Genomic DNA, 59299 nt, shown 5'->3' with positions numbered 1-59299 from the left:
ACGGCGTTTTCGGCTTTTCGCCCATAGGATTGCATTGAGGGAAAGACTCGGGCATAACTGGGTTGGTTTTTAAGCTATCGTTCTGAAAATTCTTGTGCACAGAGAGTCGTGGATGGGGGTCATTTTGAGACTACTCTCAACTTTCTGCGTCGTGCGGGTCGCGCGCTAGAAGTTTTTAAAAAATCGGCGGGAAAAATACCTTTTTCAAAGGGCTGAGGGGCAGAGTCAGCTCCCGGTCATGATGATCCCAAAGTTAGAGGAGGGCATAGGCAAAACAGGTAACTTGGGATTCTGGGAAACTTCTCTTTCTTCATCTGAACGGGCTTTTCCCAGTGTTTTTTAAAACAGTAGCCCCACCAAATGCACAAACACAACCTGAAATCATATACTAAGCCAAGAATAAGAGATAGAAACACAGCACTGCTACCCACCCTAACTTTGGGGAACAACTGAAAAGATGTGGTGCAAGGGGATGAGCTCCCCTAGGGCATCTCATCGTGGACGTGCCCCCACTCTCTCCTGCACTGGAAGGCCATTAGAGCCTTCCAAAGAGAGTAAAACGGTGGAGCAATGCCTATCATGAGTCAAAGTGAGCGTTCATTTCTTAGTGGTGGAGCGATGCCTGTTATGAGTTGAAGTGAGCGTTTGCTTCTTAGAGCTCTCGTGGTGAAGCAATGGCTGTCTTGAGTTGAACTGGCAGCTGCTTCCCCCTCCCCTGGGCACGTCCCCCTATTGCTGGTAAAAGACAGATATAGCCTTTTTTAAAAAATTCTTCTTGCTGTTTATTGAGCAACACTGCTGCTTTTAATTCCACCCCTCCTTTGTTTATTGATTGATTTATTCCATTTTATATGCATTACTGGCTTATCCTTGGCTCACTTCCTTATGCCCCCAGAAATGCCAGCTGCATGCCTGCCTGCCTTCCCTCCCTCCTCCCCTGCCCACCTCGCAGGGATGTTGTGTGTGTGTGGCTTTGACTCAGGGGAGAAGTCCTTCCTGCGCTCACTTGGAGTTTTGGAAGTTCCAAATTTTGCAGGTTTAAGCCCCGCCAAAAAACAGGGGATGATGGGACTGCCTTGAGTCTGGGCGTGCGTATGTATCCCTGGATAAGCTTTCATGGTGGCGTGTTTGACGTTTCTAACGTGCAAATTGACGGAGCTATGGAAAGGGGTGTGAATGGGGTGCCCGATTTTCAAAAATTCCCCAAAAATCAGGGGATGATGGGATTGCTTTGAAACTTGGCGTGCGTGTGTATACCCCCATGAGGTGTCATGGTGCCAAACGTGAGGTTTCTAACTTGAACAGAAAAAAAGTTGTATAATTTTTTAGCTTTCAATGCAAGCCTATGGGGGGGGGGAAATCCGGATCCGGAGCTCCGAGCGGAGCGGAGCGGAAGTGGGCGGAGCGGGGGCGGGGCGGAGCGGCCCGATCCGGAAAATGGCGGATCTGCAAGTGAAGCGGAGCGGGGGGTCCGTGCACACCCCTACTTTTTTCACAGGTGCAGCCGCTGCCCACCCACCCCAGCCTGCTTGCTTGCTCGCTCACTCTTTCACTCACTCAGCCGCTCCCTGCTCACAGCTGTTCTGCCTGACCTCTCGCGACAGTTGCTGAACGAGGTGGGAGCAGCAGCCATGCTGGGGCCGGGAAGCAGCTGAGGAGGGGACTGTTTCTGTAAGTAGCAAGATTGCCCTCCCCCCCTTCAGAGCTGCTGCCCTCCTCTCGTCATCAGCCCTGCAGGTACTGTAATGTTTGGGAGAAAGAGAGAGAGAGAGAGAGAGAAGCTGTATGTTTTTGTGCCTTCTCTTCTCATCGCTGCCCCACCGCGCACCCCAGTCTGGACTCCAGCAAAAGAAAAGAAAGGGGGAAGGGGGGAGAACTGCAATGCCCCCAGGACCTCCTGGCTAAGGAGGGTTCATTCAGCAGCACCTTTTTCAGAATGCTTGCTAAAACAATTCCTATCTGCCCTTGCTTATTTTAGGGTGTCCAACCCCCTTTTTTCAAGCCGTTCTTTTGGTAAACATGGTTTGTGTGTATCTTGTGTCACTTTAAAACAAAGCTGCAGCACAATCCTATGTACGTCTACTCAGAAGTAAGCCCCACTGAGATCAATCAAACTTATTCTGAGGTAAATGTATATAGGATGCAGCCTGAAAATGAACAGAGGATGAAAAAAAAAGACAGGAGAAAAAGAATTGTAGAAACAGAATAGCAAGGTAACTGTGGGATATTTAACCATATTTGAAGACAATAAGTACAATAAAATGAGTGCTCCTCTACTTCAGTCCCAATCAAATAATTACAACAGTGCAGTACAGATTGTTTGGTAATTAAACAAATACAATTTACATTGTTTGGTAGAAAAGAATTTCTACCAGTGGTTTTGGAATGGCTTCTGCCACAGGATGGCGACAGGACACAGAGCAAGGCTTAACTTGAGGCTTTGGCGGGTCCATACAGGAGAAGGCAGTTCTAAACGTATACTGGATCTAGGCTATGGAATGCTTGAAAGGAAAACACCCATAGTTTCAACAGAGTCATGAAAAATAAGTAACAAGTGAAGACGGTGAAGATTAGCCTGGGCACCTCTAGATCTGTGCATGGGGGTCTCTTTTCCCTTCCCAAGGAACATGTTACCTGAGACTATAGTGAGATCAATAGAGACAAGCTATGTCTTTCTGTGTAAGAGTCAGTCTGTGCTGGACATGGATCTGAAATAGAGGCAGAAAACCAACTTTGCTCTTAGCTAGAAACCTTATGATGCTATAAGTTCCCCTATACATCTGATGGGGTGCAGGCAGTGGTGCAGATAGGTAATTTTGAACTCTGAATGTAAAGAACTTATAAGAACACACACACACACACACACACACACACACACTTTCTGTTGTACAGCACACAATAAAGTGGCAGTTACGGGAACTCTGGGGGAAAGTGACCACATCATACTTGAATTCTTGATTACGAAGGAGACAAAAGTCGAGCGTAGCCATACACGTACTCTGGATTTTAGGAAAGCTGATTTTAATAAACTCAAAACTATAATAAGTAAGGTCCCGTGGCAAGGGAGCCTAATGAGAAAAGGAGTGCAGGATGGGTGGGAGTATTTAAAAAAGGAAATTTTAAAGGCACAGTTAGAAACAATTCCAACAAGGAGAAAAGATAGAAGACAATAGGGGAAACCAATGTGGCTCCACAAAAAGCTTAGAGATGACCTGAAAACAAAAAGTGATACATATAGGAAGTGGAAGGAAGGCCAGGCTACAAAAGAACTGCCGGGACTGACTCCTCCCCAATATATCTATGGCATATCCCATAGTCCAGTGCTCCCAGTCCTCTTCCTCTGTGCCCACCTCGCAGGGATGGTTTGTGAGTGTCTTGCTTTGACTCAGGGAATAAGTCCTTCCTGAGCTCACTTAGACTTTTTGAAGTTCCAAATAAATTTTTCAACTGTGGAAGAAGATTCATAGGTTTATCTACTCCCCAATTCATGGCATGTTGGGATTTCCTTTGAAATGGCCATGAATAAAGCCCATTGAGCTGTCTGCAGCTTTAAAAATCCCTGAGATACTGTACGGGGGTTTCCGATTTTCAAAAATTCCCCAAAAATCAGCGGAGGCTTGGATTTGCTTGAGGCTTGGCATGCATGTGTATACATGCATGAGATGTCGTGGTGCCTAATTTGACATTTCTAACATGAAACTTGACGGAGTTCTAGCATGGGACTTGATTTGGGGTGAGTTAAAAGGTTAAAGCCCCGCCAAAAATCAGGGGATGATGGGATTTGCTTGAAACTTGCCATTAATGTGGATCTAGATGGCATCTGTGAGGGTCCTTGCTTCAAAGTTTTTTATCTGTCAAAATGTTGGAGAAAATCCCATGTCTGAAAATGGGGTGTCTGATTTTCAAAAAAAAACACCAAAATCAGGAGAGGCTTGGATTTGCTTGAGGCTTGGCATGCATGTGCATACATGCATGAGGTATCATGGTGCCTAATTTGACATTTCTAAAATGAAAATTGACAGAGATATCGAAAGGGGTGTGAATTGGGGTTAGGGGTGATGCATTAGAGGTTAAAGCCCTTCCAAAAATCAGGGGATAATGGGATTTGCTTGAAACTTGCTAAGAATATGGATCTAGAGGGCATCTGTGAGGATGCCTGCTTCCAAGTTTTTATCTGTCAAAATGTCGGAGAAAATCCCATGTCTGAAAAGGGGGTGTCCGATATTCAAAAATTCTCTGAAATTAGGGGATGCTTGGATTTGTTTGAGGCTTAGCATGCATGTATATACATGGATAAGCTATCATGGTGCCAAGTTTGAGGTTCCTAACGTTAACAGAAAAAAAGCTACCTTTTTTGGATTTCAATGCAAGCCTATGCGGGGAGAAGCGGAGCTCCGATCTGGATCCGGAGGTTCGCACCGAAGCAGAGTGTGCCGTAGGCAGATCGGAGCGGAGCAGACACGATCTTGAAGTTGCAAATCTGGAAGAGAAGCAGATCGGGGGGTTCCATGCACAATTCTAGTACCAACTCCTGTTCCTTCATATATGCTCTGGAGAACAGGTTATAACTCACCTGCTGCCTTTCCCTTATTTCCTCCGCAGGGGTCTGTTGTGGTCGGGGGGAGCAGCTGGCAAGTGTCAAGCTCTTCGTCTTTCTGACCAGCCTGCTGAGAGCCTTCAGGTTCCAACTGCCAGAAGGAGTGAAGGAACTCAATCAATAACCAACAGCTGGATTGATAACACATCCCCATCCTTGTAAAATCTGTGCTGTTACCTGCTGTAGCTCATTGTAAAATATGCAAATAATTGTGGTGTCTTTTTTTTTAGTGCTGTAATTATTTCCCTCTTTACTTATGACTTAATCTCATACTCTGCTTTGAATTGCTGAGTCCGTTCTGTCCTAGTACTTCTCCACTCTATGGCCCAATCTACACAGAGGCATCTTCTGTCACTGATGCAAATTAAGAATGTGTTTAATTGAATTTGCATGTACTCCTCCTGTGGCCCATTTAGCCAATTAGTCTAGTGAATACTTGATATAAATCTTGCTTATGTGAAAGAAATGTAATCCTAATCGCCATTAATTTGGCTATGTAGGTAGAGTCTCAGGACATCAACAAGTTTCCTTCGTTCCCTAAAGCAATATGCTGACTTTCTCAGGAGTAAGCATCATTGAAGACAATGTTATTTACATCTGAGCAGACCTGTATATCAATGCATGTCAGTTAAGGGAAAGAAATTAAAAAAGGACAAAGGGGAGAATTGGGAAGGCTTGAAAAGACTTCCATATTTATTGTTTGAAAGGCAGGGGGAGGGGAAGCAGCATTGCCGGTATAGGTGAGCTGCCCTTGGTCCGGTTTCTTCCCTCCCTGCACCCCCTTTTTCACATTCTGTAAGCTTATGGGCAGATGTGCTCACGTGAAGGTGAAAAGGTGTTGCTGTTTTTCAAGAGTCATTGCAAAAGCAGCATGCTGCCTTTCTCATTGCACTAACTGACTGGGCGGAGAAAAAGAGCAGGAGGGAAGCCAGCAGAAGTGTGTGTGTGTGTGTGTGTGTGTGTGTGTGTGTGTGTGTGTGTGTTATTCAGAGATACACATCTCCACAGGTTCACATTAGCAAACATGATAAAACACTTTCCATTTTTCCTGACAGTACTGAAGGCACCTTGCCTCCTCTCAGAGTAGTACTGCAAGTTCAGGATATGCTGAACTTGAAACACAGGGAAGCCACAGTAAAAGGAAAATCCATCACAAAAGGAATTTGAGAAAATACAGTTTTTATGGCCAAGTCTAATACAGATTGGATGTAATCTCATGTGTCATGCCTGTATATGAAGTGCAATAGCACCACAGTAAATTCCCCGTGTAGATGGGGCCTCTCAAACCTTGAAACAGACTTGTGCTGCAATTGGTTGCTAAATAAATCCTTATCACCTATATCCAGTTTGCTGTTTATGCATAACTGTTTAGTTCTGAACTTTCCCCACATAGTACGCTGAAAGGCTTTACAATGCAACCACTTCTCTCCCAACTGCAAGTGTCAGTGCTCCCCGGGGACATTGTACGTCAATGCAGCTCACTTTCAGTCTTCTACATGAGGCATTAATTGTTCACACATTATTCCCTACTCATGGTTGTTTATGAGTTCTTTAAAATAGGGCTAGATCTAAACTAATGCTTTACAGCAGTATTGAAGTACACAGATAAATGTTGGGGTGATTATACTTTTTATATTCAGCTTTCGTAGAGTTATTTCCTGTGTTTTATTCCACATTATGCAAAATACCCCAACAAATGTCACTGTGTGTCCTACGAAGTATAAATGTGCAAGAGGGATACCGTGTTACCATGTTGGGATCACAATGATGTGACACAAGGTGTAGATCTGGCCAATGGCATGACCCTCCAGTTTTGCTTCTCTTTTTAAACAGCACTTCTGGGGAGATTTTTTTAGAGCAGGGAAAATGCAGTATCATTTGTGAAAATGAAAGAAAATGCTTCCCCCCTTGTGTATTTGCACTATTACACTATTCTATAGTGCCACCTAGAGGTTATGTTGTGGGAAAGCATGAAAGGAAACACTCCTCATGTAGTGCTTGGACCTCAATTCTGCAGCGAACCAAAAAATTAACAACCAATTCACAGCCTCCTGTAGAGAAGCTCTAACAGAAGGAGGGAATGAGGAAAGAGATAGACAAGGTATGAAAAGGGGATTTAAATAACCCCCTAAGCTGCTCAATTGATCAGGCTGGGACAGTCAGGAAACACAACCAGTTTGTGAAGCAAGCAAAAGGATTTATTGAGGGGAATTGGGGTAGGGGAAATAGCAATGAATAAAACAATGAATACAAGAATTTTTTGTGAACCGCCCAGAGAGCTCCGGTTATTGGGCGGTATAGAAATGTAATAAATAAATAAATAAATAATAAGAAAAGCAAGCGTTCAGTACCAGCACAAGTTGTTTGTTTACTGCATGATTGACAGCCCCTCTGACAGCCTTACCGTGACTACCAAGGTTGCCCTCAGAGCCATAAATGTGTTGTGTTGGGAATATCTGTCTTGCCTTCCTTCAGACCCATCTCTGCCTTGCTACATCTGAGGAACTGGGGCATCTGGTGTACATCCAACTCCCTCCCTCCTTCTGCTGTTGCTGGTGCTTAGGTCACCTGTATTCTTTTACGCCTTCCTCCCACTATAGCCAGGGCGATTCACATAGAGTCGCTGTCTCTGCGTCATTCCACCTCCTTCTCTTAATGAGATCCATGGACAGTTTTTATGGGTTGGGAAAATACTGGGACATTCAAATTGTTTACATTTGCATTGCACCTGAGGACATACCTGCATACATTTCTCCATTTCATTTCAGGCTGGGTACCTTTCAGACAAAGGTTTGTAAGTTCGCTCTGGCACCTGTGTTTACATCAAGGAGAAGAAGAGCGTGGGCAGAAGTTCCCCTCGCAAGGCCATAAATCTGGCAACTTTATTGATTGGAAGGCGAAAGAGAAATGGGGGTGGAAGGGCAAGTTGAGAGGGAGACAGGGAGAGAGAGAAAGTCACCTTTATTGATTGTAAAGAAGGATTTTCAAGAAAAGGAGAATTTTCAGAGCCTAAGCAGCACATAGGAAAACACTTCCCCACCCCCAATTTGTGGTCATCATTTAGGAGTCAAAAATCTTCATTCTAAATAGGCAGTTCAGAAAGATAACTTATTTGATAGTTTTAAGACCACTGGGAGACCCCAGAAAATTAGAATGGCTTCACTCCTCTTTCTCTCCTCCCAACAGTAATAATCTGTCATGGTGTCTAAGGCAGTTTCAGTCCACATCCAATCCAGAAATCATATATGTCTTAGGGCTGTGATCCACTTATCTTCAGTTCTTAGAAGCGATAGCGTGTCGGGGGCTTCACCTCTGTTATAGGCAGATTAGAAGTGAGTCGGGGGGCTAACGAAGCATAGTGAAGAGAAGTGACCACAAGCGGAGCGGTCTGCTTTTCGCAGAGCGCTCTGCCAGCTGTTTTGGATATTTTTCCCCATAGGATTGCATTGCGGAAAAGATTAGTGTATAACTTTTTTGTTTTTAAACCCACATCCCCCAAACTCACTGTGCTTAGAGAATGGTGGTTGGGGGTCATTTGTAGAGATGTTCAGACTTTTTCATCCTGTGGTTTGCTTTCTATTAATTTATTTAGAATGGCTAAAAGCGGGAGGGGGTAAGGTTTTTTTAAAGGGATGAGTGTCAGATTCAACTTCAAGTCGTAATCACCTGATGAAGCATCCTCCAATCGCAATGTTGGAGGGGGGAATAAGCAACTTAGTAACTTGGGATACTGGGTAACTTTTCTTTCTTTGTCTGAACAGACTTTTTCCAGTGTTTTTTTTTAAACAGTAGCCCCACCAAACGCACAAACACAACCTTAAATCATATACTAAGTAAGTAAATAACAGATAGGAACCACAGCACTGCTACCCACCCTAAAGTTGTTGAAGAACTGAATAGATGTGGTGCAAGGGGATGATGTCCATAGGGCATGTGGATGTGCCCAGTGCACACTTCTACCCTTGGAGGGTCATCAGAAGAACCCTCCAAAGATTAGCCATTGGAGAAGCCAAGGAGTACCACGAGTTGAAGTGTGATGCAGCTTCTCAAAGATTGTTACCTAGACAGGACCAGTCAAATTGGCACAACAGTTCCCCCTCCCCTGTCCAGGATTGGATTTTCATTGTCCACAGTTTTAGACTCACCCTCCTTGATGCAAGATTTACAGGATGTTTCATCAGCCTTCTGAAATGTCAAGGTTAATTGCCAGAGCCTTGGCAGGAGTGGTCTGATTGCCAATTAGGGGCCAAATTGTCTGGGAAGATAATGTAATGGATATAAGTCTTGTGTAAAAATGTTTCTTACTTCTCTTCTGTGTAAATTGATGTTCATGGTACTGTGAGTATGAAATGCTGTGCTGTACATATCTTTGAGTAACCTAAGTCTTATGCCTCAGTTAAACGTTATTGAAGAACTGCTGTCTGCTGTGGTCTGTCTATAGTCTCTCTGTGGTATTGCCACTGCACGAAAAATCTTCTAGCTGTGTTCTCTCCAGCCAGGGAGAAACTTTGTACTGACATTCCCCTGGGCACATCCACCTTCCTTTTACTGGTAAATGACAGCCTTTAAAAGAGGCGGTAATTAGACCACTCCTGAAGAAGCCTAATTTGGATCCGGAGGATGTTAACAACTACAGGCCGGTGGCTAATATCCCTTTCCTGGGCAAGGTGCTTGAGCGGGTGGTTGCTGGACAACTCCAGGCGCTCTTGAATGAAACAGTTTATCTAGAGAGCTCCGGCTATTGGGCAGTATAAAAATGTAATAAATAAATAAATAAATAAATAGATCCATTTCAATCGGGTTTCAGGCCTGGTTTTGGAATTGAAACTGCCTTGGTTGCCCTGTGGGATGAGCTCTGCAGGAGAGAGACAGGGGGAGCGCGACCCTGTTGGTTCTCCTGGACCTCTCAGCGGCCTTCGATACCATCGACCATGGTATCCTTCTGGATAGGTTGTCTAAGCTGGGAGTTTGAGGTACTGTGGTACTGCTCTGTGCCATGGCTCCTAAGCCATGGGGTTCCACAGGGCTCTATCTTATTCCCTATGCTGTTTAACATATACATGAAGCCACTGGGGGAGGTTATCCGGAGATGTGGACTGAGGTGTCATCAATATGCGGATGATACCCAGCTCTACCTTTCCTTTTCATCAAACCCAGGTGAGGCAGTGGCTGTTCTGAACCAGTGCCTGGGCACGGTAATGGACTGGATGAGGCAATTGCGGCCTTGTTTTCGGGTGTAACCGGGCGCTCAATTGATTGAAACCCGGGCCAGCCGCTGACGGACAAGGTGAAGCCGGGGGGTGGGGGGCGACTTCCCCCCTGGCTTCCCCCGCTGCTACGCCTGGTCCCAGAGAAGCCCCCTAACCCCACTTACCTGGCCCGTCGGGGATGAGCTCCGGCTGCGCTCTCCCTGCTCTCGGTTTCCCTCTGGGGATTCTGAAGCTCACGCGCATGCGTGAGCTTATCAGATTCCCCATTGAGAAACATGGGGATTTTAAAAATTAATTAAAAATTGATGGAATGGTCTTTCGAAAAAAGAAAGGCCATTCCATCAATCGGATGGATAGGGGAATTTAATCCTGTTTATGGATTACGCCGGGAGGCTTCCCCTTTTGCGCTACAACTGCGCAAAAAAAAGTCGCCACCCTCGGAAAAAACAAAGCAGATTGTGACGGACAGACTTTCTCTCCCTTTTTCTCCTTTAAACTCCCACCCAGACTTCAATATTGCAGGAATCTCCCTGAAATGCGCAGGGAATGTAAAGCCAGCATTTCTTTCTGGCAGTACCGCGTTTCAGAAAGATTCCTGAAATATTTTTCATTTTAGGGTCCTAGGTTCCCCTCCCCCCCCCCCGCTAAATAAATTAACATGGTGGAATGCTCAACTCACTGACAGGCCTTAACAACAGGAATTACAACTGTGATTCCTGTAATTAAATTTATATACCACCCCATAGCCAAAGCTCTCCTGGCTTTCCCTCTTCAGTGAAGTCAGGCAGGCTTTCATTGCGGTTCAACTTCTTATTGTTGTTGTGATGATGATGATGATGATGATGATGATGATGATGATGATTAATAGTACTGCTATTATTGTTATTGTTGTTGTTGTTTAAAAATGGCTGTGATCACAGTGCAGTCAATCAACTCTGAAGCAAGGATCACAAAGCTTTACTCTTATCCTCCTAGCCCCCTATTAGTTATGGGATGCAAAAGAAAAGGCATCTCTCTGTGCTGTTCCTGCCTCACAGGGACAATTTGAAGCAATCCTTGGCTCACTTACTTGTGCCCCGAAAAATGTGTGCTGCATGCCTGCCTTCCTGCCTCCGCCTGGGTGCTGTTGTTGTGGGGCATCTTCTGGGACTTACTTCCCCATAGATCTATTTATTTATTTATTTATTCCATTTCTATATCGCACAATAGCTGAAGCTCTCTGGGCAGTTTACAAATCTATGGCATAGTAATACATTTCTGCTTGCCTCTCTGCCCTCCTGGTGCCTGGGAGATGTACTAGATGTACTAGATGTTCAACCCCACAAGCCTCTGGCATGCTTGCTCCCAGTGCTACAGTTGCATGCTGCCTGTCCTCCTCTGTGCCCGCCCCACAGGAATGGTTTGTGCGTGTCTTGCTTTGACTCAGGGTATCCTTCCTTGTGATAAAAGGCAGCTGCATTGCGTGCTCACCCTGTTTAGGACTTCCTGGTGTGTGTGTGTGCATTTTGGAAGTGTTTCACTTGAGATGAAGATCCTTATTTAGAAAAAAATCTTTATTCCCCAAAATCATCTGTCCTATTGATTGCTATGGGTAAGTGCTTTGCAATGGATCCCTATGGTTTCTCTATGGAGAATTCTGTGCTTTTATTGATTGCTATGGGCACGCGCTTTGCAATGGATCCTAATGAGCAAGTATAGAAAGATGTCAGAGTAATCCTATTTCTGAAAATGTAGTGTAGGATTTTCAAAAATTCCCCAAATATCAGTGGAGGCTCAGATTAACTTCCAACTAGGCATGAAGGTGGATACATGGATAAGCTCTCATGGTGCCAATGTTGAGGTTTCTAATAGGGATGTGCTCCGCTTCTAATCGGACCGGCAAATTAGAAGCGGAGCGGGGGGCTTCGCCTGCCCTTAAGGCAGAGGCGAAGAGGATTGGGGGGCCGGTGGAGCGTGGCAAAGAGGATTGAGGTGAAGGCAGATCCTTCGCCTCAATCTGAAGCTATGCCGGAAAGGTAAGTGGGGTTTACCGGGCCCTGCCGCTGTCGCTGTTGCCCATGTGGTGACAGCGGCAGAGCCTGGTAACCCCCCCTCCTCTCCCTTACCTGCATCCATGCGCGGTTCGTTGGCTTCTTCAATTGAGCCTGCAGTTCAACCAGGAAGTCTAGGCCGCACTTGCGGCCCAGACTTCCTGGTTGAACCACGGGGTCAATTGAAGAAGCCGACGGACCACGGACGGAGGCGGGTAAGGCCCCCCTCCCCCTTGGTCCCTTACCGGGCTCTGCCGCCGTCGCCGCACGGGTGGCGACGGTGGCAGGGCCCGGTAACCCCCCTGCCCTCCTCTCCCGGCCTTACCTGGTGCCACTCCCCTCCACTGCAGAGCTCCGATTCGGAGCCGGAGCTCCGCAGCGAAGAGGAGCAGAGTATGGGCGGAGCGGCACGGAGCGGAGCAGGCCGATCCGAAATTTTTGGATCGGCCCGTGGGGCGGAGCGGGAGTCCATGCACAGCCCTAGTTTCTAACATGAAAACTGACAAAGTTCTTGAAAGGAATGTGAATGGGGGTCAGGGGGTGATGCTTAAAACGAAAAAAAAAAATAGCCAAAAATCAGACCATGATCGGATTTGCTTGAAACTTGCCATGAATGTGGTCTAGGTGGCATCTGTGAGGGTGCCGACTTTCAAGTCTTTATCTGTAAAGGTTTCGGAGTAAATCCCATTTCTGTAATTGGGGTGTAGGATTTTCAAAATTTCCCCTCAAATCAGTGGAGGTGTATCCATGGATAAGCTCTCATGGTGCTGATTTTGAGGTTTCTAACATGAAAGCTGACGGCGTTCTAGAAAGGAGTGTGAATGGGGGTTAGGGGGTGATGCTTAAAACGGAAAAAAAAATAGCCAAAAATCAGGGCATGCTCGGATTTGCTTGAAACTTGCCATGAATGTGGATCTAGTTGACATCTGTGTGGGTGCCCACTTCCAAGTTTGTATCTTTGAAGATGTCAGAGTAAATCCCATTTCTGTAAATGGGGTGTAGGATTTTCAAAAATTCCTCAAAAATCACGGGAGGCTCGGATTGACTTCCAACTGGGCATGAGGGTGGATACATGGATATCCTCTCATGGTGCTGATTTCAAGGTTTCTAAGGTTAACAGAAAAAAGTTATAGGCATTTGGATTTCATGCAAGTCTATGGGGGGAAATGGAGCTCTGATTTGGATCTGGAGCTCTGCAGTGAAGCAAAGTGGACCATAGCTGGATCAATATGGAGTGGAGCAGAAGTTGTAGATAAGGTTCTGGAGCAGATTGGGGGCTCCGTGCACAGCCCTAATATGTCTTGCTAATCTATGGCATAGGTCCTATTCCATCCAAAAATGTCTATAGCTGGCTCACTACTACACTCCTGACTGCCACAACCAAATAATTTAGATCAAATGTAGAATTTGATCTATGACTTGCATGTTGAGATCGATGCAATTTAATGACATAATTATAGCTTCTTTGAAATAGGCATGAAAAGCTCCACGCCAGGGCAAAGTAGTAATTAGAGTTGTGATTACTACACTTCAACCAGACTTAATGAATTAAGTAGGGCACATAAATGATGACATGCAATTCCTCTTAAAGAGATCAATCAGGTTGATCTGGAATTAGGAGTGAGCAGTGAAGCGGCCAAGTTTGCTGACGACACCAAATTATTTAAGGTTGTTAAAACGCAAAGGGATTGTGAAGAGCTCCAAAGGGATCTCTCCAAGCTGGGAGAGTGGGCATCCAAATTGTGGTTCAATGTAAGCAAGTGTAACGTGATGCACGTTGGAGCAAAAAATCCCAACTTCAAGTATAACCTAATGGGATCTGAGCTGGCGGTGACCAAACCAGATAGAGATCTTGGTATTGTGGTGGACAGCTCAATGAAGATGTCCACCCCGTGTGTGACCACTGTAAAGAAGGCAAACTCCATGTTAGGCATTATAAGACAAGGAATTGAGAATAAAATAGACAGTATCATACTGCCCTCATACAAATCTATGGTTCTTATGTTCTTATGATTTGGCAGGATAGAAACATATGTCAGGCAGGCACAATGCAAAATACAGGAAGCATGTTCTGATTCGTGTGATTGCACCTTGCGTCCTCTGGAAGGCAACTATGTTCATTGTAATCAGTTGCAACTTTACAGTCTTTAAGGGCTCCATCATGTAATAATTTCTGTGCTACATCATGTCAGAGTACGCGCTTCCCTTCTTCCAGTCCAAAGAAAGACACAGAGTCTGCTGGTCCAATTAATCATAAATATATTTTCTAACAACCATCCACCACCACCGACTTCATCAACTACCCAACCACAACATGAACATTACCTACAGAATATATACACAGGGGTTTCAGCCTGACCAGCAACATCCCAGGTGCTGCTAATCACCACACCCTGGCTGATGCAATTAGCTCTCTTCATTTCAGGAGCTTGGTTAACCCTTACCATTCAGGTCTGTAAAATCCTTCTTACTTAGAGTGAATACACTGACATCCCTCCATTTTACTGACCTGAAAGAACATACACAAAACAGTTTACATATTGTGATTTACCATATTCAGTTTCTCAATTAACTCTTGATGCCTTTTTACACATAATGGTTTAGTCATCAGATCTGCTATATTATTTTCTGATTCACAGTATTCCAGATCTATCAATCCATTATTTACAGATTGTCTAACATTACAATATTTTATATCCACATGTTTACTCCTGGTATGAATTCTTTCAGTTTTAGCCATCTGGATACATGTTTGGTTGTCTTCATTTACTTTTATTGGTTTATCAATTGGCACATTTACATCTATCAACAGTTGTTTGAACCACACTATTTCGTTACACAGTTCAGATAGTGCTGCAAATTCTGCCTCAGTAGTAGAAACAGAAATTGCATTTTGTTTCCTTGCTTTCCAGCCAATTATGGAATCAGCAAATGTTACCACAATGCCAGTGGTAGATTTTCTATCACTTCTGTCTCCAGCATAATCACTATCCACGTAACACTCCAGATTTGGTATTCCTGATGAACTTAATTTTAAGAATTTGTCCTGAGTGCCTTTTAAATACCTCATTATTCTTTTTACATTTGTTGTGGGTTTTGCCACCAATCTACTCAAAATGCTCACTGCATTGGATATGTCTGGTCTTGACCATTGTGCCAGGTACAACAGACTTCCAATGGTAGATTGATAAAGGTCTGGGTCTTGAAAATATGTTTCACCTATATTCTTTTGAAAATCTACTACCATTGGAGTTTGGACACTTTTGCAATTGTCCATGTTATATTCTTTTAATAATTGCTCAATTTTCTGTTTTTGGTTTAGCAGAAAACTGCCATCTTGTGCCCTTTCAATTTCAACTCAAAGGTAGTTTTTAATATTTCCCAAAACTTTCAATTGAAATTCTTTACCAATTTCCTTTTCAAAGTCTTGAATTTGTACCTTTTTACTCGCCATCAAACAAAGATCATCCACAAAAGCTAACAAAATCATTTGCTTTTCTCCTGTTCCCTTAGTATACACAGATGGATCTGCCAAGCTTCTTTTAAAACCTTGGGATTGTAAAGCATCATCTAAACATTGATTCCAATTTCTGGCTGACTGTTTTAAACCATAGATGGCTTTGTTCAATTTATACACTAGGGGTGTGCACGGACCCCCTGCTCCGCTTCTCTTCCAGATCCGCGATTTGAGGATTGGGCCACTTCGCTCTGCCCCCGCTCCGCCCATGTCCGCTCCGCTCCACTGCGGAGCTCCGGATCCAGATCGGAGCTCCGTTTCCCCCCCCCCCCATAGGCTTGCATTAAGCTAAAAAAAGTATACAACTTTTTTCTGTGAACGTTAGAAACCTCAAGTTTGGCACCATGACACCTCATGGAGGTATACACATGCACACCAAGACTCAAGGCAATCCCATCATCCCCTGATTTTTGGGGAATTTATGAAAATCGGGCACCCCATTCACACCTCTTTCGATAGCTCTGTCAATTTGCACGTTAGAAACCTCAAACTCACCACCATGACAGCTTATCCAGGGGTACACATGCATGCCCAGACTCAAGGCAGTCCCATCATCCCCTGATTTTGGGGGAATTTATGAAAATCGGGCACCCATTTGCAGATGTGGACTGTTCTCTGACATTTGGACAGATAAAAAAAGGGAAGTGGGCACACTCACAGATGCCATCTAGACCCACAATCATGCCAAGGTACAAGGCAATCCCATCATCCCCTGTTTTTTGGCGGGGCTTAAACCTGCAGACAGCTCAATGGGGCCATTTCAAAGGAAATCTCAACATGTCATGAATTGGGGAGTAGAGATAAACCTATGAATCTTCTTCCACACTTGAAAAATGGATTTGGAACTTCCAAAACTCTAAGTGAGCGCAGGAAGGACTTCTCCCCTGAGTCAAAGCCAGACATACACAACATCCCTGCGAGGCAGGCAGGGGAGGAGGGAGGGAAGGCAGGCAGGCAGCAGACATTTCTGGGGGCATAAGGAAGTGAGCCAAGGATAAGCCAGTAATGCACATAAAATGGAATAAACAAATAAATAAATACACAAAGGAGGGGTGGAATTAAAAGCAGCAGTGTTGCTGAATAAACAACAAGAAGATTTTTAAAAAGGCTATATCTGTCTTTTACCAGTAATAGGGGGATGTGCCCAGGGGAGGGGGAAGCAGCTGCCAATTTGACTGGTCCTAGTGACCAGTCTTTTAAGAAGCAACGCTGTCAGTTCAACTCATGAAAGCCATTGCTCCACCACGAGAGCTCAACTAAGAAGTCAAGCTCTCACTTCAACTCATGATAGGCATTGCTCCACCGGGTTACTCTCTTTGGAGGGCTCTGGTAGCCCTCCAAGTACAGGAGAGAGTGGGGGCATGTCCACATGGCATGCCCTAGGGGAGCTCATCCCCTTGAACCACATCTTTTCAGTTGTTCCCCAAAGTTAGGGTGGGTAGCAGTGCTCTCTTATTATTAGCTTAGTATATGATTTCAGGTTGTGTTTGTGCATTTGGTGGGGCTACTGTTTTAAAAAACACTGGGAAAAGTCCCTTCAGACTAAGAAAGAGAAGTTCCCAGAATCCCAAGTTACCCGTTTTGCCTATCCCCTCCTCCAACTTTGGGATCATGTGATCATGACCGGGAGTTGACTCTGCCCCATAGCAATCGAAACAGGTAACCTTTTCCCCACCTTTACCCTACTTTTTTTTAAATTCTAGCACGCGAACTGCACCACGCAGAGAGCTGAGAGTGGGCTCAAAATGACCCCCATCCAAGACTCTCTAAGCACAAGAATTTTCAGAAAGATAGTTTCAAAAACAACACAGTTATCCCCCTTTCTTTTCCGCAATGCAATCCTATGGGCGAAATGTTTCAAGATGGCGATCGGACCGACCGCGGAAAGAGGAGCGCTCCGAAAATGGCCGCTTCTCTTCGCCTTGCTTCTAGGGGTCTGCGGTCTGCTTCTACTCCGCCTCTGGGCAAGGCGGAGCAGGCCAATTCGCTCCTTCTTCTACGCTTCTAATCGGAGCGGAGCACATGCCTATTATACACGATTCCTGTTTTCCCACTTTCATACCCAGGAGCCTCCATCATGAAAATATTTTCTTTTAGTTCTGCATTTAGATAAGCAGTTGTGATGTTAAAATGATTGACTTCAAATTTCTTTAATGCTGCCAATTTCAAAGCTAATCTTACGCTCTCTGACCTAACAGTAGGTGCATAGGTCTCATCAAAGTTCAAGTGCTTTCTTTGTGTAAATCCCTGTGCTACTAAACGTGCCTTGTATTTTACTTTACCAGACACTAGAACTTTCTTTTTGTATACCCATCTGCAGCCAACTGCTTTCTGATCTTTAGGCAAGTGTGTTGGTGTAAAGACCTTGTATTTTGCCATTGATTGCATTTCCTCATCCATTGCCTCAAACCATTTTTTAGATTCAGCTTTTGGCAATTCCAACACATTCTCAAAACATTGAGGTTCATAACTTACATGACACACTCTCACTTCCCCCACAGTGAATCGCATTGGAGGTATACCTGTTGTTGCCCTTTCAGGATGTCTGGGTACAAAGATTTCAGTTTGCCCCTCCTCTCTCCCTGCTTTAGGACTTAGAATGTCTGCTTTCTTTTCTGGACTCTTTGCTGATTCTTGTGACGGCTGCAAACTGTGTTCTGTCTCCTCACTATCACTTAGTGGCATGATTATCTCTGTGTTTGCATGTAATCTCTCCCAACCATCCTATTCTGCAAACTCTGCTGACCTGGAAATTACAACTTCTCCATTATTAAGCGCAAATCTGTATGCCTTAGAACCAGGTTGGTATCCAACGAATCTCAGTTTCCTTGCCTTAGGCTGACCCTTTCTTCTTTGTCCCTTTGGTATATGCACCCATGCGTAACAACCAAGTATTCTTAAATGAGACAACACTGGTTTCTTTCCAAACAGCAGATAATATGGAGTGTTGTTCATGACAGAACTCCATAATCTATTCAGTATATAATCCCCCCAGAAATGCCTTGACAATCCTGAATCCTGTAACAGTGAGTCCTTCATGGTTTGTAACACACCATTCTTGCGTTCTGCTACACCATTCTCACTGGGGGAGTATGGGTTTGTTTTGCGATGCCAAATGCCTTGCCGCTTCAGCCAACCTTGAAAAACACCTGCAAGAAACTCTCCCCCTCTATCCGTTTGTAACTGAGCCACTTTGTAGGAAAACCTCCTCTCCACCCAAGCAACCCAGCTTTTAAATGTCTCAAACGTTTCATTTTTGGATTTGAGCAAATAGCAGAACCCATACCTTGTAAAATCATCTACTATTACCAGTACATATTTTGCCCCTCCTAGGCTTTGTGACAGAGGACCAATTAAATCTGCATGCACTAGTTCAAATGGTTTTTTTGTTGACCTATTACTCTGTTTACTAACAAGGTAAGCCTTTGATTTTGATACTTTGCACGCAGCACAATCCAAATACTTGCCACACTGTTTTATATTTAAAACACATTTCACACATTTCACACCTTCACACATTTCAGGCATTTTGGCCAAAGCTCTGAAAGTTGCATGACCCAACCTCCTGTGAAGTAAATGCATACAATTATCATGCACTGGTTTGTTATACATTGCAGTATTTACATTATCAGAGATATTTTCTTTAGGTAATATGACATACAGCCTGTCCTTTCACACACCTTTCACACAGAGAATTCCATTTTTTCTACTTTGCTATACTTTCCTTTAAATAACACAGAATATCCATCCTGTGTAAGAGAGGAAACACTTAAAAGATTGTACTCTAAACTCGACACTAGTAATACCCCCTCAAATGTTTTGTTCATGCTTGGCACAAACACTTGTCCTTGACCATGAACTGTAGATTTCTTTCCGTCTGCCAAACTAACATGGTCTTTAGAAGTTGGATTCAAAGTCACAAAATCTTCTTTTCTGTTGGAGATATGCTGGCTAGATCCAGAGTCTAGGAGCCAGGTTTCTTTTTGCAGCTCATCAACTGCTCTCACCACTGAAACAAACTGCTGACGTTTGCTTCTTGTTAATCGCTGGTTCCTGGGTTTCTCAGCCCCTTCTTGCAGCTGAGCCGTACAATTACTTTTCAGATGCTGTGTTGATCCACATCTGTAGCAACGCTTTACAGCCAGAGCTCTCTCTACTCCTACGCTGGTCGCTACCTCCTCCATGTATTTTTTTCCTCGCAAGTTTATTTTTGCACGGGCACATTCCTGTGCTTTATCAGTCCGCTTCTGCTCCTCTTTGAGAAGCCTCCCAGTAAGATAATGCAAAGTAAGCTCTCTTTCTGGCATTGATTCTAAGCTGGCAACAATCATATTCCAGGAATCATCTGGGGAGCTTAGAATAATATATACTTTGTTTGCTTCTGAAAAAGGCATTCCTCTTACCTCCAGTTCTGCAAACAAAATTCTCATGTTTTGCAAGTGCTGAGATAAACTTTCCCCCAGCTTCAAGCTAGCTTTGTATAGCCTTCGGGTTAAAGCAATCTTGCTGCCTGGAGTGTCACAGACATAAATCTGTTGCAAAACATTCCAGCAGTCACTGGATGTTGTTAACCCACGAATGTGGACAAGTTGGCTGTCTTCCAGACCCAAAATTATACATGCTTTAGCTTTTTCATCAGCTCTCAGCTCTCTTGCATTAGGGTCTTCAGGAGGATTACTGACTGTATCCCAGAGACCTTCCCTCCGGAGGTACATTTCCATTTTAATGCACCACATTAGGTAGTTATGTTCATTTAGTCGGTTCAAAGGAATTCCTCCACTCACTGCCACTGCTGCCTCGGCTTCCATATCTTCTGGTGTTTTCAGGCCTCGTTACAAAACCTTCAACAGCTCAAGAAGATGCCTTAAGCACTGCTCACCAGTGGATCCACTCAAACAGAATCAGGGCTTCCAAGTCAGCTCTGGGCCCATAACCTGTCAGAGTACGCGCTTCCCTTCTTCCAGGCCAAAGAAAGACACAGAGTCTGCTGGTCCAATTAATCATAAATATATTTTCTAACAACCATCCACCACCATCGACTTCATCAACTACCCAACCACAACATGAACATTACCTACTCCGCCTCTTTTAGGTTTTCCAGCCTCTCTGCCGTGGCTCCTAACCCATGGGGTTCCACAGGGCTCTATTTTATCCCCTATGCTGTTTAACATATACATGAAGCCGCTGGGGGAGGTTATCCGGAGATGTGGACTGAGGTGTCATCAATATGTGGATGATACCCAGCTCTACCTTTCCTTTTCATCAAACCCAGGTGAGGCAGTGGCTGTTCTGAACCAGTGCCTGGGCACGGTAATGGACTGGATGAGGGCTAATAAACTGAAACTCAATCCAGTCAAGACGGAGGTACTATTAGCGGGTGGTTCATCTGTCCGGCGAGGTGATGTTTGCCCTGTCCTGGACGGGGTTGCACTCTCCCTAAAGGATTGGGTCCGTAGTTTGCGGGTGCTCTTGGATCCAGAACTGTCACTTGAGGCACAGGTGAACTCAGTGGCAAAGAGCATGTTTTATCAGCTCAGGCTGATTTACCAACTACGCCCTTATCTGGACAGAGATAGCCTAGTTAAAGTTATCCATGCTCTGATAACCTCTCGTTTGGACTACTCAATGCATTATATGTGGGGCTGCCGATTCTCAAAGTTACCAGTTCATGCACTACCGTTTTTAAGTCTTCTAACTCTAGGAAGAGACGCAGCTCGCGTATCAGCCGAATCTGATTGTAGGCACTTCTGGCCGTCACATCTATCTGGCCTGTCATTTGGAGCGACAGATTCAGAAGTACCCCAAAGCTGCGAATGCAGTCATTCAGAGGGAGTGTAACCCCATCCAGAACTGGTTGACACACCTCCAAACCCTGGTTAGGGCCCTTGACAGTAAGCACCTCTGTCTTGTCTGGATTGGGGTGGATGTGAATCTGTGTTGTGTCAGTGATATGATGCAGCTGGAGATTTGCAGCCACTGCAGGGCTTTCCCACAAAGCTGCACAGGAAAAAAGGCATGGATTTACCCCAACTTTTTCAGTTGGCTCTTTTTCCCTGGCTCTTCTGCCATCTGACCTCGCTCCATGGCCAATCCGCAGGGCAGTCCTGGCTGAAGTTGATTGCTGATTGGTTGCCGGAAAACAGGAAGAGGGCGGGGGGGAGCTCCAGTACCCAGATGACTGCTGGAAACCCCACACTCCCTCCTTGGCATCCGATGCTACCCTGGATAAATGAAACTGCAGGGTTTGGAGTTAAGGTGGCACCAACTTGATGCCATGAAGACAGTCTCCCACAATTCCTTCTCCTCCATGGGCAGCAGATCATTACCCACTTTCAAGGAGTCAGAAGACCCCTCTCTTTAAACTCAATATTAAAAAGGCATGAATAGCAAAATGGCAACATCTGCATGGAGAAAAAGTCTTAAACCGTAATGAATATTTGAAAACAAAGGATTACTATTTCATAGCCCTGATTCATAGAAGATTAGGCATGCCTAAAGCAAATTGAAATCCTTGGGACTTCAGAAGGTTGCAACTGCCCTTCCCAAGAACTGGGGCCATGAAATGTTGCAGGTTGAAAGAGCACAAATGTTTTGTTACAGTAAACACCAAGATAGAAGTAATCTTTTAATTTGCTTCCCTCCGTAATGGAAATCTCTAAAGACCCGTAAGAACTTTGAAATTCAAAATGAGTGTTGGAGTTTTGCTCTCTTTCTGTAATGGAGATTTCCAAAAGGGTTCTTGAGGAAAACCATCTATGAATCCATACATATATGTGCATATGTCTCACATTCACACTGCACCTGTGTTAAGCTAATCTGCTTTGGGGTGTAGAAGCCTCTGCAAGAGTGACTCATCCCAAAAGACCAGCCAATGTCTGCTGCTGCTGTCAGTCTAGCTTCTATGTTTAGCAATAACAGTGCCATTGTATGCAATAATAAAAGGAACCCAACTCAAGTAAAAAAACCACCTCTGCATGTCAGGCAGATGTCACCTCAGTGAAGGTGGGGTCTCTGCTGCAGTGTGTTTTTCTGTCTTGCTGAATAAAGCCTTTGCGAGCAAATGCTGTCTCCGTGTCTAAGTGAGATTCCACAATATTTCCCTTGCCAGATATGTCTTTCTGAATCACTCTTTTGTATTTCTTTGAGGGCCATGTGCCCCCTTTTCCTGGGGAATCCATCACCTCCTTGGTACACCCATGCAGTCATGCTCATTACCAAAACCTGATCAGTTCCTATCCTCAACTCATGCAAATAGAGCTGTTCATGGACAAAGGCTAATGTAAAATATAAAGGAAGAAACAACCCATTTTCCAGCATGTACCTGGCACTTTCCAGGATGGTCTCTGACCTCAAGCTGAGGGCACCAACCTGGTGCCCTCAAGCTGAGCTGGACTACATTGTCCTTCAGCCTCAGCCAGCATGGCCACCAACAAATCGGGAGGGCAACTCTCCTTGGATAGCTGAGAGTACAGGGAGGCAAAAGAGAAAAGTTCCTGGAAATAAAAGAGACAGGATTCACACATCCCTGATGCCAACAGCCTAGAAAGCTTTAGACAAACCAGAGAGGATAAGGCTATCAAAGGCTTTCACCTGAATGCCTGTTGCTAGAGAGCTACACTGGGAGAAGGCTAATGCCCTCATCTCTTGCTTATTGGCCACTCAGAGGCATCTGGTTGGTCACTGTGAGAAATAAGATGTTGAACTATGTAGGCCTTTTGTCTGATCCAGCAGGACTCTTCTTAGGTTCATACATATTTCATCAATATATGGTACACTGACATCTCTGAATATCTGTGGCAACTGGCCACCCCCCAAATGGTCCCGTGTTAGCTTTGAGCAGAATTACTCTGGCATCTCTAATTAAACACCCCTCCTTCCAATCATTAGAGTGACACATATCAGAATTAGCCATACTGCAAAGTACGTGTTGCTATTGTGACATAACCCTGGAGGACAAAATTACAAGGCTACAGAAGAGATAATGCTTATTTCTTTTTGTTGTTTTGTAATTGGAGAATATAAATAGATGTTAACAGGGAGCAAGACAAATAAGTGGCAACATCTCTAAGGAAGGCAAAAGGCCATCAGGGAAAGCAGAGTCAACACACCCAGACATCTCAGCAACATTCAAAGACAAAGAGAAGGCTGGAGAATGATGGGGATACGAGCACTTCTGATTGCTTTGCTGGTGGCTCTTCTGATTTTGGACTTCCTGAGACAACTCTGGTCACGCAGACGCTACCCTCCTGGGCCTCTTCCCCTTCCTATCATTGGAAGCATGTGGGGACTTGGAATTAGAGTTTATGAAGATACTTTCATTAAGGTACTTCTTTCCAAATAATTTATCAATATGTTATTAAGCTGAGAAAGAGTTTAAGTGAAGAGAATTTTGAATTCTTTACTTTCTGTCGTGACTATGGACAAAAGAGTTGTGTTAATAAAATATTATGGATCAAATGTGATATGAAAAAGTATTTTAACATTATTTTTAATTGTATACATATAATTCAAAGTCAGAAGTTGGTTAGCCCTTTTTCACTATCTTCTTGTTGACCGATTCTCATGAAACAAACTTTGTTGGAAAGCTGTTGGCACACAGATTCCACAAATAGCAAAGGTTTTCACTGTAATTCAATACTTATGTCCTTTAACTGTGATTTGATTTTTCTTCACAAACTGTATTCAGGGGGAACCAACTGCTTGTTAAGGTTTGTTTGTATACTATTTTGGGGGCAAAAGGTTCACAAATTGGTACAGCCAGATTAAAGTACAATAAAATGAAGAATATATGTGAAATCTGGAAGACCTCAGGATGATGCTTAACAGAAACCATTTAATAATATCCCTCCTCATCTAAACCACTGATAATTTTACTGGTATTATGCTATCTATGGATCCTATAGTAAATTTACTTGTACACACAATTATCAGTCCAATGAGGAATTCAAGGTCCCATGATACCACTGAATATACACCAAACCCTCTTCTGTCTGGTTTCATTTCCAACAATTTTCATTTCTTATCATTTCATTAAATGTCATCTCGATTCCTTGAGTTTATTTATTTTAATTTATTTATTTATTACATTTTTATATCACCCAATAGCTGAAGCTCTCTGGGCGGTTCACAAAAATTAAAACCATAGTAAAACAACCAACAGGTTAAAAGCACAAATACAATCTTACGGAGGCGGGAGACGTAAACTTCAAGGCAACAATGGATGAAGGCCAATGCACCACAGTACAGAGAACAGCTCCAATAGTGTCCCAAAATAGTGTCTGCAACAATGTAGGAACAAAGCCAGACTATAAAACACATGGTCTTCGATGTCTATATACTAATGTCCAGAGCATGGGAAACAAACAGAATGAACTTGAACTCTTATTAAATGAAGGCAAATACGACTTGATAGGTATAACTGAAACTTGGTGGGATGACTCCCATGACTGGAATATAGCAATTGAAGGATATAACTTGTTCAAAAAGTACAGAAGAAATTGAAAGGGAGGTGGAGTTGCACTATATGTTAAAAATACATATCCCTGCACAGAAATACAGGAAGATCAGACTGGGAGCCGCATCGAGAGCATCTGGATTAAAATAAATGGAGCAAGCAATAAAAAAAATCCCATGATAATCAGAGTCTACTACCGACCACCCAATCAAGGAGAAGACGAGGACGAAACTTTTGAGAAACAAATTGCCAGTGTTTCAAGGAAGTGTGATGTAGTAGTGATGGGGGACTTCAATTACCCTGATATCTGTTGGGAGACCAATACTGCCAAAAGCGGCCCTTCCAAGAAATTCCTGACATGTGTGGGTGATAACTTTCTCCTACAGAAAGTGGAGGAGGGAACTAAAGGATCGGCAATCCTTGACTTGATATTGACCAATAGAGATGACATAGTGGATAAAGTGGCAGTTACGGGAACTCTGGGAGAAAGTGACCACATCATACTTGAATTCTTGATTATGAAGGAGACAAAAGTTGAGTGTAGCCATACACGTACTTTGGATTTTAGGAAAGCTGATTTTAATAAACTCAGAACTATGATAAGTAAGGTCCCGTGGCAAGTGAGCCTAATGAGAAAAGGAGTGCAGGATGGGTGGGAGTATTTAAAAAAGGAAATTTTAAAGGCACAGTTACAAACAATTCCAACAAGGAGAAAAGATAGAAGACAACAGAGGAAACCAATGTGGCTCCACAAAAAGCTTAGAGATGACCTGAAAACAAAAAAGGATACATATAGGAAGTGGAAGGAAGGCCAGGCTACAAAAGAACAGTACAGACAGGTGGCACAGAAGTGCCGAAATGGCGTCAGGAAGTCTAAAGCACCATGTACACTGATGGTGCTATATAAATAAATAATAATAAAAAAATAATAATAATAAAGCTGAGAATGAGCTGAGATTAGCAATGGATGCTAAAAGCAATAAAAAGGCTTTCTTCAGATACGTGAGTAGTAAAAGAGGAAAGAAATGGTGGTTCAACTGCTTAATGAGGATGGCAAATTGATAACAGATGACAAAGAAAAGGCTGAAGTGCTCAATTCCTACTTTGCCTCAGTCTTCTCCCAAAAGCGGGTCTATGACCCCCCTGGAAAAAGTGAAGCAGAAGTTGAGGGTGCAGGATTACAGTTTGAGATTGATAAACAAATGGTCAAAGAACACCTAATTTCCTTGAATGAGTTCAAATCTCCAGGGCCCGAAGAACTGCATCCTAGAGTAATGAAGGAGCTAGCGGAAGAACTCTCAGAACCTTTGTCTATTATCTTTGCAAAATCATGGAAGACGGGTTAGGTGCTTGGCTCAGCAATACTACAAATGAGAAGGATCTTGGAATTGTTGTAGATCTCAAGCTGAATATGAGCCAACAGTGCGATATGGCTGCAAGAAAGGCAAATGCTATTTTGGGCTGAATTAATACAAGTATAGCTTCCAAATCACGTGAGGTACTGGTTCCTCTCTATTCGGCCCTGGTTAGGCCTCATCTAGAGTATTGCGTCCAGTTCTGGCCTCCACAATTCAAGAAGGATGCAGACAAGCTGGAGCGTGCTCAGAGGACGGCAACCAGGATGATCAGGGGTCTGGAAACAAAGCCCTATGAAGAGAGACTGAAATAACTGGGCATGTTTAGCCTGGAGAAGAGAAGATTGAGGGGAGACATGATAGCACTCTTCAAATACTTAAAAGGCTGTCACACAGAGGAGGGCCAGGATCGCTTCTTGATCCTCCCAGAGTGCAGGACACAGAATAACGGGCTCAAGTTAAACGAAGCCAGATTCCAGCTGGCCATCAGGAAAAACTTCCTGACTCTTAGAGCAGTACAACAATGGAATCAGTTACCTAGGGAGGTTGTGGGCTCTCACACACTAGAGGCCTTCAAGAGGCAGCTGGACAACCATCTGTCAGGGATGCTTTAGGGTGGATTCCTGCATTGAGCACGGGGTTGGACTCGATGGTCTTGTAGGCCCCTTCCAACTCTGCTATTCTATGATTCTGTGATTCTATGAAAATACAGTATAAAAAGCACAACCAGGAAAAGCCATGCAGCAAAATTGATATAAGATTAAAATACAGAGTTAGAACATAAAATTTAAATTTAAGTTAAAATTAAGTGTTAAAATACTGAGAAAATAAAAAGGTCTTCAGCTGGCGACGAAAGGAAAACAATGTAGGCAGCAAGCGAACCTCTCTGGGGAGCTCATTCTACAGCCGAGGTGCCACACCAGAGAAAGCCCTCCACCTAGTAGCCACCTGCCTCACTTCCTTTGGCAGGGCCTCACGGAGAAGGGCCCCTGTAGATGATCTTAAGGTATGGGCAGGTACATATGGGAGGAGGCGTTCCTTCAATTAACCTGGCCCCAAACCGTTTAGGGCTTTAAATGTCAATACCAGCACTTTGAATCGGGCCCAGACCTGGACTGGCAGCCAATGAAGTAGTAAAAGGACTGGTGTAATGTGATCTCGCCGGACAGTCAGTGTTAGTAAACAGGCTGCCTTGTTTTATACCAGCTGAAGCTTCCAGACTATTTTGAAAGGCAGCCCCACGTTTAACGCATTGCAGTAATCCAAACGAGCATGGATAACTGTAGCTAGGCTATCTCTGTCCAGATAAGGGTGTAGTTGGTAAATCAGCCTGAGCTGATAAAACATGCTCTTTGCCACTGAGTTCACCTGTCCCTCAAGTGACAGTTCTGGATCCAAGAGCACCCCCAAACTATGGACCCGATCCTTTAGAGAGAGTGCAACCCCATCCAGGACAGGGCAAACATCACCTCGCCGGACAGATGAACCACCCGCTAACAGTACCTCCGTCTTGTCTGGATTGAGTCTCAGTTTGTTAGCCCTCATCCAGTCCATTACCGTGCCCAGGCACTGGTTCAGAACAGCCACTGCCTCACCTGGGTTTGATGAAAAGGAAAGGTAGAGCTGGGTATCATCCACATATTGATGACACCTCAGTCCACATCTCCGGATAACCTCCCCCAGCGGCTTCATGTATATGTTAAACAGCATAGGGGACAAGATAGAGCCTTGTGGAACCTCATGGCTTAGGAGCCACGGCACAGAGCAATAATCCCCCAGAATTCTGGGTGGTGACCTTCTGGAATCGGCCATCCAAGTAAGAGCGGAACCACTGCAACGCAGTACCTCCAACACCCAGCTCAGACAACCTATCCAGAAGGATACCATGGTCGATGGTATCAAAGGCCGCTGAGAGGTCCAGGAGAACCAACAGGGTCGCACTCCCCCTGTCTCTCTTCCGGCAGAGGTCATCCCACAGGGTGACCAAGGCAGTTTCCATTCCAAAACCAGCCCTGAAACCAAATTGAAATGGATCTAGATAATCTGTTTCATTCAAGAGTGCCTGGAGTTGTCCTGCAACCACCCGCTCAAGCACCTTGCCCATGAAAGGGATATTAGCCACCAGCCTGTAGTTGTCAGGTCCAGATTAGGCTTCTTCAGGAGTGGTCTAATTACCACCTCTTTTAAAGAGGCTGGCACCACTCCCTCTCTCAAGGAGGCATTTACAACCTCCTGGACCCAGCCGGCGATCCCCTCCTTATTTGATGTAATGAGCCATGAGGGGCAAGGGGCAAGCACACAGGTGGTCGACAGGACTTGGCCAAGCACCTTGTTCCAGTTCTTATGTAGCCAAAACAACGTGCATAAGCAGGAGTTATCAGTTGGCATGGGGGAGCCCCAAAGTTTGCAGGTGTACAAAAATTTTTAGGGGGGTGAGGTAGGAGACCCCAAAATAGCCCAATGAAGACTGAGCAAGCTCAGAAACCAATGCATGCTTACTGAGTAAAGTGGGAAAATGGGAAACTGAATGGGAGGGTGGATGGAATGGATTATCCTGAGTAGGAGCACTCCACAATGCAACTTTTTGTTGTAGGTCCCACTTGTATTATGCAGTTTGGAAATCCACACTTGTATAACCAGATGAATGCACAGTATCATGTTTAAATGAATGAGTTAGGGGAAAGACATACTGTGGCTCCAATTGGTACCAGCACAAAAGAAGAATGTAATGTGCTTGTTCTGGGTGCGGGTGAGTTACTTGTGATGGAGAGTGTGCCCATCACATTGTTGGAACAGATGCACAGCATTCCTTTCATTCCTATGCTCTCTGGCAACAATAACCAGGACAACATAGGTGTGCGCAGCTCTTTTCATTAGGGTGTGAACCTTAAACATCCTGATTGGAGTGGAGGAGGAGAAAGCACACTTTCTCACCCTCCACCAGTGCTCTAACCGGGGCCTTAAGATCCCAATTGGTGCATTGGGGGTGGAGAGAAAGTGTGCTTTCCCCTCCTCCACTCCTGATTAGAACAGTAGGATGGGCAGGAAAATTCATTTACTGGGGACTCCAGAAAGTGCGTAGTTCCCCCAGGGATGCCAATGGCACTTTCCCATCCTCCTTAAAAGCAGTGGGTGCAGGAAAGTGGAGACAGCCCAGAGAAATTAGGGTGTGCCTGTGCACACCCAGCACTCTTGCGTGCATTCCTATGCAAGACAGCCTTTCTTAAGTTACAGCTGATATTCCAGCTGAGCCCTCTTGTAGAGAGTAAGCATCTTGCTACATTTATGTTTTTCTAATTTTAACCTCAAGGATAAACACCTCTAATGTGCTGTGCAAGGAGCTGGTCCTGGAAATACTTAAAAATAATAGCCTGCAACTCATATTGTCATGGGTGTTAAGAAGAACTGACTTATGCTCACTCCTCCAGACTCACAATGAGCTTCTGGTGCTAGTTTAGACCTTTTAGAGGCTTTCACTGCCTGGGTCCAATATAGATAGTTCTATCTCTCTTTATGATCAAATATTTCCATTTTATATTCAACCTGTTCTTCCAGTTGTTTCATTCCTGGACGCTCTGGGATATCTTTTGAATATTTCTGCCTATGGACAATTGTGGCATTGTACCTAAACTATCAGAATGATTTGTATTAGGTCTGCATGGACTGAGATGCGGATGCTGTACATACGTATTGTGATATTTGAGATACTTTCTTTCTCCACCACCCCATATACTTAAGACAGCTCAGTTCATTCAACTGAATTCAGCAAATCCATCACCAGATGCAATCAACAGTGTGATCCTATGTGTGTCTGCTCAGAATAATCTGCACTGTGTTCAGTGGGGCTTATTCCCACTGAAGTGTTTCAAGGATTGAAGCTTAAGAATATCAACTATTTAACAAAACACAATTGATTGTACAAACATAATAAAATCAATAATAAAGTTAACAATCAGTGTGTTAGGTTATTGAACATAATGTTGTTGTGGCCCAAACATTACGAAGGTGCTAGTTGTGGTCGAACACACCTTTATTTAACATGGAAAGTCATATCCTGTCATTAGAAACACCCTTAAACCCTGTAATTAGAAACACCCTTAAACTCTCTTAGCATGGTAGTAAAAACTACACAATTTCTATTAAAGAAACGATCTATAATGTGTGTTTGTGTGGGTCTCACAAAATCCAGATTCAAATGCACCAGAAGCAGGCAATGGCTTCCCCAATAGCTAAAAAAGTAAGTACTACAGTGATATAGATAGGTAGATATGGATATATAATGTTCAGATGTCCCTCTGTGGGCTTCAGATTTTGCAACCACAGAATTGTGTATTAAAAAAGGAAGAAAGAAATGTAGCCGCTTGTTTAAACACTAGACAAATGGAAGATTGTGCTTTCGCCACAGAAGGAATCTTAAAAACATAGTTAACAAATTGAATAGGACCTGCTTGGGAGGAAAAGCACTAATGGACTAAAACACCACCTATTAAATTTTGCATGTAATTGGAGAAAAAATCCCAATCTTAATTGGGATCTATTTTCTTTTAGTAATGTGGTGTAATGTACCATTTTAAGGATAATGTCACATCTTTTCTCCAAAGCATCCAGCATAGGTTGACCATATTTTGGAAACCAAAATGGAGGACAATATGGCCACCCTCAAGGAGGCATGCCCACCTCAACATGCCCACCTCAAGGCAGGGCCATCTTGACATGACCATCCCACAAGGGGGCGTTGCCTTGGTCACATGTCTAATGCTGAAAGCATTGTTTGTAGGTGAAAACTCAGAAGGCCTCTTTCCAACAAAGTGACACAGTGGCCTGGTTCAGATGACACTCTGGGCTTTGTGGTTTGCTTAACCATGTTCAGCTGTGGTTAATGGTAACCACATGCGGAATGCTTGCAGAGACCACTTTTAAACCTTTTGTGGTTAAGTTTTCCTTAACCACATGCTAACCACAATGTGGTTAGTGGGGCACCTGATTTCTTCAACTGATCCCCCCTGAATCCCAGCAGTCCTAGCGCTAGGAGCCTTGGCAGTTACGGTCATCATTTTAGAGCAGACACCAATGAAATCAGCAATTACATGCATGCATCACCCCATTCATTGAGTGGTTCCTTTGCTTTCTGCATCGCCATGCCTGCTATACCGCTACAGTCATCACAGGGGAGGCTGAAGCTTTCTGGAACGGCTGCGCCAGCTGCATCATCAGGCAGCGCCGCCACAGTAATCAGAACCTGAGGGGTGTAATGGCACTTCAACAAGATAGGAGAAACGGATGTTTCATATGGGGAAATTGCAAGTGGGGATTTAAAAAGCTCAATTGTAAACGCGCTCTGCTAAAAAGAGCAAAAATCACTCAAAAAGAAATTATACGAAACCCGAAATGGCAGTTATAGCAAGTGCATCAATTGGTAGTCCAGAGCAGCCATAGAACCTGCTGGCTAGAGTGGCCCTGCCTAGTTAGTCCATTCTGTACTGGAAGCTCTATGCCTTAACCCCTTAACCATGGCCCCTTAACAACAGATACTGTACCTGTCAGCCGACACTTTTAGCCATGGTTAGTGCCACTAAACATGCTGCACAACATACTTAGTGAGCCTAACCTCAATGTGGCTAACGGGGCAGATAGTTATGGAAAACGTGTGTCAGACAACGCCGTTAACCACAGTTAAGCATTCTGTTAACCATTTTGTGGTTAAGCCGCATGGTTTAGCGTGTCATCTGAATGGGGTCTTTGACAGTATTATTCAAAGACAACCCTGTAGAAAGCATGCCTTGAGTAGAAGCCTAAAGGAAATAACATGCAATCTAAGTTCAAATCTTCATTCCAACATTTTCTTATTTTATTTTGAGAGTAAGTCCATGTCCAGAAACTATTAAACTACCAACTTAATTCAAAGTTATAGAAATATCTGCCTTACACAAGTTACCATGAAATTTGGCAAAACCCTGTTCCTATTAAGAACATGCTGCACATTATCAGTAATTATTTTAAGTAGGTTGGACAGTATCAGCTGATTAGGACAGGCAGGCTAGGCGTTGGGCCAGACAGGTACTGCAGCCAACTTGTAGAGAGATTAACCCATTTTTTTAAAAATGTAGAAATAATTTTGTGTAAATTGCAACTGATCCTATACTCTTCCCCACCCCAATATAATTCCTTGTGCCATGGAGATAGTAATAGATTACTTGTAAGATGATCAAATGGAAAGCAGTTGTGTAGAAAAGGGAATTTCAACAGGTGCCCTAGTTTGTATGCATGCAGCACCTAGTGAGAGTCCCTGTTTATCACAGCAGTTAAAGTTGCAGGAGCCCTGCCTAGTGTGGCAAGATGATGGTGATGATGATGATGATGATGATAATTTATTTCTTACTCGCCTATCTGATTGGATCGAGGCGAGGACCAACAGCAAGCATAAAATACATAAAATACTGATTAAAAACAAGTTAAACATTTTAACACTGTTAAAAACATTCTAAAATCATACTAAAAGTAACCTAATATTCTACTGGATAGGTCTGCCGGAAGAGATCAGTCTTGATAGCTTTCTTGAATGCAAAAGAGGGCAGGGCTCCTGCAGCTTTAACTGCTGAAATTCTTTCAATACTACTGTTAAAGATACATGAACCCTGTCGTCATTTTCATATGGTCAGGGTATTCTACCCATTACATTAAAGCAGCTGATTTAGAGATCATGAATGGGGGACGTACTAAACTGAAGGTCACTGAATGGCCATTGAAATGCATTGGCTCATTCTGAAAGGCCACAGGAAATCATTGTAAAATCTCAGGGGTCATCTACAAATCAAAATACCTAAAAGGGACAAACATTTATATTTCATAAAAAACCATACAGAATCAAAATACAAACTAAAAAAGTGGTTTGGGGAACAATTCTTATGACCCCCTAACACAGCGGTTTCTAGGGATCATCTCCGAACACAAAATGAAAACAATGCAATAAAGAGAAGGTGACTGCAGTTTCATACAATGCTTTATAGTAGGGGTGTACACGGATCCCCCGCTCCGCTTCTCTTCCAGATCCATGATTTGTGGATCGGGCCGCTTCACTCCGCCCCCGCTCCGCCTATGTCCGCTCCGCTCCGCTGCGGAGCTCCGCATCGGAGCTCCGTTTCCCCCCCATAGGCTTGCATTGAAAGCTAAAAAAGTATACAACTTTTTTTCTATTAAAGTTCGAAATCTCAAATTTGGCACCATGACACCTCATGGACGTATACACATGCATGCCAAATTTCAAGGGAATCCCATCATCCCCTGATTTCTGGGGAATTTTTGAAAATCGGGCACCCCATTCTCACCCCTTTTGATAGCTCCGTCAATTTGGACGTTAGAAACCTCAAACTCAGCACCATGATAGCTTATCCACGTGTCAACATGGCGGGGCTTAAACCTTTTAACTCTGGTTGCGCTTTTATTCTGGTTGCGCTTTTTATACTGTATTTTGTAATTGTGTTTTTAACCTGTTAGATGTTTTTTGTGGTTTTAATTTTTGTGAACCGCCCAGAGAGCTTCGGCTATTGGGCGGTATAAAAATGTAATAAATAAATAAATAAATAAATAAAACTCACCTCAAATCAAGTCCCATTCTACAACTACATCAATTTGCACGTCAGAAACCTATCTTTTGGTCCCGTGACAGCTTACCCATGTGTCCACATGGACGCCAAGTTTCAAGCCAATCCCATCATCCCCTGATGTTAGTGGAAGTTTTGAAAATCAGACACTCCAGTATGTCAGGGATTTAAAGTTGCAATGCAGACAGCTCAATGGGGCCAGTTCAAAGGAAATCCCAACATGCCATGAGATAACCCTAAATCTTCTTCCACACTTAAAAAATGGATTTTTGAACTTGAGAAAGTCTAAGTGAGTGCAGGAAGGACTTCTCCCCTGAGTCAAAGCAAGACACCATCCCTGCAAGGCGGGAAGGGGAGAAGGGAGGGGAGAAGGGAGGGAAGGCAGGCAGCCAGGCAGGCAGCATGCATTGTAGTGCCACAAGGATGGCTTGAGCACTAACGCATAGCAAACCAACCCGTAAGCGGGTGCAAGGAGGAAGTGAGGCAAAGATGGCTGGTTGTTTCTTTCTAAGCCAACAGTTACGCATTGAGGGGCACAGAGGAGGATGTCTGGGAGCAAGTGTGCCAGAGGGTGCTGGGCACAAACCGCAAAGCCCATCTCCCAGGCACCAGGCAGGCAGAGAGGCAGGCAGAGTAGGTGAGGAGTCAGTCCTGGCAGATGCCCCACCACAGCAGCACCCTGGTGGGCATTGGAAAATGCCATCTTGTGGGTCCATACTTCCCCCACCCCATGTCCTGCAGGGTTGCCTGCTTAACCCTCGTGGGGATGGGAGATGGAGAGCTTAGAGTGGCAGTGCCACCAGCAGCAGCAGCAGCCTTCGGCATTCCCCTGGAACCAGTCACCTTGCCCGCCTCTTTCCCCAGCAAGATCGCCTGGTGCTGCCTCTGAAGATGCACCTTCATGCTGCTGGTTTCATAATGCCCTGTAGATGAACCCCTGCTTAGGGTGAGTTTGCAGTGGCGACAGACAGCAAAGCGGGGATCCGCTTCCAACTCAAAGTGGTCCCACACTATACTTGTCTTTCGCTTCCGTGGTGACACCATCAATTGCCCGCCTGAGCTCTCTGGTGTTGCCACAGAAACAGGGGTTGCAGCGGAAGAGGTGTGGGATGAGACTGGAGAGAGAGCCTCGGCCTGCTGCTCCTCCTCCTCAGCACCCACCGCCTCCTCCTCCTCCTCCTGCCCCTCCACTGTGCTGAGAAGAACCTTGTCTAGGAGGTCTGGAGACATGTCCATCAGCGGGCTCCTGGGCTCAAACGATAATGAAGGAGTTGGGGATACTCCTCCTTCTCCTCTAATGGCACTGCTGCCACCTGCCTCTTGCAAAGGGTCACTTTTCCCATTCCCACCCTCAAAAAGAGAATGTCGGGCACAAGTTGCAGAAGAGAGTGGCTCTGCCTGCTGCTTCTCCTGCTTCTGTTGCGGAGCAGCCAGCCAAGGAGTTGCCCGTTTGATTTTCACAGCAGGAGAGGCAGCCTGCTTACTGGTGCCAGCCTGACCCTTGCTGCTTTCAACACGCCCCGCCACAGACATGCGCCTGCTCCCTCTTCTCATGATGATATTATACTAATACTACTAATAATATCTATAAGAATATACTAATACTAATAATAATATGTATAAGAATAAAATATTAATACTAATAATAATATGTATAAGAATATAATAATATGTATAATATGTATAATATGTATAAGAATATTACTATATGTAGGGATGTGGTGCTGGAGGAAAATTCTGAGAGTGCCTTGGTCTGCAAGAAGATCAAACCAGTCCATACTCCAGGAAATAAAGCCAGACTGCTCACTTGAGGGAATGGTATTAAAGGCAAAACTGAAGTACTTTGGCCACATAATGAGAAGACAGGATACCCTGGAGAAGAGGCTGATGCTAGGGAAAGTGGAAGGCAAAAGGAAGAGGGGCCGACCAAGGGCAAGATGGATGGATGATATTCTGGAGGGGACAGACTTGACCTTGGGGGAGCTGGGGGTGGCGACAGCCGACAGAAAGCTCTGGCGTGGGCTGGTCCATGAAGTCACGAAGAGTCGGAAATGACTGAATGAATAAACAACAACAGGGAAATGGGACAAGAAGTGTGTGTATTCTTTGCCCAAACAGGATTTGAAATGCTCAATCTGTGGCTGTTGCACTTCACAAACAGTGCACACAGCACACACAGCACACTCACACAATAACACAGTCACACACAGAGTCCAAGTAACAGAGAGAAGAAATAGAGAATAATTTTTTTTTTGTATTTTTTTGTATATAGAAGGAAGAAGGAAGATGAAACACAGTCAGGCTTTAAGAGAGGGGAGGTGGGGGGACAACCAACCAACCAAACAAACAAACACACACTCCAAAATTTAAAAATAAAGTTTATATTAAATCAAAGTAAGGGAAAAACACAGAGCAAACTAAGCAAAAAGTCAGAAAGAAGCAAACAAACACGCACCAAGCTAAATCCTAAATCTATCTCCAAACACAGCAGCAGCACCTAACTGAAGTAGCTCCTCTCTCCACGAATGCCAAACCCACAAGACGCTATGAGCTCAAAGCTCTGAGGGTGCCTCTGCCTTAGTCCCCCCCTCGAACGCTGGGATTGGAGGATGCTTCATGAGGTGATCAATTCTCATCAGGATTGGGAGTTGAATGTGCCTGTCATCGCTTAAAAAAAACAACAACCCAAAAAACCGCCGGTTTACCCGCGCTGTCCCTGTTTGTTGACCCGATTTTTCCAAAAATTCTAGCACGTGAACCGCAGCACACAGAGAGCTGAGAGTAGGCTCACCCCCATCCATGACTCTCTAAGCACAAGAATTTTTAGAAAGATAGCATCAAAAACAACACAGTTATCCCCTTTTCTTTTCCGCAATGCAATCCTATGGGTGAAATGTTTCAAGATGGTGATCGGATCGGACCGCAGAAACCGGAGCGCTCCGAAAATGGCTGCTTCTCTTCGCCTTGCTTCTAGGGGTCTGCGGTCCGCTTCTACTCTGCCTCTGGGCAAGGCGGAGCAGGCCAATTTGCTCCTGCTTCTGCGCTTCTAATCGGAGCGGAGCACATGCCTACTTTATAGGCACCAGTTTTAGAAGAACTACAAGTTCAATCGCAGCTTTTAAAGCTCAGCTAAAAACTTTTCTTTTTCCTAAAGCTTTTAAAACTTGATTTTGTTCTGACTTTATGCTGTTAGTTTTACCCTACCCTGTGCCTGTTTACCCTACCCTGTGCCTGTTTGCATTCTCTTCCCCTCCTTATTGTTCTACTATGATTTTATTAGATTGTAAGCCTATGCGGCAGGGTCTTGCTATTTACTGTTTTACTCTGTACAGCACCATGTACATTGATGGTGCTATATAAATAAATAATAATAATAATAGAAGACCCATATAAGTGGAGGCGGGGTTGCCAAAAACTGCCCAAGTTTATTTCCATGTTTACATATGCCCCCCTCCAGTACCCACTCTTTACAACAGGCCTGTATTTCAAAGTGGCCATAGGAATACATGGGCCGGTGCCAGACTATTTTGCACCCAAGGCAAGGCGAGCTACTTCCACACACCCTCAAATATTGCCAACTTCAATTCCCTGTTCAAGAAGAGTTTCTGAACTATTATATTTCCTTTTTATTATTTTTCTTAAAACAGTTCTCTATTTTGACCCAAATGGCAGATATCAAAGAAATATGGAAATATTTACACTGTGTGGCTAGGACATCAGCCTGTGATAGTTGTGTGTGGATTCCAAGCTCTGAAAGAAGTGCTGATCAACCATGAAGAAGAATTCTCTGAGCGACCGTTGTCTCCTTTCCTAAAAACTATAGGAAGAGAAAGGGGTAAGCTGTGAACAGTTAGAACTTGTACTGCTTCTTTTTTCTAGGCTAAACCGTATGAGCGTTTCAGTCAACTGGAGGTATCATTAGCAGGTGAAATCAGGAAAGAGCAATTCAACTGTATTTACTAGGGCTGTGCATGGACCCCCTGCTCTGCTCCTCTCCTGATCTGGCCCGCTCTACCCCACCTTGATCCTCCTAGTGTCTGCTCCGCTCCTCTGCGGAGCTCCCGCTTGTGGCCTACACTTCCTGGTTGAGCCGTGGGCTCTAGTGAAGACAGCGACGGGCCACGACGGATGCAGGTAAGACCCCCCTCCCCCTTGCCCCCTTACCTGGCTCTGCTGCCATTGCTACACGGGCGGCGGTGGTGGCAGGGCGAGGTAAACCTCCTCCCTCCTCCCCCTTACCTGCGTCCGTCCTGTCCCATCGCCAGCTTCACTAGAGCCCATGGCTCAACCACAAACTGTAGGCCCCTCTTGCGGCCTACACTTCCAGGTTGAGCTGCGGCCTCTAGTGAAGCCGGCGACCGGCCACGACAGATCAGGTAAGACCCCCTGCCCCCTTACCTGGCTCTGCCACCGTTGCCACATGGGCGGCGGTGGCAGCGGCAGGGCCAAGTAAATCCCCCTTACCTTTTTTGCGGAGCTCCGGATCGAGACGAAGGATCTGCCTTCACGTCAATCCGCTCCGCGGCACTCCGCTGCTCCCCCGATCCTCTTCGCCTCTGCCTTAAGGGGAGGCGAAACACCCTGAACCGCTTCTGCTTCTCTGGTCTGAGGAAAAGTGGAGCACATCCCTAGTATTTACCAGCTGTTAAGAGGATTGCGACATAAGCGGTAAAATAGAGCATTACCTTCACTCGGAAGACAACAAAGGAGACCTGAAATAGTTGTGATGAAGGTTCTCAGGGGCATATCTTGCTGGTTTGAAAGGTAAACTTGGAGGAGCCACTGTCAGCAGTTGGAGAGACCATTTGGCAGGAGGGATGGCTTGGGCACCTGGGGCATCATTCTCTTCCTCCTCCTTCCCTGCTAGCATCACTGCCACTGCAATAGCAGAGGAAAACGAAGTGCCCTCCTCCTCCTCCCTGCCTGGCTACTACGGCACCAGGGATGGTGGTGGAAGGAGGAGAGTGCCTTCCCCTGGCAGCTGCCCTGTCCCCTAACGGAGCTGCCAATATACGCATAAGGAGGCTTGGTTACTTCTGCAATAGCCAACTTGCACAAATGATCCCTTTTATGTTTTTATTTGCATAAAAGCATATGCTTTTATGCTTTTAATGCTGCATACATAAGCAACTTTGGGATTGCAGAAGTAACTATTGCATATTGGCAGTTTGATTAGGGGATGGACGTGTTTCCTGGGTCCTGGAGTTGTTCCTCAGCTCATGTGGGCAGGCAGTAAGGATGGCTCAGTTGGTGCCCGCCACAACCAGACAGATGTGGCTCCATCTATCCCTAGTTGGAAGAGAGATCAAGGAAGCAGAGCTCAGAACTGGGGAAAAGACAGAAGCCTTCCAGTTCGAGAGGACCTTGCTGGCAGAAAGTCTTCAGGCCAGAGATGGTGTCTCAGGAGAGCAGGAAGGTGTGAGATTATGGTGGAGCTTCAAGCAGGCAACATAATCCAACACCAGAGAGCTTTATGCAGAGGTCTGACCAGAGGAGATTGCAAGGAAAGGAATCACCTTAGAAGACAGGAGAAGCAGGAAGATTGTTGTACAGCCTTGATTTCTGGCAGTGTGGGTTTTGTTAGGGTGGATCTTAGGGGAGAAACCTGAGCGCTCATTATGCTGTGGAAGATTTTCTTACATATTATAAAAAGTAAGCATATTATAAAAAGTAAGCATATTATAAAAAGTAAGCATATTTTAAACAATCTCAGCCTATTATTCATAAAGTGACTTATACCCCTGTGTAAATTATTCCTTTAATTTGTATAATAATTTTCTTAATTTTTAAAATGTCTCTCTGGTCATAAGTATCAATCACATGCCTACACCTTAGAAACTGGGGCCATGGCTAGACCAGGCCTATATCCCGGGTCCGTCCCGGGATCATCCCTGTACATCCAAATGACAAACAGGGGATCCCGGTAGCAGGCAGGGACGACCCCTCCATTTGCCTAGCTAAGGCCTGGGAAGCTGAATTTCTATAATCAAAAGAGTTTTAGTCTTAGTTGAACTTTTTATAAGAACCATTCCCTTACCGTGAGATTTACTTTGGAGCTTTATTAAAACTGTGGCAGGGAGTTCCATAGATTCAAGTCTCAAAGTTTTGGAATGGATACACAAGTTGTTCTGCTGCAGAAGAAAGCAGTGTTGTCAGTGGTATCAGTAACTGTACTAGATGGATCCTGCCTCAGCAATACAGTTCTTAGGTGCTAAAAGATTGGGCCGCCTTTGGATGCACGGGCCTGATCTCCAGCAGATGTTGACTTTTCTAGGCTGGCAACCTCACGCTCTTAACATGCATTGTGTGAGTAACAATTTCTCATTGGTTCTTGATGGCTTCAGGTCTTATACTTTCAAACGGCCACACCTGGAAGCAGCAGAGACGGTTTGCTGTAGTGACTCTGCGGAAGCTGGGACTGGGAAAGAAAGGCATGGAGCACAAAATACAAGAGGAGGCCCAGCAGCTGGTGGAGACTTTTGCACGTGCAAAGGGTATGTAATGCTTGGAAATGATGCCGACATTCGTCCCAATGTGCAAAAATCTTTTTATGCTCTATACTGGAATGCAATTTCATTCACGTTACTTGATTTCTAATGCAAAAATACCTTGCCAAAAACCCCTGTTGCCTCCTATGTACCACCATGAAATCCCACTCTGGGTATTAATAGGAGATGCTGGATTAATATTAATATGCCTCCATTTTCAGGGCAGCCACTTGACCCTTCCTTGCCTATCACCAATGCAGCCTCCAACGTGATTTGTGCTGCGACCTTTGGACACCGGTTTTCTCTTGAAGATGAAAAATTCCAGAAACTGATTGAAGCCCTTGAAGTTGGCTTAAAATTTGTATACAGCATCTCTTATTTTGTGAGTAGGCTTTTTCTTTCTTTCTGACTCAGACAGGTCTCCATCTTTGATCCCTGTCAAAAATACACACTTTGCCAAAATGGACATGGGATGGAGGGGTGTCATGCATTTTTGCAATGGTGAATGTGCACTAACATAAATTGATGCAAATTCTGGAAACAGGGGTGGGGGTGGGAATGATTCCATCAAGAAACTGATGATGGAATAAAAGGCAGTTAAGAATCAATGAAACACAGAAATAATGGATTTTACTAGGGCTGTGATCCACTTCTGTTCGGTTTGGAGAAGCAGAAGCAGATCAGGTGCTTCGCCTCTGTTACAGGTGGAGGAGAAGTGAGTCGGGGGGCTAGCGAAGCATTGTGAAGAGGAGCAGCCAAAAGTGGATCACTCCTCTTTTCGCAAAGTGCTCAACCTGCCATTTTGGATATTTTTCTCATAGATTTGTATTGTGGGAAAGATTAGCAATTTTTTTTTTTTTTTTTGAAACCCACATGTGTGAAACTCACTGTGCTTAGAGAGTGGTGGTTGGGGGTCATTTGTAGAGATGTTCAGCCTCTTTCTTCCTGCAGTTTGCTTACTATTAATTTGTTTAAAATCACTTAAAGCGAGGGGTAAGGTTTTTTTTAAAGCGATGACAGGCAGATTCAACTCCCAAACATGATCACCTGATGAAGCATCCTCCAATCCCAATGTTGGGGGGGGGGATAAGCAAAACGGGATACTTAGTAACTTGGGATACTGGGTACCTTTTCTTTCTTTGTCTGAACAGACTTTTTCCAGTGTTTTTTGAAGCAGTAGCCCCATCAAACACACAAACACAGCCTTAAATCATATACTAAGTAAATAAATAACAGATAGGAAATACAGCACTGCTACCCACCCTAACCTTGTTGAACAAATGAATAGATATGGTGCAAGGGGATGATGTCCATAGGGCATGTGGACGTGCCCAGTGCACTCCTGTCATTGGGGGGTCATCAGAACCCTCCAAAGGTTAGCTAGTGAAGCTAATATGTCTGTCATGAGTTGAATTGTAAGGTAGCTTCTGAAAGACTTGTCCCTAGACAGGAGCAGTCAAATTGCCACAGTTCCCCCTCCCCCTGGGCAAGTCCACTTTCCTCTTACTGGTAAAAGACAGACATAGCCTTTAAAAAAAAATCTTGTTGTTGTGATTCAGCAACACTGCTGCAGTGCTGCTTACTCATCCCTGCTGTATTTATTTATTTATTAAATTTATATGCCACCCCATAGCCCAAGTTCTCCTGGCTTTCCCTCTTCAGTGAAGTCAGGCAGGCTTTCATTGTGGTTCAACTTCTTATTGATTATTATTATTATTATTATTATTATTATTAGTAGTAGTAGTAGTAGTAGTAGTAGTGCTATTATTAACATTATTATTTTTGTGAACCGCCCAGAGAGCTTCGGCTATTGGGCGGTATAAAAATGTAATAAATAAATTAATTATTATTGTTTACTAATGGCTGTGTGATCACAGTGCAATCAACTCTGAAGCAAGGAAGACAAAGCTTTACTCTTATCCTCCTACCTTCCTATTAGTTATGGGATGCAAAAGGCATCTCTCTGTGCTTTTCCCGCCTCACAGGGCTGGTTTGCATACTGGCTTTGATGACCTGGAAAGTGGAAACAATCCTTGACTCACTTACTTGTGCCCCCAGAAATGTCTGCTGCATGCCCGACTCCCGCCTCTTCCTGGGTGCTGTTGTTGTGGGGTTTGGGGATTTGCTGCCTGGGACTTACTTCCCCATAGATCTATGGCACTCTCTCTCTCTCTCTCTCTCTCTCTCCCTCTCTCTCTCTCTCTGTGTGTGTGTGTGTGTGTAGCACCTCTCTGCCTGCCTCTCTGCCCTCCTGGTGCCCGGGAGATGTAGATGGGCTGTGTGGGTCAACCCCACAAGCCACTTGCATGCGTGCTCCCACTGCTGCAGGCTAGGGTATAGCCACCACCTGCTGCTGCCTCTGCTCTTCTGTACCTGCCTCACAGGGACGGTTTGTGCGTGTTTTGATTTGACTCCGGGCATTAGTCCTTCCTGCGCTCACCCTGATTAGACTTCTTGAAGTTCCAAGTAAATTTTTGAGTGTGGAAGAAGATTCATCTACTCCCCAATTCATGGCATGTTGGGATTTCCTTTGAAATGGCCATCAATAAGGAAAGCCCATTTAGCTGTCTGCAGCTTTATAAATCCCTGAGATACTGGGGTATCGGATTTTCAACAATCCCCCAAAAATCAGGGGATGCTTGGATTTGCTTGAGGCTTGGCATGAATGTGTATACATGGATAAGCTGCCATGGTGCCTAATTTGAGGTTCCTAAAGTGAAAACTGACAGAGTTCTAGCATGGGATTTGAATTGGGGTGAGTTAAAAGGTTAAAAAATCACCAAAATTCAAGGGATGATGGGATTGGCTTGAAGATTGCCGTGAATGTGGATCTAGATGGCATCTATGAGGGTGCCTATTTGCAAGTTTGTATCTGTAAAACTGTTGGAGTAAAGCCCACTTCTGAAAGTGGGGTGTCTGATTTTAAAAAAATCCCCCCCAAATCAGGGGATACTTGAATTTGCTTGAGGCTTGGCATGAATGTGTATATCGATCTGTTATTGCCATTCCTGTGTACCCATCTTCACTTCTTCTCTTTTTTCAACTTCATCACATCTCTCAAACACTTCCTGGGCTATTAATACCAATTCTTCTAAACTTTTCCCAGACACCCCCGGTTGCTTTTGAATTTTTCGCCTGATATCGCTCTGAGAATTAGCAATAAACTGAAAAGCCAATGCTCCCGTGTTCTCAGTGGCTTCTGGATCTAAATCCGACCACTTTCTGCATGCGTTTTTAAGGCGCTGTAAAAAGGCAGCAGGGGGTTCATTTTTTTCTTGCTTTATTTCCATTATTTATTCATGCTGGGGGGTTTTCACCCTGCTTTTCGCATGCCTGCTAGTATCAAGCCAAATAGTAGGGATGTGCTCCGCTTCTAATCGGACCGGCGAATTAGAAGCGGAGCGGGGGGGCTTCACCTGCCCTTAAGGCGGAGGCGAAGAAGATTGGGGGGCCGGCGGAGCATGGCGAAGAGGATCGAGGTGAAGGCGGATCCTTCGCCTCGATCCGGAGCTCCGCCGGAAAGGTAAGTGGGGTTTACTGGGCCCTGCCGCTGTCGCTGTCGTCCATGTGGTGACAGCAGCAGGGCCCAGTAAACCCCCCTTCTCTCCCTTACCTGCGTCCATCCGCGGTCCGTCGGGATGGAGGCAGGTAAGGCCCCCCTACCCGTTGGTCCCTTACCGGGCTCTGCCGCCATCGCCGCACGGGTGGTGATGGCGGTAGGGCCCGGTAACCCCCCCGCCCTCCTCTCCCGGCCTTACTTGGCACCACTCCCCTCCACTGCGGAGCTCCGTTTCGGAGCTGGAGCTCCACGGCGAAGAGGAGCGGAGTATGGGCGGAGTGGCGTGGAGCAGAGCGGGCCGATCTGAAATTTTCGGATAGGCCCGTGGGGCGGAGTGGGGGGTCCGTGCACACCCCTACCAAATAGGCTGCACTTGGATCCCGTCCCTGGGGCAAAGAACTTGTCTAACACATGGATAAGCTGTCATAGTGCTGATTTTTAGGTTTCTAATGTTAACAGAAAAAAGTTATAGGCATTAGGATTTCAATGCAAGTCTAGGGTGAAAAAAGAGCTCCGATTAGGATCCAGACCTCTGCAGCGAAGCAAACCATAGGCGAATCGATGCCAAGAGAAGTGGGCCCGATCAGGATTTTGCGAATCTGGAAGAGAAGCTGATCGGGGGGTTCGTGCACAGACCTAGATTTTAGAGAATCTAGATTTTAGAGAAGTTTCTAATCTACTTCATAGAATTCACTCTTCATCACAAAAGTTAAGGTTGCAGGAGCTATACTAGAATGACCAGATACAAAAGACAGCAGGGCTCATGCAGCTTTAACTGTTGTGAGGAAGAAGAATTTCACCAGGTTCTCCATATATACAAATAACACCTGCTGACATTCCCTTTTCAATACAACAGTTAAACAGACAAGAGCCCTGTCCTCCTTTTCATAGAATCATAGAATAGCAGAGTTGGAAGGGGCCTACAAGGCCATCTAGTCCAACCCCCTGCTCAATGCAGGAATCCACCCTAAAGCATCCCTGACAGATGCTTGTCCAGCTGTCTCTAGAAGGCCTCTAGTGTGGGAGAGCCCACAACCTCCTTAGGTAACTGATTCCACTGTCACACTGCTCTAACAGTCAGGAAGTTTTTCCTGATGTCCAGCCAGAAAATGGCTTCCTTTAACTTGAGCCCGTTATTCCGTGTCCTGCACTCTGGGAGGATCAAGAAGAGAACCTGGCCCTCCTCTGTGTGACAACCTTTTAAGTATTTGAAGACTGCTATCAATCTTCTCTTCTCCAGGCTAAACATGCCCAGTTCTTTCAGTCTCTCTTCATAGGGCTTTGTTTCTAGACCCCTGTTCATCCTGGTTGCCCTCCTCGGAACACGCTCCAGCTTGTCTGCATCCCTTTTGAATTGTGGAGCCCAGAACTGGACACTATACTCTAAAGTAGGGGTGTGATCCGCTCCGATTAGGAGTGTAGAAGCAGTAGCGGATTGGCCTGCTCCGCCTTACCCAGAGGCGGAGTAGGAGCGGACCGCGGACCCCCTAGAAGCAAGGCGAAGAGAAGCGCCCATTTTTCGGAGCTCCTAGTTCAGGCGGAGCGCTCCGGTCGCCATCTTGAAAACATTTCGCCATAGGATTGCATTGCGGCAAATAATCGCGCATAACTACGTTGTTTTTGAAGCTATCGTTCTAGAAATTCTTGTGCTCAGAGAGTTGTGGATGGGGGTCATTTTGAGACCACTCTCACCTCTCTGCGTTGTCTGGGTCGCGTGCTATATTTTTGTGAAAATCGGGTCAACCGCGCGGCTCAAACGTCGTTTTCGGCTTTTCGCCCATAGGATTGCATTGAGGGAAAGAATCGGGGATAACTGGGGGGGGGTTTAAGCTATCGTTCTGAAAATTCTTGTGCACAGAGAGTCGTGGATGGGGGTCATTTTGGGACTACTCTCAACTTTCTGCGTCGTACGGGTCACGGGCTAGAAGTTTTTAAAAAATCGGCGGGAAAAATACCTTTTTCAAAGGGCTGAGGGGCAGAGTCAGCTCCCGGTCATGATGATCCCAAAGTTGGAGGAGGGCATAGGCAAAACAGGTAACTTGGGATTCTGGGAAACTTCTCCTTCTTCATCTGAACGGGCTTTTCCCCGTGTTTTTTAACACAGTAGCCCCACCAAATGCACAAACACAACCTGAAATCATATACTAAGCCAAGAATAAGAGATAGAAACACAGCACTGCTCCCCACCCTAACCTTGGTGAACAACTGAATAGATGTGGTGCAAGGGGATGAGCTCCCCTAGGGCATCTCATCGTGGACGTGCCCCCACTCTCTCCTGCACTGGAAGGCCATTAGAGCCTTCCAAAGAGAGTAAAACGGTGGAGCAATGCCTATCATGAGTTGAAGTGAATGGTCACTTTTCAGTGGTGGAGCAATGCCTGTTATGAGTTGAAGTGAGCGTTTTACTTCTTCTCAGAGCTGTTGGTGGCTGTCTTGAACTGGCAGCTACTTCCCCCTCCCCCGGGCACGTCCCCCTATTGCTGGTAAAAGACAGATATAGCCTTTTTAAAAAAATTCTTCTTGCTGTTTATTGAGCAACACTGCTGCTTTTAATTCCACCCCTCCTTTGTTTATTGATTGATTTATTCCCTTTTATATGCATTACTGGCTTATCCTTGGCTCACTTCCTTATGCCCCCAGAAATGCCAGCTGCATGCCTGCCTGCCTTCCCTCCCTCCTCCCCTGCCCACCTCGCAGGGATGTTGTGTGTGGGGTGCCCGATTTTCAAAAATTCGCCAAAAATCAGGGGATGATGGGATTGCTTTGAAACTTGGCGTGCGTGTGTATATCCCCATGAGGTGTCATGGCGCCAAACATGAGGTTTCTAACTTGAACAGAAAAAAAGTTGTATAATTTTTTAGCTTTCAATGCAAGCCTATGGGGGGGGGGGAAACGGAGCTCCGGATCCGGAGCTCCGAGCGGAGCAGAGCGGAAGTGGGCGGAGCGGGGGCGGGGCGGAGCGGCCCGATCCGGAAAATGGCGGATCTGCAAGTGAAGCGGAGCGGGGGGTCCGTGCACACCCCTACTAACTAGGGCCGAATAGAGAGGAACCAGGACCTCACGCGATTTGGAAGCTATACTTCTATTAATGCAGCCCAAAATAGCATTTGCCTTTCTTGCAGCCATATCGCACTGTTGGCTCATATTCAGCTTGCGATCTACAACAATTCCAAGATCTTTCTCGTTTGTAGTATTGCTGAGCCAAGTGTCCCCCATCTTGTAACTGTGCATTTGGTTTCTATTCCCTAAATGTAGAACTTGGCATTTATCCCTATTAAATTTCATTCTGTTGTTTTCAGCCCAGCACTCTAGCCTATAAAGTTCACTTTGAAGTTTATTTCTGTCTTCCAGGGTATTAGCTATCCCACCCAATTTTGTGTCATCTGCAAATTTGATCAGCATTCCCTGCACCTCCTCATCCAAATCATTAATAAAAATGTTGAAGAGCACTGGGCCCAGGACTGAGCCCTTCGGCACCCCACTCATTGCCTCTCCCCAGTTTGAGAAGGTTCCATTGATAAGTACTCTTTGAGTCCGATTCTGTAGCCAACTGTGAATCCACCTAATAGTTGTTCCATCTAGCCCAGTTTTAGCTAGTTTGTTAATCAGAATGTCATGTGGTACTTTGTCAAAAGCTTTGCTGAAGTCAAGATATATGACGTCCACAGCATTCCCACAGTCCACAAGGGAGGTTATCCTATCAAAAAATGAGATCAAATTAGTCTGACAGGATTTGTTCCTGACAAATCCATTTTGGCTTCTAGTAATCACTGCATGGATTTCAAGGTGTTTACAGACTGACTTCTTTATAATCTGCTCCAGAATTTTCCCAGGGATGGATGTCAGAGTGACTCTGTAGTTCCCAGGTTCCTCATTTTTGCCCTTTTTGAAGATAGGGACAAAGTTAGCCCTCCTCCAGTCGTCCGGCACCTCACCCGTCATCCATGATTTTGCAAAGATAATAGACAAAGGTTCTGAGAGTTCTTCTGCTAGCTCCTTCATTATTCTAGGATGCAGTTCATTGGGCCCTGGAGATTTAAACTCATTCAAGGAAATTAGGTGTTCTTTGACCATTTGTTTATCAATCTCAAACTACAATCCTGCCCCCTCAACTTCTGCTTCACTTTTTCCAGGGGGGGGGTCATAGACCCGCTTTTGGGAGAAGACCGAGGCAAAGTAGGAATTGAGCACTTCAGCCTTTTCTTTGTCGTCTGTTATCAATTTGCCATCCTCATTAAGCAGTTGAACCACCATTTCTTTCCTCTGTCTTTTACTACTCACGTATCTGAAGAAAGCCTTTTTATTGCTTTTAGCATACCTCGCTAATCTCAGCTCATTCACAGCTTTAGCCTTCCTGACGCCATTTTGGCACTTCTGCGCCACTTGTCTGTACTCTTCTTTTGTAGCCTGGCCTTCCTTCCACTTCCTATATGTATCCCTTTTTGTTTTCAGGTCATCTCTAAGCTTTTTGTGGAGCCACATTGGTTTCCTCTGTTGTCTTCTATCTTTTCTCCTTGTTGGAATTGTTTGTAATTGTGCCTTTAAAATTTCCTTTTTTAAATACTCCCACCCATTCTGCACTCCTTTTCTCATTAGGCTCCCTTGCCACGGGATCTTACTTATTATAGTTCTGAGTTTATTAAAATCAGCTTTCCTAAAATCCAGAGTACATGTATGGCTACGCTCGACTTTTGTCTCCTTCGTAATCAAGAATTCAAGTATGACGTGGTCACTTTCCCCCAGAGTTCCCGTAACTGCCACTTTATTGTGTGCTGTACAACAGAAAGTGTGTGTGTGTGTGTGTGTGAGCGTGTTCTTATAAGTTCTTTACATTCAGAGTGTAAAATTACCTATCTGCACCACTGCCTGCACCCCATCAGATGTATAGGGGAACTTATAGCATCATAAGGTTTCTAGCTAAGAGCAAAGTTGGTTTTCTGCCTCTATTTCAGATCCATGTCCAGCACAGACTGACTCTTACACAGAAAGACATAGCTTGTCTCTATTGATCTCACTATAGGCTCAGGTAACATGTTCCTTGGGAAGGGAAAAGAGACCCCCCATGCACAGATCTAGACGTGTCCAGGCTAAACTTCACCATCTTCACTTGTTACTTATTTTTCATGACTCAGTTGAAACTGAGGGTGTTTTCCTTTCAAGCATTCCATAGCCTAGAGCCAGTATACGTTTAGAACTGCCTTCTCCGGTATGGACCTGCCCAAGCCTCAAGTTAAGCCTTGCTCTGTGTCCTGTCGCCATCATGTGGCAGAAGCCATTCCAAAACCACTGGTAGAAATTCTCTATTATGTTATACAAGCACTCATTCTTTACATCTAAAAGAGAATGTGTATGTGGGTCACTTTTTGAAACTCAAACATAATTGCACCTGTGGGATTCCACTGCACACATCTGTTTCTAGCTTGGGGTTTCCCAAGAATTCAAGCATGACGTGGTCACTTTCCCTCAGAGTTCCCGTAACTGCCACTTTATCCACTAAGTCATCCCTATTGGTCAATAACAAGTCAAGGATTGCTGATCCTCTAGTTCCTTCCTCCACTTTCTGTAGGAGAAAGTTATCACCCATACATGTCAGGAATTCCTTGGAAGGGCTGCTCTTGTGTCCATGTCTTTATTCCATGCTTCTGCTTCCACTCGCAACTCAGCTTTCACTCAGCAGTCTGAATCTCCATGGCAGTTTATGGCAATTTTGTCTAGTTCTCTCTTCCTAATCATTTTTGCTGCCGAAGCAAACAAAGCCTCTTTATGTGTTACATAGCTGTTGGTATCCCTCAGAAGAAAAAGAACTGTTTCTGCAAGAGTATTCCTGTATCCATGTGTTAACAAGGGTTTCAGGAATCTCTCTCTTGGGTCCCTAAACAGAGGACAAATTAACCTGTAGTGAACAATATCTTTCACTTGATGTTGGCCACAGATGCATAGTCTGTATACAAATGGCACCTTGTGATAGAATCTCAGTTCAATAAAAGCATTTCTTAGGGAAAGTGGACTCAGGTTGGAAAAACAGTTGGCCCTGAAATGTTCTGTTTTCAAAAGAGGGAACCACCGGGAGAATTTAGAGGTTTTAATTAGTTGCAAATCCCTCCTAGAATCTATCCAAAATAGCCAATCCCTTCGTTGCTTCTTATACACATCAAGGACAGCCTTCCGCTCAGGAATGTAATAGCTATGCAGCAGCTTTTGGAGTATTGCCATCCAATAAGTGATTATGGGTTTCAGAAGAAGATGCTAATTCCAGCTTTTCAATAAATGAGAATACAATTAATGTCAGACTTCAAGAATATTCCAGAGAACGACAGTGAAGTGGTAATCCAAAGGGGTTGGCTTGTGTTACCCAGCCACTTCCTTGATGATGTCAGGATTGTGCTTAATCTCCTTCTAGTTGTATGAAATGTTCCCATGGATCATGAAGCGTCTTCCAGGACCTCACAAAAAAGCCATTGCAGCCTTTGAATTGGTGCTTTCATTTGCAAGGGAGGAGACCGAGAAGCACAAGGAGCAACAGTCCTTTCATGAGCCACGGGATTTCATAGATTTCTATCTACTTCAGATGGAGAAAGTAAGTCTATACTGTACTTAAAAACTATTCATCCAAGATATTGTTAAAACTTCCAAGATAATAGGGTTGCTGTTGCTCGGTGGAGACCTTAGCACCAAGACTTTGCTTCTAAACTAAAAGAACACACTCTGGATTAGGGCCCATTCCACACAAAAATACACATTGAGAAAACTAAAAAGATCAATCGGTTTAAACCTCCTGATTGCGCGAAATGATTTCTTGATTACATTACTCTATGAATCTTATGTACATGCTCATAGTTTCCACTTATTCATTATATTATTTTTATTTATGCATTATTATTATTATTACTAGTACTACTATTTGTATCCAACATTAATTCAAACAGAATAGAACAATCAATAATTTTTACTGCTAAAAATGTATTAAATCATTTAAAAATATATGCTAGTAAAAAAAAGCAATAAAAACAAATAAAACTTTGTGCAGCTTTAGGCAAATATAGCACTCAAATGCTTTGATAAAAAGCAGCATTTCATCTTGGTGCTGAAATAAAAGCAGTGTTTGCACCAGTTGAGTCTACAATGGGAGGGCATTCCACAACCCGGATGCCACAACAGAGAAGACCCTCTCCCATAACCCACCATGACGGATGCCTCACACTGCGGGGATGCAGAGGAAGGCTCCTCCGATAGATCTTAAATCTCCAGCAGGCCCTTCATGTGGAGTAGGCTTAAGATCACCCATGCATTCACTGAATTTTATATTTCTGCAGGAATTTGAATCCATCACTCAACTATCTAAATCTAAGAATTTAGCCATTATGTCACAATGATTTTGCTGTATACATGGGAAAGTGTGAAAGAGCAATTAATCCAAATCAGCTGATTATGAAAGTAATCGCTAATATTGCAGCAGAGATTAAGCACTGCCACAGATACTCTGGCATGCTTAAATACCGATGGGAATATTGCTGCCTCTTGTTTGAAAGGCAGCTAGCAGAGAGCAAAAAAAGGCAAAACAGAACAAGTGTTTACAGTCCCATATGCACACAAAGCTTAAACAAAAAAGAGGAACATTGCTTTCTTTAGTCAAGGAAAGAAAACAGCTTTACTAACAAGTATTTCTTGCTTGGGGTTTGTGAAACTTGGGGGCTATTCCATATACAGTTCGTTTATTTGAAAACTCTATACGGAGTGTGTCCTGGGCCACAACAGTTGTCACTCCTGTTATAAATCATTTTAAAGCAGTAGTGTAGATTCTGCCACAGTATGAAGGACACAGATACAGAAAAAAATATATACATTAAAGAGCTCTCTTATACACACAGGCACAAATATACACACACTCACGCTCAAGAAAGAGATATACAGTAGGACATAGCTAGAAGGGGCGAAATCCCAAAGCTATCCTCGGGATCATCCTTGTGCAGCCACATGATGCACAGGGGATCCTGGAATCAGGGAGAGATCATCCCTCCCTTGCCCCGGGATCTCGACCTCCAATTTGGCCCCGGTGTTTCCGTGGTCCCAGGCTGAGCCCGAGACTGTGGAATGTGTGGCTGGGCACTGTGGGTTGACCCAACTCCGCATGATTCCTCGCGAGGAGCCGGGAACTGCAAATGGGGTGCAGTGCTCCATCAGGGTAGGGTGGGGGTAGTGGGAAAAGTAATTTATGTGCATCACATGTAAACAGAGGAGGGATCTCACATTAAACAATGTGAGATCTTCCCTCCTCAGTCGTGGTAGCATAATAATAAGCCCAATGTCCCCTTGTCCACTTCCACAGGTCTACCTAAGGCCATAGAGTGACTCATTGCCTGATTCTCCCAAAACAGTCAAATCATGTGGCAGAAGATGCTGTCTGTACAAGGATCTCGAAACACTCAAGTATGAGACATAATAGGCTGCTAGGACAACAAGGATGGCACAGAAAGTAAGGAAGTGTTTAGGAACAGCCTATAATTCATTCTAAATTCAATTTTACCTTTTCCCATTTTCAAAATCAGAGCAGGAATGACCCCAACTCTACCTATGATGAAGAGAACCTGGCTCAGTGCATTCACGACTTCTTTCTCGCGGGAACAGAGACAACCTCCACTTCTCTGAGATGGGCACTTCTCCTCCTGACAAATCATCCAGATATCCAAGGTGAGAGAGATCTGCCCCATGGGATCAAGGGACATTCTTAATCCCAATCATGTCATTCTTTTAAGATTTTTTACCTATCAAACAATGTACTAAGATGAGGAAGCTTGTAAACAGCAGGGATTGTTTAGCTTGGAAAAAAAGGACGTTAAGGGGAGGCATAATAGAGGTGTACAAAATTATGCATGGTGTGGAGAATGTGTTCAGGGAGACATTTCTCTCCCTTTCGCAAAATTCCAGAACCCAATGGGGTCATCCCATGAAGCTGATTGGTGGGAGATTCAGGACAAATGAAAGGAAGTACTTCTTCACACAGCGCATAGTTAAATTATGGAATTCATGACAAGTTGTAGTGACGGCCACGAATCTGGATGGCTTTAAAAAGGGGCAGGATAAATTCCTGGAGGAGAAGGCTACTAGCCAGTATCCAAGGCAGTAAGCTTGTGTGCAGTAATTGCTGTAGAACGTGGGTGGGAGGGTGTTGTTGCATCATGATCCACTTTGTTGGTCCCTGGTCAATAGCTTGTTGGCCATTGTGTGAACAGACTTCTGGACTAGATGGACACTCGGTCCAACCTAGCATCATCATCATCATCATCATCATCATCATCACTTATTTCTTACCCGCCTCTGCAATTGGATAGAGGTGGGGAACAACAGCAAGCATAAAATACATAAAATCCTGATTAAAAACATAGTATACGCTTTTTAAAAAACATCCTAACAGCATCCTAAAAGTATCTTAAATTCTACTGGATAGGCCTGCTGGTTATAATAATAATATCGCATGGCACTTCTTATGTTCTTAAAAATCACATTTACCTTTAAATTCGATTTTGCCCCCTAAATCAGGGGAGGGGAGGGACCATAGCTCATTGGGACAGAGCACATGTTTTGCATGGAGAAGTTCCAAGGTTCAATCCCTGGCTTCTCCAGGTAGAGCGAAGAAAGAACCCTGCTTGAAATCCCAGATAGTTGCTTCTAGTCAGTGTCAACAATACTGGGCTAGATGGATCCATGGTCTCACTCAGTGTAAGGCAGCTTCCTATGTCCCTAGAATCTTTCTTGATGAAATGGAATTGACCTATAAACATATGAGATTATGAGTGATCTTTAAGAGGCCAGAGCCACTATGGCCTACCAACAACTAGCACAAAATACAAAAACACAGCCTCAATAAAACTTTTTATAAAGAGTAACAAACTAAGAACTAGCAATCGGGCCTGTTTTAAGTGTGATGTTGGCACCCTACTCAGCTCTGCTTGGGGCCACCCTGAGCTCGGCGCCCCGGGTGACCCCCAAGGGTCAGGCTGTGCAGCCCAGTTCATCAATGTAGTGGTTAGTGTGTCAGAATGAGATAGCGAGCTTCATAATTGATTACTAATTGAGTGCTTTCATAGTGATTTTTAATATCTTGGCAATTAAACCATTTAGAGATTTTGTTATTTCAAGCAGTATACAGATATTGTTAATAAATAAATAAAATATCCCAACACAACCATGAAACTCACTGGGATGTTCTTGGGTCAGTTGGTATTTATCAACCTATCCTACCTCACAGGTTAATTATGGGGAGACTAATCTGTATGTTTTTTTTATGTCTTTAGAGGAAAAAGTAGAATAAAATGTATTAAGCTGAGTGCTTCAGTTGTTGGGCAGCATAGAAATAAATAAACAAATAAATAATACACTAATGGTAGTTTGTGATTCATTAAGAGGATTAATTAGAATAACTTCATGTAGAATAAATAAATGAGTTTTGAAGTTTTATGGAATAAAAAGTTATATCCAAACTAATGCTTCCATTTTCATTATTTTTCTCAGATAAAGTCTACAAGGAGATAGAAGATGTTTTTGGTTCATCACGCTTAATCTGCTACCAAGATATAAAGGAACTGCCCTACACTAATGCTGTGATTCATGAGATGCAGCGTTCAAAATATGCTGTATCATTTGGACTTCCAAGACAATGCACGAAGGATGTGAACCTGAAAGGTTATCTCATTCCCAAGGTACAGAATACAGTGAATGCCCATAGTCACAATCCTGTATCTCAGAAGCAAGGAGCTTCAGAAACGTTGAATTCTTTTTTTATGGTTTCAAAAATACACATCTGAGGGTTTTCAAAGTTACAGCTGTAAACATACAGCCCTTAATAGAGAAAGGATGTCCGAGATCTAGGGCCGAACCGAAACTCCCAGCCTCCACTTCCTACCCATGCCCCGATTGCAACTAGGAAAGGGGCATTCTGATTATTTCCAAGGAGATGGTGGAAGGTTTAGAAGAACAGCAGTGGCTACTCCTGGTGGCTTAAGTCCATCCTTTCCCTTTTAAAAGCTGCTTCTGCCAGCCATTGCAAGTACGCAGGCAGGTTTCCCCTTCTCTTAACCCCCACACCACAAATAAAAGTAAAACCAAAAAGCAAGATGATTCCCCACCTGCTGGCATCATCCCAGGGAAATGTTGGAGTGGGGCATTTGGAGCTGCTGCCCTTAGTTTCTGTGAACTGCCCAGAGAGCTTCAAGTATGGAGTGGCATAGAAATGAAATGACTGAAATGAATGCAGGATGCAGAACGCAGTTTACTCCCTATTGGCTACATAAGAAGCTTTTCAAAAGGAAAAGGTTTGAATGATTGGAGGTGTGGCCAACAGAAAACTCTCCCCTGAAATGTTTTTATTCCTTTTGCCCAACAACAATGTAGAATAGCACCATATTATTTTTACAGAGTATGTCTGTTGCTGGGAATTCTGCTCCTTTTTGGAGATGCCAGACCACTGCAGCACGGCCGACTCAACTTGTTTTTTGAGCCGTGCCATGCAGATTCCCTGAATTCTGGGTACTTATTATGTGCTGTTTTGGATCTGAGAGATTTCCACAAATGAGGGCCATAAATTGTGCTAATTTGCAGGACTTGTGCAAATTAGGTCCAAAATTTGCATAATTTGCACAAAAAATGCAGCTGAAATGTGTGTATTTGTGGAAATTATAGGTGTAACTTGCACAAATACAGTTGTAATTGATGCAAATTCAGGAACACTGATAACCACTAGCTGGTCCAATTCACTTCAAGCCAAGTCAGGTCAGCTAGCAGAACATGGAACGAAATCAGGGTGTGTGTGAACTGAGGAAATCTTGAGCTCTACCATCCAACTGGATTCCTCCATCATCCCTCAGCACTTCAGATACCCAGTCCAGAGTGAGTCCTTCAGTGATTAGAAGTGGGGAACAATCCTGGAAGGTACTGTTCTGCCTTCTTTCTCTTTGTAACATTCCTTTCTTGCAGGGGGCATATCTTATTCGAGATCTGCGCTCTGTTCTTCTTGATCCTGAGTGTTGGGAGTCTCCTGAAAAGTTCAACCCAAACCATTTTTTGGACAAGGATGGAAATTTTGTAGCTAGAGAAGAATTTCTGCCATTTGGTGCAGGTAAATGCTGAAATCCAGACCTGCTTGTGATTCAAAGACATGTTTTCTGGGTTAGGTGCAAGAGATGCCAACTGGCTTCCTTTCAGGCAAGGCTGAAACAATCCCAGTTCTTTTCATAAGATACAATTCAGTATGGCTGTGCACGGTCCCCTAATTTGCCTCCGAGGCCACTTTGGAGCCCCAAAAGTAGCTCCGATTTGACTTGGGGTGCTTCGAGGGTTGCCTGCCTCATGTCGGCATCTTGGTTCAGCAAGATTCAGGCCCCCGAAGTGACTCAGCCTTGCACGTCCCTGGGTTTTAGCTGTGCAGCTAGAACCCAGGAAAGCCAGTAGCAAGGCTGGGCAGGAGTCCATTGGACTCCTGACTTCCTGCTCCCTCCCTCACCACCCCTTCACCACCCCAACCCACAGCCACTGCTCACCTACTGCCACACAGACACTACATCACCGCTGCTGCTTTGCCACTATGACCAGGAAACACAGCCATTTCCCCTTTACAGACACCATAGTTTGTGGCCATAGATGTACTAACCAGAGTCCCCATGGTATCTTGAAATCGGCCCCCAGTTTTCAGGAGGAGGACATGTTTCAAGGTCACGGAAGTGGTGCAGTGGGCAGCAATGGCGGCAGCAATGCGATGATGATGGCAGGGGAGCAGGGAGAGCGGGGAAATGTAGGTGAATCCAATGAACTCACAACTGGCCTTTCACTGGCTTTCCTGGGAATGCGGGAGGGACGGCCCAGTGCCGCTTTGGTACTGACCTGCTTCGGCTTCGGGGCACCTCGGGCCAACCTGGAACCAACTCAGAACCGAGGCTAGGTGAGCCGAATCAGCCCACCTTGCCTCAACTTCAGGGATTCGCCCTGAGGCACTGCACAGCCCTACAATTCAATTTGGCCTGAAACCACAACCTGACCTTGTTCCTCAAAAATTTCAGCACTGAAAAAGCCTGATTTTTTTCCCCATTTTCAAAGTACAAAGCTATATCTACTCCATTTAGGCTCTGATTTTCTACAAGAAGCAGGTCCCTTACTTCTGAGTAGACATGCACAGAAGTGCACTGTTAGAGTTGGACTTTGGAGAATGATGGTTTAGTAAGAGTCACTGAATTGCATTCCCATTTAACATGTAGAATCATTCAGTGTTATGTATTAGTGGAATAGCTGAAAGATAAATTGATGTCAGGTTTGGGATGATGAGGTTTCTTCTTTTCCCATGGGAGAATAGACAGCACTTGCATGATGTCAAAGTATCACCCTGGTACTTTCACCTCTGAATTCCAGCAGCTCATAAAGCTTTTCTATATGAGACATTTATTGTGCAATTGTCCTTCCCTATTCATGTCTGTTTTCAAGTTCTCTAGATGATGATTTGGCCTTCCAGTGTAATTGCTGTATCTAACCAGCACTTTAAGTGATGTTTTATTTAGCGCAGGGAAAATGCAGCATTCAGTTGGGAAAGGGGAGAGGTTTTAATAGTTAAAAGAGGGACATTGGAAATATTTATTATCTTGTTTGATGCTACTATATCAAAGACCAATGTGCCCAGCTGCAATATATAGGGATTTTGGTTAGTCTTGGCATTTATGCCAGAGTCCCACCTAAAGATTATGTAGCATAAAAGCACAAAAGAAAACACTGCTCAGAGGATGCTCAGATTTCAATTCTACAATGAAACCAAAAGTGGATGTAGCAAATTAACAGTGGATTAACAGCTGCATGTAGAAAACTCTTTCTCAGTTCCATTCCCTGTGATCCACATTGCTTAATTTAAGATGCTTTATGCATTTCTCTGTCCTAAGTATTTCCAGTAATTTTGCCTGCTTTGAAACAGTATACAAGCAAGGCCAGCTAGTGGTGGAGCCTGGGCCAAAGCCACGCCTCTCTGAGGGATGCCAACCAATAGAGTAAAAGGGAGTTATAGAGGGGGCAGCTGTAGGAGCAGCAATTCCTCATGGGTTACTCCAGGGTGTGAGGTGGGGAAGAGGCTACCAACACGTGTCCTTCATCAGATGCATGCGTTGTTCCAAGCTGGGATAAATGCTCTGGAGAAGAGATTGCTACTCACTGGCTGTCTTTCCTTTGCTTTCTCCACAGGGGTTCGGGTGTGTCCAGGGGAGCAGCTGGCGAGGATTGAACTCTTCATCTTCTTGACCAGCTTGCTGAGGACGTTCAGGTTTCAGCTGCCAGAAGGAGTTAAAAAACTAAATTCAGATGCTATAATAAGACTCACATTCTCTCCCTATCCTTATAAAATCTGTGCTGTTCCTCGCTGTAGCTCATCATAAACATATATATGTATTTAGAATTGCTTTCCAATTACTGCAAATTTCTCCCTCCTTACTTTTCTGCTAAGAAACCCCCACCCTGACTTTGCTGTTCATGCTCACCTGCTGATTTCTTTCTGTTGAGAGAGATCTTTGCTTCTCATTGCTATTAATAAGAGTACAAGGGAGGAGGGGTTCACGGACACTTTAATAAATGCTGGGGTGGGGAGTAGCAGGGCAAGTAGCACACACATACACTTGGGATCTTAGATGCTTGGGAGTGCAAAGGTCTAAATAGGCATAATATAGTACATAGGAATAAGGAATGCATATCAGGTGAGATCTAAGCACATAAACGGCAAGAAATACATGCAATAGAGATAATAAGTTGATATCAATGAGAAGAGTTGCTTTGTTATTAAGCCCCATGTACGATTAATCACTCTCTTAACTTGGCATCAATGCCAAGTTCAGTTATACTTTAATTGTTCTTCTGCCCAGGGGTGGGTGTCCAGACTGCTCAAAGGGTTTTCTGTTCAGGAAGCTTTTGCAGGCTAGTCTGCTTTTCTTAGGATATGTGCAATATCCTGATAAAATAGTCTCCTTGTAAGCAACCTGTGAGTCTGATGACTTTGTCTTCTTGGCCACCCTGAAACAGCCAGAAGCTGATGGCTGGAGCTAGTTGGACTGGAACAATTGGCTCAGCGAGCAGGGTAGGGTCAAAGCTAAGGTGATTCCAGTATGTTCAGATTCAGAGAGAAGGAGGGAGCAGGGGCAGCTTAGATGAGGGAACTGGATCAAATCCTTGTCTCCAACGTTGCTGGCATTGAGAATGAGAGTTTCAAAGACCCTGAATTATTCCAATCTGTAATTGGAAGTTTGTTATACCTAAGTCAATGGACGAGACCAGATATAGCATGTGCTGTAGGTATTCTTGACCAACATGTGTCTAAACTGACGATTACTGCTTGGCAAGGTGAAAAGAGGTTATTGAGATATCTGAAGGCCACTAAGAATCTCTGTTTATGACTATCGTCCGCAGAAAACCAAACACTTGAATGTGTTGTAGACAGTGATTGGGCAGGATGCCTGGAAGACAGAAAGTCTAAC

The 59299-nt window shown here is 44.4% G+C and overlaps 1 protein-coding gene across 1 annotated transcript; it reads left to right on the top strand.

Moving 5' to 3' along the window:
- Window positions 1-23415: 23415 nt before the first annotated feature.
- LOC134402400 (cytochrome P450 2J2-like) lies at window positions 23416-58210 on the top strand. The gene is made up of 9 exons (XM_063131828.1): window positions 23416-23677; window positions 37437-37599; window positions 40109-40258; window positions 40474-40634; window positions 50212-50388; window positions 52358-52499; window positions 54321-54508; window positions 55782-55923; window positions 58020-58210. Exons 1-9 carry the CDS (start codon window positions 23507-23509, stop codon window positions 58208-58210), a joined length of 1485 nt encoding a protein of 494 aa, XP_062987898.1. The 5' UTR covers window positions 23416-23506.
- The last annotated feature ends 1089 nt before the right edge of the window (window positions 58211-59299 follow it).

The sequence above is a fragment of the Elgaria multicarinata genome, chromosome 8, assembly GCF_023053635.1.
Source record: "Elgaria multicarinata webbii isolate HBS135686 ecotype San Diego chromosome 8, rElgMul1.1.pri, whole genome shotgun sequence".
Classification (NCBI taxonomy): Eukaryota; Metazoa; Chordata; class Lepidosauria; order Squamata; family Anguidae; genus Elgaria; species Elgaria multicarinata.
The sequence above is the reverse complement of the archived record's forward strand: the minus strand, read 5'-3'. Positions and strand labels throughout refer to the sequence as shown.

Bases quoted from the DNA above. Each gene is read 5' to 3' on its own strand.
- LOC134402400 (XM_063131828.1), top strand. From the start codon at position 23,507: ATGATGGGGATACGAGCACTTCTGATTGCTTTGCTGGTGGCTCTTCTG. The intron at 23,678-37,436 runs GTACTTCTTTCC...CCCAAATGGCAG, and splicing joins ATGAAGATACTTTCATTAAG to ATATCAAAGAAATATGGAAA. The intron at 37,600-40,108 runs GTAAGCTGTGAA...TGATGGCTTCAG, and splicing joins AACTATAGGAAGAGAAAGGG to GTCTTATACTTTCAAACGGC.